Here is a 71,476-nt window from a genome sequence, read left to right on the forward strand (position 1 = left end):
AACACTGGAATGCGTTACCAAGGGAGGTGGTGGAATCTCCTTCCTTAGAGGTTTTTAAGGTCAGGCTTGACAAAGCCCTGGCTGTGATGATTTAGTTGGTGTTGGTCCTTCTTTGAGTAGGGGTTTGGACTAGATGACCTCCTGAGGTCTCTTCCATCCCTAATATTCTATGATTCTATGAAATAGCTTATAACGGGTTAGTACACAATGACTGTTTTGACAAACAGTTTATAACAATTGATAAGAATTAAGGCCAACAGGACAATGTGTTGCTTGTAATCATGGCCTATAAACTTCTAACAGTCTCTACTGATGTGCTTATAACCTGCTACAATACATGCCATTAATTTCTGTATCATGCTTCTAACATCTAATAATAATTTATTAACCCATATGTGGAATCTTGCTACCAAGTATGAAGGAAAGTTTTTTCCATGTAGTGAAATACTGATTTGAAACAGCTCTGTTTTAAAAAAATTGTCATTATCTTATGAGGAATAGATTTCTCCTTAAGATGTCCATAGAGTTTTCCCAAGAATTTTGGATATTATATCTCTTTCTCCTGCCTTTTGAATGTGTAGGCTATTTGGAGTGTAAGCTCTTCGGGGCAGAGCCTGTCTCTTCATGTGTGTATATATGGCACCTAGCACAGTGGGGCCCTGCTCTCAGTAGATCACCAGGCATTACTGGAATAAACATAACTTGATGAATGTATTTTTCTTTAGTGACAAGTACCTGATAAATGTTGATTTGATACTTGTAAGGTTTAATATTCTTATCTTGACATTTGTCATTACAGTAACTTGGGACATTCTTAAATGCAATGAACCTCTTGCACACCATTTTTGCATTTGATAATGTGTTAATAGAAATGTGTGTGTATCCGTTGTCTCTGTAGAACAATCTTTCTGTGCTTCCTTAAGTGTTAGCAAGATCAGAACCTATCATGCATATAAGTATGCATCTGAGTGCTTCAATTTATTTCAGTGGCACTACATGTGAGTAGGGTTACACACCTGCCTAAGTGCATAACCCATTCTGATAGTGTGGCTATCTGTCCACTTCCAGCGTCTGGAGCACAGCATAGTAGTCAGGTCTGCTACTGTCTCTGATGTAATGCCGCTGCTTCTTTTGCTCCAGCAGTAAGAGAGTCATGCCTTTAGCTCCAGCAGTCCCAGATCCAGTCCCCACAGATAGTCTCAGCAGGGTGTCACTGCAAGTGTTTGCAGGATCAGGGCCTTGGATGTCCAAGCCATTCATGTTTGCTTGATTAATTCACACGCCAGGGGCACAGAGGGAAGCTCCTTGCATAGCCACTCTGCCTGGCTCTTGAATGCCCACATCATTCCATGCAAATATGCACACGCTCTGCCCCACCCATCCTCCAGGAACCAGCTTTCTTGTTTAGTAACAATTCTCATTTCCTTCCATTAGTGCAAAGTGCTTTTTTGAGAATGTGTCATCACCACTTCAGAGCTGTCAGTCATGTGGAAGAGATGAGGCGTATGACTGGTGTGTGGGTGACGGATGAATAGAACTTCAGACCATCTATGGGAAAAACTGGAGACAACCTGACACAGTCAAAACACTTATAAATATCCAATATCCATGACTCTTCAGGGATCTTCACCTTTCCTTGAGACGATAACAAGCCTCATTAGATCCTCTCCAGTAACCTAGATATTGTCCTTTGGGGGAGACAGAGGTGAGACTGCCATTGTACTGGGAGACAACTCATTGCTTTTGCATCACATCACTTCATTTCTCTCAGGTAAGTGGAGAAGGAAAGCATTCACTGGGATTTGATATGACTGTGGGCTACTTGAGAAGGATGATTTAGGAACTGAATGCATCTGCTCTGAGTGATGATGATGATGATGATGATGATTTATTTGTATTACCGTAGCACCTAGGTCTAACATCAATGGAAGGTTAGAGGGAGTGGAGAGTTTCTCTGGGGTTCCCAATCTGGGACTGATTCAGCCTCTGTTGCCAAGCCTTGGGCAGCTTGTTGGTTTGTGATTGTTGGTGTAAAATCTTTCTCCCTTCTGGATTTCATCTCCTCTAGTGACCCTGCAGTAGCCTGTTGTGTATGAGATCAGCTGACACAGAACCTGTTTGCAGCTTGAGGGGAAAGGTCAATCAAAGCAGTTAAATACCTTCTGGGAAAGAGATTGATACCATTTCCAAAGCATCCCGAGGGATGTCACTTGGTACAAGAAACAGGGAGGTTCTGGTGGTCATTGTCTTCCATCATGTGCGACTGCCAGTGTGGAATGAGCTTGTGGGCTCAGTCCAATTCCTAGCAGGTAGTGCTCACATCACACCTGGCCTTGAAGAGCAGCTTCTTTGGAAGGCTAAGCTATGTACTGTGGTAGTGCCTAGAGACTCCAGCAGAGATCTGGACCCGATTGTGCTAGGTGCTGTACAAACACATAATGCCTGCCCCAAAGAACTTATAATCGAAATAGACAAGGCAACAGGTGGTAGGGGAAACAGAGGCACATAAAGGGACATGAATTCCTGAAGAGGGTATAGCAGATCAGTGTCAGAGGCAAGAATCACACTGGACCTCCCAATTCTCAGTCTAGCACCCTCTCCAAGTCCATCAGTGTCAGTGAATTTACATTAGCAAAGGGTTGAGAGCAGAGCATCCCAAGCAATAGTGCACACATCTTGTAATGTTGTTACTCTAGGGTTATATTGTTACTCTAGGATCTTCCTGGCACCTGATTAGCTTGTCACTAGTCAGTTGCACTGGTTGGCTGCACTGACTTCAGATATCAAGCTTCCTTAGAACGTGAAATAGCTGGGCTAAGAGAATTCTCAGTGAGTGGCAGCTTGATGGGTTCCATGTCTGCTTCCTTCTGGTTCAGCTCTGGCAGGATGAATTGTTCTACCCACTTCAGCTCTTGTAAAATTGATGTGTTCTTCCCTTCATGCTGAGGTTTTTCAGTACATCAGAGGTCTACAAGGGGTTGTTGTGTAATTATTTAGACTTTCACTTCTGAAATTTCACTTCAACAGTTCCAGTCGGTCTATTTTTTTGAAGCAAAATCTTTTTAAAATGATTGCCTAACTGTGATTGCACAATAAATGCCATAGAATCCAGATGCATCAAATAAATGAGTTAAATAGTAACTACACTGTTCAGGTACGATACTATAAAAACACTGGAAATCTATTTAACCCAAATGGGCATATGCTCATGTGAGTTAACTGAATGGCTCTGCAAGACTGAATTTCATTTGCTGCTGCTGTTGTCTGCAAAATACTAGCCATAGATAAAAATCACTGCATGTTCTAAGTATGTTGCCACTTTATTTGCACCAGTAAATGCCCAGAAGTTAACTTTATCTGACTACAATACCCCACAAAATGGAGTGTTGCATTGACCCTTTATAATTTGTAGTTCCTTGTTATACAAAGTAAAGTGAATCTAGATTGATATTAGCCAATTTCAAAAGAACACTGTGCTACTCTTACTAAATGGTGCCAAACTGTTTACTAATCAAGCCATTCACAAAGGAGATGCTAAATGGTTGGTAAAAGGTTATTTGGAAACTGATCTACCCTCACAACTATTGCCGATAGACAGGAACTCTCATTTTCTACTGATGTAGGGCCAAGTTTTGATCTTGGTTTTATCAGTTTAAACATGGACGGTGCATGAAATGCCAGCTGGGGTTGGCTAGCCCCCAACCCCGCCCCTTCTACCTGAGGCCCTGCCCTTTCCGCGCCTTCCCCACACCAGAGCCCAACCCACCATAGCTGCCGGCCCCCCATCCCTCCAGGCTAGCGCCTCCAGCCCCAGAGTGCAGGGAGGCCGGACGGTGCAGCCCCACACTGAACCAGGGCCTCTGCACAGGGATGGAGCCATGCAGAGTGGGAAGCAGGAGAAGAGGGGCCTGAGAGCAGAGCATGGGCAGGGCCATACCAGGCTGTTTGGGGAGGCACAGCTTCCACCAGCCTATGATTCCCCCACCCATGAGTTTAAACAGGAGTAACTCTATTGAAATAAATAATTATTTCAAATGTATTCTGGTGTAACTGAATGGAATTTGGCCTGAGGACTTTAGGAAGATGTGGCTAGGAGAGGAATTTGTGTAAAATGTTGTATCTGAAACATAAACACTAAATATCCTGTTTCAGAGTAGCAGCCGTGTTAGTCTGTATTCGCAAAAAGAAAAGGAGTACTTGTGGCACCTTAGAGACTAACAAATTTATTTGAGCATAAGCTTTCGTGAGCTACAGCTCACTTCATCGGATGCATCAAATAAATTTGTTAGTCTCTAAGGTGCCACAAGTACTCCTTTTCTTTTTACTAAATATCCTGTGCACAGGATAGAAAGAGATTTAAACTGGAAACCCCACCACTTTGCCAAAATCTCCAGATTAGACTGTATATGCTGGTGTGAAAAATTGTCCCTTAGACTAAATCTGGTCAGTGAGCTTCAAAACTCACAGTAAAGTCATTGAATCATGTTCTAATCTGCCACACCAATGTAAATCCATGGTAACTCAGTTGACTTCAGTAGCATTACTGGATTCATACTAGTGTAAATGAGATTAAAATAGTCCGAATGTTACCAAATGATGTTCACTGCTACTTTGTAAATAAATTCCAAGTAAAATTTTGCAGAGACAAGGCAAAGTGTTATTAAGTGGAGCTGGTTAAAGTATTCAGAGCAAACAGGTTAGATTTTCCCCTTCTCTTTTAATATTGACCATTAACAGATCATGACTTTTTCCTTATTTGAAACTGTTTTTGTACAAACACCTATGGGTTGCTATAACCAGTTTCATAACAAGTTTCTTTGAGTAGTCAATCAGAATTCACTGTTTGAGCTGTGTGGGTTGTTCGCAAAGTTGCATAGTTTAGTTTCTGGTCTTTGCCAGGAGACCCTAATCATTATAAGCAAGGGCAGGAGAGTGGGGCAAGTGTAAAGAGATTGATAAATTGGTAGAAACTGCTCTGGAGAAGATCTGTTGGTGGACCAACACAGGGATGATAAATCCCTCTAGGATTTATTATATCGTAGACTTTAAGACCAGAAGGGACCATCATGATCATCTAGTCTGACCTCCTGCAAATTGCAGGCCACAGAACCTCACCCACCCACTCCTGTAATGGACCCCTAACCTCTAGCTGAGTTACTGAAGTCCTCACATAATGGTTTAAAGACTTCAAGTTACAGAGAATTCACCATTTACACTAGTTTAAACCTGCAAGTGACCTGTACCCCATGCTGCAGAGGAAGGCAAAAAAAACCCAGAGTAGTGACTACGGCACCCCAACCAAGATTAGAGCCCCAGCATGCAAGGCACTTTACAAACACATGGTACAAGACAGTCCCTGTCCTGGAGATCTTAATATAAACAGAGTTCCTTTTCTGGCCCTGTCTTATCTGTTGTTCTCAAACTGAAAGACATTTGGGGAGACAAACAAAATTTTGACCACAAGGCTGTGGAGATAACATTTTAAGTTCCTGTTTAAGGCATTTCTCACTCCAGCAAAGCTTGTTGATTTATTAGAGATACTTACCTTTCTCTGCCTGGGATGTGAGTTTCAAGAGGGGATTATTTAAATATGTTCTTGCTTTGTCATAAACTATGTGGGGTTTTTGTCAAGAAACAGTCTCTCTGATCTGGGACATTACTAAAGTTGCAATCCCATTGCAATATATTGACTATAGAAGATCTGTGCAATAGCCACTGATAGATACAAAGATTTGTTCAGCGGTCTTTATGGATGGCAAAATGTACCATTTAATTCGTTTGGAAATCCAAGAATCTACCCAGGAGCCAACTTTGGTGCAGATCAATATCTTTCAGTCTCAGCCCCCACTTGAAAGAAAGCCTTCAGCTATTCCCTGTGCTGATCAGTAGAATCTGGCCTTGCTGGGCTCCTTTCTTAGCTTGCTGTAACAGCAGAAGCTGCTTAAATCCAGAGACTAGAACAGGGACTGAGATCCTGGTGATCTAGGTATTATTCCCAACTTTGAATGGCCTTTGGCAATCACTGCACCTTTCTGTGCCTCTATTTCCTCCTCTGTGAAATGGGATGATGATGGTGCTCACCTCCTTTGAGAAGTGTGCTGAACACTCTGGCTGCAAAGTGTGAGGGAAAAGTTAGGTGTTGATTAGTAGCAATCTGGTAGTGTTGACTTATTGCTGTTCTTGGGCAGATATTTGCTTTTTTTCATATCCTTTAAAAAGCTGTCTAAATGAGACATCTCAATATTGCACCAGAAGGTCACCCCTCTCATCGTAGGGCTGGGTTTTTTAGATTAGTTATGGATTACGTCGCTTTATCCATGGTATCTTTGTGTCATGAGAGATGAAGAGGTTTTGCTTTATTGAGCAAATATTTTATCTACTATATTTGGTATGTCAGGTCATAGCTGATAGATTGACTGTGCCCTTTCCTGAAATCTAACAGCTTAAATCTCTTGCCGTTTAATTTTTCTCATGATGTGCAGAAAAAGGGCTATTCCTATCCTTGTCAGAGACTTTTTTCAGATGGAAGCTATACACTAGGCTCCAGATTTTTCAAGTGCTCAGGGCACAGGGGGCCATGGCCCCATGACTTTTTAAAGAATGAGGGATATGCCCTCCCACTTTGTACTGGCCAGGAGGGAGGGAGGGGAGAGGAGGAAGCAGGGGGTGGGGTCTTGGGGGAAGAGGCGGTGCAGGGATGGGGCTTTGAGGGAAGAGGTGGCAGGGGGCAGGGCCTTGGAGGAAGAGGCAGTGTGAGGGCAGGGCCTTGGGGGAAGGGACAGCGCAAGGGTGGGGCCTCATTTCAGGCACCAGTGACCCCCCCCCACACTTTTAGGGAGCTTCCATTGCCCCTGTCAGAACTCACCATTGGATTGGATTTTGAGAGCTCACCAAAATAAAGAGGCCAGGTTTTCGAAAGCATTCAACGTCTCCCTTGTTCTCTTTTGTGCAAGCCAGCAGTAGGCCTGAGGATGGAGAGTGGGAACAAAGCGGAAATATGTTGGGTATATACAGCTCTTTATTGTCCATCCTTTACCATAGTTATGGCAATGCTCTTACCTGGGTACATGCAGCTAGAGCGAAAACATCCAGCCCTAGTGAAAAGGCTGACATGACCTTAACAGCAAGCAAAGAGGCAAGTGCCCATGGCTTAAGTACCTGAGTAAGTCTCAGAAATGGAATTTAGATGTCATACAAACCCAGAAGGGGAGTCCTAGCCTCAGCGAAGCTCTGCAGAAGTCAGTGGTGAATCATAGAATCATAGAATATCAGGGTTGGAAGGGACCTCAGGAGGTCATCTAGTCCAATCCCCTGCTCAAAGCAGGACCAATCCCCAACTAAATCATCCCAGCCAGGGCTTTGTCAAGCCTGACCTTAAAAACCTCTAAGGATGGAGATTCCACCATCTCCTGAGATAACCCATTCCAGTGCTTCACCACCCTCCTAGTGAAAAAGTTTTTCCTAACATCCAACCTAAATCTTCTCCACTGCAATTTGAGACCATTACTCCTTGTTCTGTCATCTGGTATCACTGAGAACAGTCTGGATCCATCCTCTTTGGAACCCCCTTTCAGGTAGTTGAAAGCAGCTATCAAATCCCCCCCCTCATTCTTCTCTTCTGCCGACTAAACAATCCCAGTTCCCTCAGCCTCTCCTCATAAGTCATGTGCTCCAGCCCCCTAATAATTTTTGTTGCCCTCCACTGGACTCTTTCCAATTTTTCCACATCCTTCTTGTAGTGTGGGGCCCAAAACTGGACACAGTACTCCAGATGAGGCCTCACCAATGTCGAATAGAGGGGAATGATCTGCTGGCAATGCCCCTACTTATACAGCCCAAAATGCCGTTAGCATACGGTGCTACTTTTCCTTCTACCAGCTGAGGATCTGACCCAGAGCGTGTGAAATCCAATCATTCTTTTTTCCCCTCCCCTCTGTGCAGGGTTCACTGGCTTGCCGACAATGTGTGTAGGGAAGTGCACTCGGATTCTGGGCCCATGCCTCATTGCCTTGGGTGTGCTTTCCATTGCTGCCAACGTGCTCCTCCTCTTCCCCAGCTGGACGTGGAGCTATCTGAAGGAGGGCCACATAACCAAACAGGCTATGCAAGTGCCAGGCATCTGGGGAGGAGGCATAATTGTAAGTGGTGTGACTTCTTTGCCCTCCTTTCCCTTTTCCCCAGCATGTGTGCACTGTCTTGGACAGAACATTCACCAAGGGAGTCACAGGACCAAGGCCTGGACACAGTGTGTCCAGTGGGTAGGGCATGATACCACTGGCCTGCTGGGTGACTTTGGGCAAGCTCATTCCCCACTCTGTGCCTCAGTTTACCCATCTGAGAAATGGGGATGTCGGTAAGCTGGGGAAGTGCTCCATGCTACAACCTCTGGCTGACATTCTATGGGCTGTGTTAGACAGCAGGGCAGACTGGATGATCAGGGTGACCCCTTACAGCCTTATGAAAGGTTTCTGGATGTCATTACGTCCCCTTTTTCCTCAGGGCTTTGTATGCTGGTGGCTGACACTAACATACTTCTCATACCTACATACTGTCTAGGCCCTGACCTGAAGTCAGCTGAAAGACTCACATCAGCTTTAACAGGCTTTGGATCAAGTCCTAAGGGTAACAGAAAAGAAAATCCAGATAGAAAATCACATATTTACAAACCTTTTGAAAGAGTTAACAGATTAAACTAATTAGTCCTTTCCTCCATAACGTCCTTAGTTGGTATAATGACCATTAGCAAGAATCACTTCTATGTCGCATGGGTGGCACATGAACCACCAGCTGGGGGAGGCTAGCTCTCAGCCCTGTCCCTTCTCCCCCAGATACCACCCCTTCCGCCCCCTCTGCTGGAGTCCAGAGCCCCACCACCACAGCCACCCGCCCGACCACAGCCCCCCTAGCTCTGGAGCACCTGGAGGGAGGGCAAGCAGTGCCACCGCAGGCCCCCCCCCAGCCCTGGAGCGCCGGGAGGGCGGGTGGTGCGGCCCCAGCCTCTGGAGCCACGTTGCAGAGCAGAAGCAAGGAACCTGGGGGCAGTGCATGGGTGAGGCCATGCCAGGCTGTATGGGGAAGCACAGCCTCCCCCAGGCTATGGTATCCTCCGACCATGCCATGTCGTCATTTTGCCCATCTGCTTGATGCTAGTAACTTCTGTATTTGCTAATCCAAACTTCTCCATGCTGCTTTCCAGTGAGGCCATTTTGGAGCCTAGCCAGGTTCACGCTGACACATCAGGCCACTGAGTGAAATGATCGTTATCTTCCAAGAAAGCTGCTCCAGAATGGCAACGCTTTGCTCTGAACCTCGGCAGTGCAATCAGGCGCCCTGGCAAGGACTGGGATGGAGCAGGGTAGCCAACAATAGTCTAATAGCTTATTTGATGAATTCTGGGATGCTTTTAAATTAACTTTTCTTATGTTTGCCTAGCTCGGCTCCCAGATGGCTACCGGTATGTTGTGCTAATCTCAGTATAACTAGCGAAATCTCCTGCACAATTGTTTGCAATGACTCCTTGGCTGGTTTTAAACAGTAATAATACTATTCTGCTGCTAGAGGAAAATCACTTTATGTGGCCTCATTGATGTCTTTGGCAAAATTCCCATAGAATTCAGTGAGTCCAGTATTCTACCTCATATCACCGGCTGCTTTAAAGGCATGTGTTATGTTCATAACTGAGGCACATAGACATTAAGTGATTTTGTCTTTGTCGAAGCCCTGGTAATAGAATTCAGATGTCTGTAATCCCTGTTCTATTTCACTGGGAATTTATCTTCCATTTTGCATACACCAATTTGTTATGGTTTATTTTTATTACTGTAGCTCCTACTAGCCCTAGTTACAGCCCAGGACTTAGGCGCAGGACTCTGTACAAACACACAATAAAGAGATGGTGGTGGATAACAGATTCTAAATGCTGGTCCTTCTGACATTTCTAACTTTCCATATGCAGCAAAATGTTTTCTCTAAAAGCAAAGCACACGCGTATAACCAGCCACCTAGATGTTGCAGATAGATATTAGATAGACATGGTACAGCCTATTGCCAGGGTTCTAACTTTAGCCTTAATCCCACAAGGAGCACAGCACTAGCCAGAACCTCCATGAATGACTTCGGTGGTGCTCTGCATAGGCATGAGGATCCATCCACAGGTCTTGTTGCAGGATTTGGGGTCTTTAAGACTGGGATGAAGGGTAGTTCATAAATATACCATGCTGAATAAGGGAAAGAACTAACTGCCAGCTCTTAGTGCCAGCAGACTGGATTGTCCCATTCATCCTGAATCATTTCCTGTTCTCTCAGGTTCTTCTGGCTGCAACTCAGATCACGGCTGTTGGGTGGCACTGTGGCCATTCCTCCGACTGCAGAACTTGCCGGAATGTAAGACAGAGATTCCTTTGACTTGTGAAAAATGTTCTTATTTTAGCTGCAGAACCAGACTCCAGACCCACAGTTCTGGAGTTAACAGGCCTCACCTCTCTGTCACTGGGCCACCAGATTTAAAGGAGCTGTGTTAGCGTAGCCCCAGAAGGGAACAAGATGTTTTGCAGACAAGTAGAAAGAAAAATTCCTTGGCTTATGTTCCAAACAGGCCACTGTTTAGATGGGGAGTGAGACAGCCCAATGAGCAGCAATTATGTTGCAAAGAGAGGAAGGTGATCCAGTGATTAGAGCACTAGCCTGGAACTCGGGAGACCTCGGTTCAGCTGCTTGCTCCACCCTGGACTCCCTGTAGTGTTGCCAGGTGTCCAGTTTTTGACCAGAACACCTGGTTGAAAAGGGACCCTGATGTTAAAAGTCCCGTCAGTGGTGCAGCAGGGCTAAGGCGGGCTCTCTGCTTGCCATGGCCCACACGGCTGCCGGAAGCAGAGTCATGTCCCACCTCCGGCTCTTACGCATTGGGGCACCCAGGGAGATCCGCATGTTGCACCCTCCCCAACTGCCACCTCTGCAACTCCCACTGGCTGGGAAACACAGCCAATGGGATCTGTGGGGGTGGTGCCTTGAGGTAAATGTCGCCCAGAGCCTGCACCCCTGACCCCCTCCCATGCCCCAACCCCTTACCCCAGCCCTGATTCCCCATCCCGCCCTCTGAACCCCTCGATCCCAGCCCACAGCACCCTCCTACACCCCAAACCCCTCATCCCAGGCCCCACACCATCAGCCAGAGCCCTCCCCCCGCACACTCCAGCCCCCTGCCCCAGCCCCAGCCCAGAGCCCCCTCCCACTCCCTGAACCCCTCATTTCTGGCCCCATCCTGGAACCCACACCTCCAGCTCAGAGCCTGTACCCCTTCCCACACATCAACCCCCTGCCTCAGCCTGGAGCCCCCTCCCATACTGTGAACCCCTCGGCTCCACCCCACATCCCAGAGCCCTCTCCTGCACCCCAAACCACTCATCCCTGGCTCAACCCCAGAGCCTGCACCCTGACCAGAGTCCTCACCCCCTCCTGCACTCCAACCCCCTGAGCCAGCCCAGTGAAAATGAGTGAGTGAGAGTGGGGAGAGTGAGCGACAGAGGGAATGGGGATGGAGTGAGCAAGGGGCAAGGCCTCAGAGAAGGGGTGGGGCAGAGCCAGGGCATTGGAGGAGGGGTGGGGCAGGGCAAAAGTGTTTGATTTTGTGCAAGTAGAAAGTTGGCAAGCCTAACTCTCTGTTAGGCCCATCAAGGGCAATTTGGGGCCCCATACACCATGTTTGCTGGGGCCTCACCCCCTCCCATTTCCCATTAGGTACAGGCATTTTTGGGAGTCCCCTTTGCCCCACTCTTGTCAGCCCTGCTCCTTGTATGAGCTTGGGTAAGTCGCTGAATCCCTCTGGGCCTCGATTCCTCCTCTGTGAACTGGGGATCACCCCTGCCTCACAGGGGCGTTGAGGCTAAAAACATTACAGCTTGTTGGGGGGCTCAGCTACTCCAGTAATGAGGGCCATAGTGGTACCACAGCTGGATGGTCCCATGGTTTTTTTGGCCCTCCCCTCGTGCACCGGGGTGTGAATTGCACAGCACCAGACACTTACAGTCAGCGTATTTGTGTGGGGTAGGGACCACATGCCCCCAACCCAGCAATTCACGTTCTGCCTCTGTATTTTACTGACAGCCCCGAGCATAGGAGGGTTTTGATGAAAGTGATGATGCGCTGCTCGGTAAGCTAAGCCCCCATTTTGCAAATCCCCTTTTATCTGCATCTCTGCACCCACCCGCAGGTTTAGGGTGCTGGGTTTCTAATGGTAAAAAGGACACAGCCCTTTCTCCAATGCAGATCTGAATGATATTTTCACAAGAGCATGTGCGATAACAGGACTGTAGTTATCACTCACTGCTCTGTCCCCACCGGCTGTTCTGTTAGGCAGGACAAAAAAATAAAATAAAATAAAAAATCCCATGCTGGAGCTTGCGGTTTGCCTCTAGCCTGCAGAAGCAAGGAACCTGCCTTTCTTGGCATTGCAATCGTGATGGGAGTTTCTGATCCTTAGGCCTTTTAAAGGGAATTGCCTGACAATGGCAGGGAAATAGCCAGTGTGCCTGCCCTAATGGAGCTGGAAGGGTAATGCCCCCTAGCCCTTTCATAGGGTATTTCATGCAAATCCAGCTTTCCGGAAGAGTATAAAGGAGGTGCCCAGGGCAGCATATGCTCCCATCACAGTAATCTTGTACACCAAGGCCAGGCTTTCAAAAGTAGCCACTGAATTTGGGTGCCACCTGGGCCTGATGTTCAGCAGTGCCGAGGGCCTGCAGCTCTCATGGCCTCCAGCTGGAGTCACGCGTGCTCAGCATCTCTGCAAATCAGGTCCACTTTTGCAAATGGCCTCAATGCCTCGCGGCTGAGTGTGGATGAGCAAGTTGAAGTGGAGGAGGAGAACCACAACAGCAGCCTTGCCTCCTGCCAGCGCTGTGTGTTGGATCATGCCATGGGACTGATTTGATTATTTTCTGAGTGACTTCCTGTACACATATGCCTAATAATGTGTTGGGAGGGGTTAAATGCACAGGGTCTTCTGCCTTGTGTATTCTATTCCAGCATGCAGCAAGCTGACAATCTGATCTGTCCATGTTTTGCAGTCACGGCATGTAGCTGTAACTGGTGGTGCAAGTTGCAGGGCAGTGGGGGATCAGGACTCATGTTGCAGTTGTAGAGAAAAGTGAGCTGTAACTCACGAAAGCTTATGCTCAAATAAATTTGTTAGTCTCTAAGGTGCCACAAGTATTCCTTTTCTTTTTGGCTAGGAGCCGAGACAATTCTCATCTGCAGTGACTCCTTTGGTTATAGTCATACAGTAGCTGCAAGGGTTTCCCAGCTTCTTCCAGCAGTTGTAATTGCAGCATCTGAGGCCATTAGAGTTCATTTCACCCCCTTGGCAGTTTCTTGTTGCTCCAGTCTCTGCTAAGGGTAGGCCCAGCCATGCGGGACTCCTGACATTTGAGGCGAGAAGCATGATCACCTGGAATTACAAGTTTGTTTCTGTGTCTTTTACCCACAGATGTTTCTTTCCATTGTATTGTCGGGGCTGGCGTTGCTGGGATCTACTGCTTGCTTTATCCTTTCGGGTGTGGGCTTGACAAACGGACCCCTCTGTCTATACAACCAGACTGAAGTCCCGCAGTGGGATTACCCTTTCATAAACATGGAAAACCAGGCCTTCCACACCAGGTAGAAGGAGCTTGTGTGATGTCCAGACAGCACTAGGGCTAAAATACCCACAAAGTTTCATCTCTTCCCTTAATCCAACAATCTGAGGAAGAATGTTAATGATTCAACATTCAACAGATTTGGTAACATTGAGAATGAAGTTCTCCTCCTGATGGTTAAACCAGCATTACATCAAGCTGGCTTGTCAGGAAACAGGGAGTGGAACAGTCCAGGCTGAATGGCCACTAAAGATGACCTGAAAATGGGGCACTAGGGAGGGCTTATTCCCTCTTACGGCTTTATAATACATAGACACAGGTCTGAAACGTGATTTTAAGGGTGGGGGTTTTTACCTGCTTGTTTTTTCCATTAGATCAGGTCCAGTCTAGCTGGGATGGCTCTGCAGTGCCTGGAGAAACTGTGAAATTATTACATTAAGAGCCATGAGCTCAAGCAGAGCGGATGTCAGTGTAGGACATCTTTAGCATTCCATACTTTTGCTATTTAACTTTAATGGCTATTGAATATTTTGGAGGAAGGAAGTATTTGTTGATGTTTTATAATTCAGACCAGATTGCTCACAATACACACATCTGAGACCCCTACGAGGTCCTTCAGAAAAGTCAAGGAAAATCTGATCAGATTCATGTTATTTTTAAAATTACAAAAGTAGTAGACTGCCTTTATCCATCACAATGAAGCAAAAAGGGAACACATGCCCCCCTCCACACACACACTTTTTATACAATCAACTGCATGTCTCCCCTTCAGATGTCTTTGTCCTATCACTGTCTCATCAGAGTCTCTCTTTAAGGGCTCAGAATTATTTGTATGACCAATCTCTCTGGAATTCAGTCTGCATTGAGCCCCCGAATGTTGTAGCCTGGAATATTTATTTCTTCTCTGTTCTGCTGGTCATCAGTGTGGTCGAAATGGTCCTGGCTTCTCTTCAGATCATCAATGGCTTCTTTGGATGCCTCTGTGGCTTATGTGAAGGCAAATAGGTAATTTCAATTCCTAATAACTCTGTCACTGCTTTTCCTCATCTTCCCTGTGCGAATGGTGCCACCAAGAATTTCAGGCAAAAACTCCTGCAGGCTTTCCTGCATGATCTAAGTGCATCATCTTATTGCAGAGACTTTGCTTAGGTGTGATGCACAATAAAGGCTTGATTCTGCACAGAGTGGGAGTGGAATATATATCAGTGCAAGGTAAAATGTGGTGGACAGGGCAGGAAGTGGAGGACAGAGTGAGAGCACAGCTGGCTGACCACAAGTTACCCCTTCTACTGGATTGGAGTAAAGGGTTAGGAGTCTATCTAGACCAGCTGTGTGAGAGGCAGTCATGGGTTGAAGTGTAGTGTTCAAAGCTGATTATGGGTAGCATATGGGTAGCATATGGGTGACTAGATGTCCCAATTTTATAGGGACAGTCCTGATTTTTGGGTCTTTTTCTTATATAGGCTCCTATTACTCCCCACCCCCATCCTGATTTTTCACACTTGCTGTCTGGTCACCCTAGGGTAGCGTCTTGACTGAGATACACCTTGTAGTGTACCATATGCTAAATCAACGGATATTCTCACTGCAGGCCCACAGTGGTGGTACAGTGTAATGGGCTCGGGAAGCTCAGATGTAAGAATGTGATGGATGGATTCAGCCAGTAGAATGAGTCAGGCCTTGTCTTGATGAGGATTTTAGGTAGGCTTGGAAGGATTCAATTTTTTAATCAGTAAATGTCGATTTCACCATACACACCGACATGCTGCATGCATGCACACCCCCTCCACACACAAACAGCAATGAAAAAAAGACATTCCTATCACTCATAACTGAAATTTACAGACAGGCAAAATAAGAAAAATGTTGCTTGAAAACATTAGTTTGATTTAAGAATATTTACTTTGTATATTTTGATGTGATAGACAATTTGTTTTAACAGTTTTGAATGTCACTGTTTACTGTCATTCAATAATTATGATGTGATAATTTCCCACAATTATGAACATTTAAATAAATAAAAATTGGTGAAAAAATTTAAACTGCCCATAATTTTGCGTAACTCTGAAAGTTAAAATATGAAAGAAAAAATGCTTTAAAATAAACATTGATCTCATCCATCAAAATTATTTAAAAAAAAATTCTGCCACATTTAATTTCAGCATGTGCTGAACTGATCAAGCTAAAACTGGCAGGGGAACCCTACATTATTATTTGACTTCCTAGAAGTGTTAACTGTGGCTAATTTGAAGAAAAAACAAACAAACAAACAAACACCTACTTAACACCAATTGAGGGACGCTAGCTCTGTAAAACCACCATGTTTCCCAGTCACACCCAGGCCTTACCAGGCAAGAGAGGGAAAGCTGAACAAAAATCTGGATGTTGTAAAGCCTTGTCTAAACTGAAGATTTTCAAGCAATCAATCTTCTAATGTTGCCCTGTGGCTGCTCCACTGATGCTAGCGCTGGTGGGAGGGCTACTATGTACTGGCTGCTGCCATTTCCACTGCTGTGCCATCAGGGGCTGCTCTGAGCACATCTGGAAAGCTTTAAGAAACAGATAATTTAGAGATGGACTATCCTTGCTTTCCTCCCACTACAGGTGAGGCTCAAGTGCTATAATCTAAGCTGATTTGCTCTTTGATTTTGTTGCAGGTTCAGTGCACATCAGATTCCCGTGTTGCCTGGATTTTGCTGTGCAAAGTAGAGGTGGCATTTACAAAGGTGTGATCATCCCAGAGCTTTGAGCCTCTACATCAACTACACCTGTGCAAATATTAAACCGATCATGGTCTCCTGGGTAGCCATATTACTCATCACTACAAGGACATTTAATACACACTAGAATCACTGCCACCATTTTATACCTGGGTGGCAGCTAGAGCTGGATATCAGACTTATTCTTTTGTGTGATGGAGCTTTGATTAGTTTCTGTATGAACACATTGTACTGAATTGATGTGGCCATTATATGAATACCCTTTGATTTCTACAGGCCCAAACCCAGGAGGAAGCGGAAATAATCCATGCTAACTGTTTACCTTCATCTGGGAAGGGTGTGATGTCCCTTAGCGCCAGATTCAGGAAATACACAGACCCTTTGTCAAGGGAAGAACACTGTGCACGTCTGGAAAGAAGCCAAGACCTAGGGCACTAGACACGACAAATTCTGCACATGCAAGGGATTGCTTTGAAGAACAAATGAATCCTGCGTCATCTGATCTGGATTTTCCCACCCTGTGGTTTCATCTGTGCTGAGGCAATGCCTGTAACTAGTGGCTTGAAACTGGCCTGTCTGAGGGCTGATGATTAACAGAGACTATGGATGAACTATGCTTGAGCTGACATTTTTCTTAATGACAAAGTGATGGATGGGGGCATCACTTGGGACCAATAACCTTTGACCTTTATTCCTCAAAGAAAAATAGCCATGAGCCCCATTTTTTCCTGTTTGCACAACCCATATGACTATGTAGCAATATTTATAGTGACATTAGTCCAAAACGTGGTTTATTTTTTCACTGTTTAATTTATTAATCTAATAAATCTGAATTTAGACAAACTGAGTTGGAGCCTTCTGGATGCTGCCATTGGGTTTGATCATTATTTGGCATCTCTGAAGAGTGAGAAACCAATTCCTGGACTCTGGGTCAGGACCAGTGATCTCTCTAATTTTTTCCATCCATGTGTGGAATAAATTGTTAGTGCACTAAGGTAGTGTGCGGATGTATGCCACCAGTAGAAACAAAACACCTAGATATAATATATATTTTTAAAAGATATTATAGGGATAATTACTCCAGACAGGACAGATTAGGCATTTTAGAACTCACTTCTCAAAGAATTAAAATTAAGTAAGAGAGAAATTATGAAGTGTATAGACCAGTTAAACAAAAATACTCTTTGAAAGACTAAAATTACCGAGAATATATGTGCATTGCAGGAAGTACCAAGTAGTAACAACAATAATACAAGTATGTGTTGTGAGCTGGGAGAGTGAGTGTGTGAGAGAAAGAGAGAGATTATGAGAGCTGGCTTCTGGGGAAGTCAGAGACTGTGCATTGTCTCTTTAAGGCACTGACTCAGTCACTCACCTGGAAGGCTCCTTCAAACCTCAGACCACAGCAGCTCTCTCCCGCTCAGAGTCCTGAGCCAGGCTGTCCCCTTTCCCCTGCTCTGTGGAGATGGGGTACAGGGGTGAGGGAAGGGGGACACCCTGGCATCAACACCCCCCCCTTCTTCCCCTTCTGCACAGCCAGCAGGAGGGTCCCAGGAGCAATATGACTGCAAAGTAGCGGTGGGGGAGGGGCACCTAAACACATGCTGCCAGATGTGCACCGCTCTGCTAATCAAGTGCGCGGCCCTTGAATTACTCCTGGGCAGCTGCCCAACCACACAGCTTAGAGGGAACACAGGTCAGGACTGAGGGATGCTTTCTCCAAAGGCAGTGCGAATTAAGTCATCCCTTCCCCATTCCCGTATCTTGTCGGCTTACAAAGACTAGAATTCACAGGTTTCAGAGTAGCCGCCCTGTTAGTCTGTATTCGCAAAAAGAAAAGGAGTACTTATGGCACCTTAGAGACTAACAAATTTATTTGAGCATAAGCTTTCATGAACTACAGCTCACTTCATCAGATGCATTCGGTGGAAAATACAGTGGGGAGATTTACACACACACACACACACACACACACACACACTGAAACAATGGGTTTTATCATACACACTGTAAGGAGAGGTTTCAGAGTAGCAGCCGTGTTAGTCTGTATTCGCAAAAAGAAAAGGAGTACTTGTGGCACAAGTACTCCTTTTCTTTTTACTGTAAGGAGAGTGATCGCTTAAGATGAGCTATTACCAGCAGGACGGGGGGGGGGGGGGGGGGAAGGAGGCATTATGGTGATAATCAAGGTGGGCCATTTCCAGCAGTTAACAAGAACGTCTGAGGAACACTGAGGGGGGGGGGGGAGAAATAACATGGGGAAATAGTTTTATTTTGTGTAATGACCCATCCACTCCCAGTCTCTATTCAAGCCTAATTAATTCCAATTCAACAGTCTGTCATTGGAGTCTGTTTTGAAGTTTTTTTTTTGTTGAAGGATAGCTACTCTCAGGTCTGTAATCGTGTGAACGAAGAGATTGAAGTGTTCTCTGACTGGTTTTTGAATGTTATAATCCTTGACGTCTGATTACGTAAAAGAATGAATGGATACAAGAGACTGTCCAGTTTGACCAATGTACATGGCAGAGGGGCATTGCTGGCACATGATGGCATATATCACATTGGTAGATGCGCAGGTGACCGAGCCTCTGATAGTGTGGCTGATGTGATTAGGCCCCATGACGGTGTGCCCTGAATAGATGTGGACAGAATTGGCAATGGGCTTTGTTGCAAGGATAGGTTCCTGGGTTAGTGGTTCTGTTGTGTGGTGTGTGGTTGCTGGTGAGTATTTGCTTCAGATTGGGGGGCTGTCTGTAAGCAAGGACTGGTCTGTCTCCCAAGATCTGTGAGAGTGATGGGTCGTCCTTCAGGAGAGGTTGTAGATCCTTGATGATGCGTTGGAGAGGTTTTAGTTGGGGGCTGAAGGTGATGGCTAGTGGTGTTCTGTTATTTTCTTTGTTGGGCCTGTCCTGTAGTAGGTGACTTCTGGGTACTCTTCTGGCTCTGTCAATCTGTTTCTTCACTTCAGCAGGTGGGTATTGTAGTTGTAGGAATGCATGATAGAGATCTTGTAGGTGTTTGTCTCTGTCTGAGGGGTTGGAGCAAATGCAGTTATATCGTAGAGCTTGGCTGTAAACAATGGATCGCGTGGTGTGATCTGGATGAAAGCTAGAGGCATGTAGGTAGGAAGAGCAGTCAGTAGGTTTCCGATGTAGGGTAGTGCTTATGTGACCATCGCTTATTAGCACTGTAGTGGCCAGAAGTGGATCTCTTGTGTGGACTGGTCCAGGCTGAGGTTGATGGTGGGATGGATGAACTGATACAGCCACACTGTTTACATGTGTATCAATGCTGGATATGTTTTATTGGACACTTTGTCAAAAGACTACACAATTTTTAATCATGAGGTAACGCCTATCAAATAGAGGACTTTAAAATCAGGCCCTGTACTTCAAAATTAAGGCAGTCTGGGGCCATTCATTTCTCTCATCATTGAGGCTAAAATTTTGTCATGGTTATTTTTAGTAAAAGTCAGAGACAGCTCATGGCAATAAACAAAAATTCATGGAAACCCATGACCTGTCCCTGACTTTTACTAAAAATACCCTGGGGAAAGGAGCACTGCCAGGACTTGTACCTGCTCCAGCCCCTCTGCTGCTCCTGTGACAGGGTCTGACAGCTGCTGCTCCAGCCCCAGGGGAGCTGACCCAACCCCAGCTGCTGCTCTGGCAGCCCCAGGGCTGACAGCAACTACAGCCCTGCCCCAGAAGAAGTCAGAGGTTCTGGAAAGTCGCAGAATCTATGACCTCTGTGACAGAGTCATTGCCTTACTCACTGTGAATTCAGAAGTCTCCTAGACTCCACCGGAGGGAGCTAAAACTACAACACCTGCCAAGCTTTGCTATGGCTGCTTTTCTCCATCCATAGAAGCCAAAAGAAAACCAATTCTATTGCAACTTTCTTCTCCCAATCTTTTTGTAGAGGAGCTTGCAGTACCACACACGACAGTTTTAGGGGAACAGGGGAGTAGGGAGTTAAGGGTTAGAGGGGTTGTCTGGACAGGAGTGGTGTCTTCACCTCTAGCCAGAATGTGATGGAGAGTCCAGGGGCAGGCTGTCAACATATGTAGAGTTTTCTAACTCACACTCCTGTTTGCTAGTGTAAGGGGACTGTTGTCCCCTTACTGCCATTCAGTGGGGGTGTTTTGTTTGGCTTGCTCCAGCACTAAAAGTAAGGGGTAGGGTCAATGGGAAATCAGGATCCTGAGACTGAGACCCCAGGAACAATGGGGAGAGACCAATGCTCCAGGTCAGCCTGATTGACAGGGCAGGTGGGCTATTCAGGGAGTCAGGAGGGTCCTGTCCTCCATGTGAGCTGGAATTGCCTGGGTCAGACAGAGTGGGGCCAAGGTAAGGGGAAAGCAGGGGCCTAAGCTAAGCTAGGGAGAAGAGCTGTGCCAGCCAGAAAAGCAGCTCAGGAATCAGGTCTGAGCTGGGAGCAGAGTCACAGAAGCAGCCCACAGAGCAGACCTGTGCTGGGGGGAGAGCTGCAGCAACCAGAGCCAGGGGCCAGAGAATCAGCCCAAGGAGCTGGAGGCAGAGCAGCAGTGGCTGTGCCGAGGCAAAGTGGTAGAGCTGGAGCAGTCCGGAGCTGGGTGTGGTGAGCAGCTGGGAGAGTGAGGGGGGACCCTGGGCAGCAAGCCCAGTGCAGGTAGACACCCCAGCCAAGACACCTGGCAAGCCAGACTTGGAGGGGGATCATAACCCCGACGGGTCAGGGGCAACACTGGGAAGAAGGGTCCTGCCACCTAAAGCCTAAGAGCTCGTGGCCACTGCCAGAGCAAGTGTCTGGCCCACCACATCCCTGCAGCACAGGGTCTGAGAAGGAGGCCTGGGACTTGTGAAGAACAGACTTAAGTGCCTTCCCTTACATTCCAGAGACACTGGTTGTGATGCCCTTGAGCCACAGAGCGGGGTGACATGTTTTCCTTTAACCGTTTCCCATTTTTTTAAAAAATTGATTGCTGTTTAATAAATTGCATTTGCTTTGATCAGTGCATCAGGGAAGCATCCACTGCAGAGAGAGCACCCAGGAGTGGGGACACTCTACCCTCTGCCCTAAGTGACCAAAACAAGACTGGGGGTCAAGCCCCCCAGGAATCCTGGTCCCAGTCTTGTTGGGGTTACAAGGCCTCTATACATTGTTGGGGGGAGGGATAGCTCAGTGGTTTGAGCATTGGCTTGCTAAATCCAGGATTGTGAGTTCAATCCTTGAAGGGGCCACTTAGGGATCTGGGCAAAAATTGGGGATTGGTCCTGCTTTGAGCAGGGGGTTGGACTAGATGACCTCCTGAGGTCCCTTCCAACCCTGATATTTTATGATTCTAGGACTCTGCCACATAGGAGAGTGGAAGGGGAGCCCCCAAGATCAGGCAGGCCTCTGGGTAAAGGGAGTGGGAGCAAGGACTCAGATCCTTTCACTAGTCCACTTCACCAGGATAGTGTACAAGCCAAGAAAGTTCCTCACAATAACAGGACTATTTCCCTGCTGTGGCAAGATGGCCAATGTTAGTCTGGTGGGTCCTGCACTTTTCTTGGTGGGGAGCCAAGATGCCACCCCTTGCCCCAGTTCTTGGGGCATCAATGGCCCCACTAGTGGCCCAGGAAGGTGGTAAAGGAGAGAAGCAGGGGAGGGGTTTGGGTTTGCTCCTCACTCTGAACCCCAGCCCCTCTCAAGCCCTGTGAATTCTTACCCTCTTCCCCCTTGGGTGGGGTACCTACAGTCCTTAGATGCTGGGGAAGGGAGTCCCCCTTACTTCCAGTCTCTGATTTTCCAAGTCTCATAGCACACCTCCAAGCTGCCAGCCGGCCTGCCTGCCTGCAGCAGGGAGTTTTATTAGGTTCCTAACAGGGCCTTAATTGACTGTAGGTGCTCCAATTAACCTGCAGCCATTTTCCCTAGTCTACAGGGAACCATGCCTTAATTAGCCTTGAGCTTATATATTTCCCCTCTAGCACTCTCCCATGGCTTCCTGGTCCTTTGGTATCACACTGCTTACAAGTTTTAGGGGAGTAGGGGGGTTAGAAGGATTGCTCTGACCCAGGAGTGGTGTCTTCACCTCTTCACCCGCAGGACCATCCTGCCTAGCCCCTGAGCTCCTGGCCTTGGAGGCTGTCCCCTGGCCCCTCCTGCATTGGTCCCCTCTCTCCCACAGCCACGCTGCCATGCAGGCAGCGCTCTGGGCAGTGGGGCTGCACGCTCACGCAGGGCAGCGCGGCAGCTTGTCTGGTTCCGGCCAGGTGGTGTGGCTGCCAGACTTGCTGCTCTGAGCAGCATGGTAAGGGGTCCAGGGCCGGGGCCTGGGGGTTGGATAAGGGGCAGGGGGTCCCGGGGACAGTCAGGAGACAGAGAGCAGGGGGCTGTTGGATAGGGCAGAGGTTCTGGGGGAGGTGTCAGAGGATGGGGAGCAGAGGGGGTTGGATAGGCATGGGAGTCCTGGGGGGCCTGTCAGGGGGTGGGGATGTGGATGGGGGTTGGGGCAGTCAGGGGACAGAGCGGGGGGGGTAGATGGGGGGTCCCAGGGGGCGATTAGGGGAGGGGTTCCCCAGAGATGGCAGTCAGGGGACAAGGAGCAGCGAAGGTTGGATGGGTCAGGGATTCTGAGGGGAGCAGTCAGGGGGTATAAAGTGGGAGGGGGCGGATGGGGGTGGGGGTCAGGCTGTTTAGGGAGGCACAGCCTTCCCTACCCGGCCCTCCATACAGTTTTGGAACCCCAATGTGACCCTCTGGCCAAAAAGTTTGCCCATCCCTGCATTAAGGTGATCTTAAAGTGGTGGTCCGCAGTCATTGCCACTGGATGGTGGATCGTTTGCTGGCACTGAATAATGCGGGAGATTTTGAGGAGGAGGCCCTGTCTCCAGATGGCGTTGCATGCCAAGGACAAATCAACAAGCATGATCCCTGTCTTCAACTTACATTGGAATTCTGCCTCAATGTAACTGGTAAGTGAAGCTACTTGGTCACAGCAGTTCCTCTTAGGGCAACATCCTGCCTGCCCTGCTGGGAGGATGTCTTTGATAATGTCAGACAGACAGCAGAGCAGTGCCTGTTCCATGAGCTTGCTGGTAGTTGAGAGGAGAGAGATGGGGTGGTAGCTGTCTGCATCCTCTTGGAGTTTCCTAGGCTTCAGTAGGGCAACCACTGTTGCCTATCACCAGCATGTTGGCACTTCTCCAGTTCTATGCACGGCAGTAAAAAGCACTGCCAGCCATTCCTGTCCCCGTCTCCCCAGGTTCTTGAGAAACTCCAGAGGAATGCCATCAACTCCTGCAGCTTTCCAGCTTTTGGGTTCCGACAAGAATGATTAAAGGATTAGAAAACATGTCTTATAGAGATTGAGCTCCCCAAGTCTATCTATTTAACTGAACAAAGAGAAGGTTAAGGGGCGACTTCATTACAATCTAAGTATCTACACAGGGAACAAATATTTAATAATGGGCTCTTCAAGGAAACAGAGAAAGGTCTAATATGATCCAGTGGAAGCTGAAGCTCAACAAATTCAAACTGGGAATAAGGTATACATTTTTAACAGGGAGGATAATTAACCACTGGAACAACTTACCAAAGGTTGTGGTGGATTCTCCATCACTGGCACTTTTAAAATCAAGATTGGATGTTTCTTCTAAACAATATCCTCTAGGAATTATTTGGGGGATGTTCTATAGCCTGTGTTATATGAGAAGTATGTAGATGAACACAATGTTTGCTTCTGGCCTTGGAATCTCTGAATCTTCTCCTTTAAAGCCCATCTGCAGTACTTATCGCTTTAGTGCACCATGCCAAATCTGACCTTGATGAGAGCTGCTCCATTGCTGGTATCTGATTAGAAGGGAACTAACACATGAGAAAAGCGAAACTGCATCAAAATGCCAGGGCTAACTCCTGTCAATCGTGCTCCTACCTGAAAAGCTGACCCTCCCTTCGCTATATCCCCCCCTCTTCCCCAGTCTGTTACAGCTTTTTGTTTTGCCATTTGTTTCACAGACTGGAAGCTCCTGGAGGCTGGAGCTTTGTCACTCTATTGGGCTGTAAAATGCCATGCACACAGTGATATCATATGCCAGAGAGCAAGTATTGGCCTTATTCACAAGTTGAGGAAAATGAAGCACTTAGAAGTTAAGGCAACATTTGCAAAGCTGAGTAAACAAAGTAAATCAGCCTAGCTTCATCATTAGGGGCCTAAATAAGTAGCCTGATTAGCATGATTTGAGGTGGCAAACTCGGGGTATGGCCACCCTGGGATGCCTGCAGCATGAGTAGCACTAGCTGAGCGAGCTTTAATCTGGCTGTCCTGAACAGCAGGAGCAGGGTGGCAGCAGTGGCACAGGTGGCAGGCTGGCTTGTACAGACCTGACCAGAGCCCTGGGGAGTCACTCCAGCAGCTAGCCAATGCTGCCACCTGTGCAAGTATCACAGCTTCACGGCTAGCCATACCTACACTGTCTTGAGCCAAGCTAGCTCACTACAGTGCTGCAGTCAGACCTCGGACTGTAGGCTTGCCAGACCTCAGCCAAAGTGCTCAAACCTGAGGGACAAGCCCATGGCCACACATTGCCTGTGGCAGAGCTGCGACTGATGCTGAGGCAGTCTTAGTTCCTTCTCCTCTAATCCTTCCTTGGGCCTATGCCTGCCCTTATGGCCAAAGTTCACTTCATTTGACAACAAGCTGGGGAATTTTACATAGCAGAACTATCCCGCTGATGAGGGCATGACCGAGACTAGCCCCAAGCATGACAGATAAAAAGGGTGTTTTCACAGTTACTATACAAATGAGCCATGGCGAGTTGCAGCTGAAGTTTTCGGCAAGCTTTCTGATGCAGTGGTACAGATGCCACAACTGGGCATGTCTATTCTAGCTGGTAATGAATGAGCAGCATGGATCATTTTCTGTAACATCTAGTTTTCTTGCCATTGGGTCGCTGGGTCTCATGCCGCATGGCACCTTGTGGTGTCATTTACACCTGTGCAGCAGGGGTGTAATATTGCTAACCCGGTGACTGGTAGGAGCATTGTGTAGTGGTGCATACTACTGCACAGAGCTCAAGGCACTGCTGAATCAGGCTCATTGTATCTTAGAGCAATCATACATCAGGATGTTTCTCATTTAAAAGTGAGTTCCCTTTAAGTAAAAGTGCACAATATTTTGTGATTACTTGTAAAAATGTACAGTATTCCTGCACAGCTGCACTGTAATATATGGGTAACAGATCTTTCTAGGGTATTAAACCATACACTGGGCTTGAGCCTGACTGCAAGCGTTTGATTACACAAGCAAACCTTATTATGCATGTTCTAGTCCCGTTGACTTCTGTAGGATATGTGAATATGGGTCTGCAGCTTGGGCCTTTGATGTTTTCACTGATGAAGGTGTGGGTCAGCTCCTCAGCTGGTGTAAGGCTGCATATCTGCACTCATGGCAGGGGAGCTGTGCTTGCTTACAGTAGCTGAGGATCTGGCCCACTATCATTCTGAATACAAATAATTAGGCATCCTTCATGCCACCCTGTAGCGAGTTCCATCCCACACTTCTAGCTTCTGAGTGCTGTGGAGTTGGAGCTTTAGGAGATGACACAGCTCCTCCCCCTCTTTTTCTTATCCAAGTGGCGCTTCGGGTCTGGTGATTTGGCTTTCAGGGGGATGTTCTGAATCACGTCATACAGTGTGAACAAGCTGAAGGAGATCTGCTCGTAGGGGGACCTCGTCCCATTTTCATACAGGCAAGCAAAGGCTATGGCTGGGATCCCAGTGGCTGAGAACTCAGAGTAGGGCAGTTCAATGTAGGCCAGATCAGAGTAGGCGCTGGGGCCTTCATAAATGACCCAGGGCTCTGTCCAGCTATCTGCATCACTGGGGAATGTACTGAGATAGACACCCATGTTGACCCGAGACCTGGAGCTTGTTGGGTGGGAATAGAGCACCCACGTTGGGGTTTGGAAGAGGAAAATGGATTTGGAAGCAGCTCCTGGTTCAGGCTGCCCCGTACCTCCACATGACGCAGTTGAGGACATGGAGTCATGGATCTTGTGATGGCTGCAGGAAGGACAGGGATCTTTTGACCCTTCTGGCTGTTGGTGATCCTGCAGCTGGCTGCCCAAAGACATGGCTGCAGGATTTTCAACAACCATGTCACTGAGAGGGAGATAACAGTGTCTAGTGGTTTTTCTAGACAGCAGTCGGCAGTCTTGGCCATTGATAGACCAAGGCGTGCTCCACTGTGAATGGGGGCTGCTCGGGGCATAGAAGAGAGGGGCTGGGAAGCCAATGATACTGCCATGACAGCCATGGGGGGGCTCTACAAGCTGCTGAACAAGCTGCCCCAAGTGGAAGACTGCTCCATCATCTGTGCTCAGCGCCTGCACTCTGAAGCCCAAGGGGCTCCTGGCATTGCAGTAGAGGACATTGCTACCATCCTCCTCATCCACTGATGCCATCTGACATTCCACGGTGGGAAGATTGGGGATGAACTCGCCGAAGCGCCATCTCTGGCCGTGGTCATCGCTATAGAAGGTGAAGGAGTGAGGAGTTGTCTTGCAGAGCTTCCCAAAGCACTCCTTGCAGTCAATGTGGTAAGTGTAGGCTGGAACCAGCAGTCGTCCCGACTTGAGCTGAATTCCATGACCAGGGCCTAGAGCAAAAGTGGCCCAATCTGTGCAGAAAAGAAAAGACCCAATGTCAGGAACCTTCCCTTCTACTCTCTCCATCTTCTCCCCCTAACTGTCTTTCCCTTAGAAGCGCACTTAGTGCCAGAGCCAGGGGCTGAGCCTTTGAGTCTGATGTCCCCAGCACAGCATGTGGAAGAACCAACATCCCTTATGCGCCCCTTCATTATGCCTCTATCCTGAGCTCCAGAGACCACTTTTCTGGGGAAAAGGGTAGTTCTGTCTTCAGCCTCATTCACTCCTTAGCCTCTCTGCCAAGGATGCCATCAATGGTGGTACTTGTGAGAAGCCCAGCTGTCCACTAACACCTGAGCTGAAAGCCAGGAACATCATTGAGCCCTGTGTTGTCACGTCAGCCCACCGAGCATGAGGTACAGAGCCTAAGGCGAGCAAGGCTTCCCCAGCAGCAACTGAGGGTAGGCGCAAGCCCAGCTGATCAGCCTCTTTCTTCTAAGTATCTTGGCCATGGCCACAACCGATCAAAAGAGAGAACCTTGCAAATACTGACTCCCTCCCATGCTCCGCCTCCTCACCTTCTCTCCTGACCCTGGTGGTTCTGCTCCTTTCCTGCTGTCCCTATTGCTTGACCTGGCCATTTACCAACGCTGGGCAAGCAAAACTCCAGGCTGCAGGAAGTGTGCTTCTTCCTCACTGACTCCCACACACAGCTTCCTAGGAAGCCAGGAGAGAGCACTTTGTCCCAGCCACCTCTGAACCCCTTTGTTCTCCCCTGCCTACCTCTTGGGATCTTTACCTGTGATCGACCTGCCAATGACCTGCTGTGTCAGGTCTGTAACCTTGCTCCAGCTCAGCCCCTGGTCGGAACTGGACACGTAGCACAGGCGGGCAACGTTCTGGCCTGTGATGATCTGATAGGCCTCGGGAGTCTTTCCCAGCACAGCAGTGAAGAAGAGGAAGACTATGCCTGTGAATTCATCATAGACAGGACAGGGGTTCATGGACCGATGGTGCTTCAAGGTCGCAGTCTCGAGTGCTCTCATGTCTTCCCACTAGCAGGAGAGGGCAAGACGGGGTTACAGGCTCTCACTGACTCTCACCCAGCTTTTCTCCTGAACTGTGGTCTTTGTCTGTTCCCTCACAAACCAGATCACCTCAGCCATTGTCCCATGTTGACTCCATAGCTCTGCCCAGTCACAATCCTCTTTTCAGTTGCTCTCCCTGCTGGAGCTGGAGGGATTGCTGCCTTTATGAAAACGGGAGTTCTGCACACCTCACAGAAACTTGGACAGGAACGTTGGGCCTGCTCCTTGGGTCACATCATGCCTGAGGCAGAACCCATGGGTGGGAACAAGATGAAGTCATGTCATCTTTATCCTTTCTTCCCCATTTTAGAGCCCCACAGAGAAAAGCCTCAGGGCTGCTGTAAGCTAGATCATGTTACACAGGGTTGTCTGTCCCAGCCATACACCCCATTGGTCCCCTGTCATGCCCCACACCAGTGGGATGAGAAAGGGTGATGCAGAGCCAGCCATGGGGACCCCCGCAGATCTGGCCCTAACTATTTTGTTGTTCCAGGCAGCTGCCCAAATTAGTTGATTTAACAGAATCTGCCTTCCCCCTCACCTCCACGTAGTTCCTGTAGAAGGTCCCTCGTCTCAGCACCAGCAGGTTGGCATGGGCATCATCAATGCTCAGCCTCTCCTCAACAAAGGCCAACAGCTTTGCCATGCAGGGGATGTAGAGCAGAGCTGGGACACGGTAAGTCACTCCACTCGGCTCCCTCTCGAACAGCACAGTGCGAGCTGGGAAATGGCGTGATCCCATCACTGCTGCAGCCAGGGACAGAAAACACAAACCCCCAACAGATGAGGCATAACAAAGGGAAAATACTGATGCAGTTACCTGTGTCTGTATTCTCTCCCCCCCCCACACACACACACACACACTCCCATGGTCCGCTTCAGCAGTGCCCTCTCAGGTCTCCAGTCATTGCCAGTCTCTGGGTAGAGACCCATGTCCCACTCCCTCCTGACCAGAGGTTTTAAGGCTGCCTTAGACTGGAATAGTCCAAGTAAGCCACCTGCCTAACTACTGGCACCTGTGCATTGCTGTTTCTCCAAAGGCTGGGAACAATGTATTGTCAGCAGTCACACAGCTCTTTCTAAGCAAGCACATTTATTCTTCAGGTAAAATCATTACAGAGAAAACATGAAAAAAATAAACAGATTTAAAATACACTAAACATACTAAAGTCATCCCTTAGTCTTATAAGCCCCTAGCAGGCCAAAGTCTTGTCCCACCCTTCTGCGCTATCCAGGGTAGCTGCTTGTCAAGGCCACAGGGCACTTGACCTTGCTGATGTCAATGACCTTGCTGATGTCAGCCAGGAACTCCAGGGAAGAACCTTGGCCATCCTTGTGTTCTATTCATTTGGCCCAGCCTGGAACAGTCAAGGCCCCAATACGGAACCCAGGGAATATGAGGTTCCAGTAGCATATGCATGGGTCAAAACATTGTCTATAGTCCCCACTGAACAGTTTACATCTCTCTTTTTTTAAAGATCATTTGTATTAAATTTTCAAATGAACTAAAAGAGCTGCCACAACCCCCTGGACCAATCCCTGTTAAATTCAAAATCAGTGTGTGGTTTGTGATGCAGTGCAGAGATTGCTGGGAGTGTAGCACACCACATGTGTGGACACCTTGATGCTATTGAGCATAAGACAGGGCTAGAACCACAAAGGCACTGAGGTGTTGCAATGCTCAGTGTGGCTACTCTTCGTTCCTAGCTCCCCTGCTGCACAGTGGACTCCTCAGGCCCCAGGTAGGCCACCAGGCTCCCAATATAATGCATGGGGTGAGCTTGGTGCCTAACACAGGGATTATCAGAAACCAGCATGCTGAGCAAGGAGTGAAATGCAGAGGAAAAGGGCAGGGCTCAAGGCCCAGATCCACAAAGGTTCTCAGATGTCTAACTCTCATTGATCTGGGCCTCTAGGCAGCTGACTGAAACCTAGATTCAAATCCCAGCTCTGACTGACTTGGAGCACAGTTTCTAATACAGGTCTCCCACCTCCCCGATGCATGCCCTAACGATCAGGTTATGGTGTATTCAGGAGGGGTCTCTTTCTTGGAGAAGCTATTCCAGTTTATATGAGTAGATATTCACTGGAGCAGGGACTTGATTTTCCCACATCCCATCTGAGTGCTCCAGTCACTGGACTACAATGGAATAGCTTCAGCAGGAGAAATTCCTGTCACTGTTTAGGGCAACTGTATCTGTATTCTGGCTCCATGGTTTACCAAGGACACCCACTAGGTACCTCAGCCTTCACCTCTCTTGCATAGAGACGTGCACCTCTCCCATCCTGACCGAGTTTTTTCCAGGTTGCACAATTCCCTGCCTATACTATCCTGATATCCTGGATATCCTGAGCAAGCCAGATTGCCTAAACAGCCCAGTGTTTGCACGTTGCTTTCTCTCTGAAGGCTGTGAACAGCTGTAATTGCCAGTAGCTATAAGCAAGCACCTTTATTCTTATGGTGAAAGCATAACAGAGAACATTAAAAAGAACAAAAAAAAAAACTTACATGCAGGCTAAAAACCTTACCACCAGTCCCCCACAACTCCAACTTTGGTGGGTGTCAGTCCTTCAAAATCCACAACTGGGTTTTCCCTGTCGTTACAAGTTCATGACTGTCTCTGGTTCAGAATCAGAGCAACCATGAATAGTTTAGTCTTTCCTTTATACAGCTTGGGCCTTTGATCCTGGCCTTAGGTAATAGGTGATCAGCAGACAAAGGCCCACTCTGTAGCTTCAAAAGCCTGGCTTTTTGCATAACCAGAGGGAATCTGCCTTCATTTCCCCCTAGATATTCCCCAGGAAAACTACATAACATACTTTGTTCCAAGAGGCCATAGTTGTCTGGCACATAGTTCAGTATAGTCCTTTGAGCCCCCAGGTCTCACGTCTGTGATGTCTCCCACCTCAAGAGGTTACATACAATCCTGACCCACAATAATACATAAACGCTTCATTTAATACAATGGACCCCAAAAATACTTAATTCAAGAAGGTCTCCAAAGGATGTGGCAGGAGGTTGCCATGTCTGTCACAATTCCCACCTCCCACGCACTTGGGAAACTTGTGATCAAGTCCCTGCTCCAAGTCAGGCAGAGCAGGAAAGTGAATCTAGGTCTTTAACCTCCCAGGTGAGATCCCTGGCCACTGGGTGTCACTCATGAATATGCCCACTCCTGTCCTGTGTTGCTCAATGAAATGTTAGCTGTGAGGTAGAGGCAGGTCTCAGGTGGTTTTGCATATGCCCATGAACAAAACTTAGCTGGCAGCTGAGCTGGGGTTTTTCAGAATGTCAGTGGCAGCTAACTGTTGGACTTAGGCACCTTAGTTATATTGTGGATCTGATTAAATATGATTCGATTTAGATTAAAATGTCAGGGAAAACTTCCTAACTGTAAGAACGGTAGGACAATGGAGTAGATGCCTAGGGAGGTTGTGGAACGTCCTTCACTTGAGTTTTTCAAAAGGAGGCTGGATAGCCACCTGTCTTGGATGGTTTAGAAACAAGAAATCCTGCCTCTTGGCAGGGAGTTAAACTAGATGACCCTTGCGGTCCCTTCTAACCCTATGGTTCTATGATCTAGTTCACAGTACGTAACCAACCCCAGCAGGCAACAGCAGACACATATTGATAATCTGGAGAACCTGCAAATAATTTAATGGGCTAAACAGCACAAATACAAACTTGTGAACATGGAGTTTGCCTGGGATCTGCCTGAGAGGAGGTACGCTAAGGGCTGCATTAAGGAGGCTGTGTTGGTGAGTATCTGAGTGTCTGTTGTGGGGACAGTCTGACTGTACTTGATTGGTTGTTTGAAAAGTGTGAATTGGGAGTGCTTTGTTCCAGGTGAGCCTTGAGTGGGCCTGACTGTTATAAAAAGCCAGCCATCTGCGAACCAGCTGAGCAGCGAACAGCAGAGAGGCTAACAGAGGGAGTTCGCCCAGGGAGAGCCCACTGAGGCTTACATCTTGCTGGCTTCTCTGAGTAGTTACTACAACTCCTGAAAAAAAGAAAAGAAGTACTTGTGGCACCTTAGAGACTAACAAATTTATTAGAGCATAAGCTTTCGTGAGCTACAGCTCACTTCATCGGATGCATTTGGTGGAAAAAACAGGAGAGATTTATATACACACACACACACACACAGAGAACATGAAACAATGGGTTTATCATACACACTGTAAGGAGAGTGATCACTTAAGATAAGCCATCACCAACAGCAGGGGGGGGGAAGGAGGAAAACCTTTCATGGTGACAAGCAGGTAGGCTAATTCCAGCAGTTAACAAGAATATCAGAGGAACAGTGGGGGGTGGGGTGGGGGGGAGAAATAGTTTTACTTTGTGTAATGACTCATCCATTCCCAGTCTCTATTCAAGCCTAAGTTAATTGTATCCAGTTTGCAAATTAATTCCAATTCAGCAGTCTCTCGTTGGAGTCTGTTTTTGAAGCTTTTTTGTTGAAGTATAGCCACTCTAAGATCTGTGATCGAGTGACCAGAGAGATTGAAGTGTTCTCCAACTGGTTTTTGAATGTTATAATTCTTGACGTCTGATTTGTGTCCATTCATTCTTTTACGTAGAGACTGTCCAGTTTGGCCAATGTACATGGCAGAGGGGCATTGCTGGCACATGATGGCATATATCACATTGGTAGATGCGCAGGTGAACGAGCCTCTGATAGTGTGGCTGATGTGATTAGGCCCTATGATGGTATCCCCTGAATAGATATGTGGACAGAGTTGGCAACGGGCTTTGTTGCAAGGATAGGTTCCTGGGTTAGTGGTTCTGTTGTGTGGTGTGTGGTTGCTGGTGAGTATTTGCTTCAGATTGGGGGGCTGTCTGTAAGCAAGGACTGGTCTGTCTCCCAAGATCTGAGAGAGCGATGGCTCGTCCTTCAGGATAGGTTGTAGATCCTTGATGATGCGTTGGAGGGGTTTTAGTTGGGGGCTGAAGGTGATGGCTAGTGGCGTTCTGTTATTTTCTTTGTTGGGCCTGTCCTGTAGTAGGTGACTTCTGGGTACTCTTCTGGCTCTGTCAATCTGTTTCTTCACTTCAGCAGGTGGGTACTGTAGTTGTAGGAATGCATGATAGAGATCTTGACTACAACTCCTGAGGAAGCTCGTAGAAGGAAGGTAATATGGATGGGGAGTGTTCATTTGTTGTGACCTGCTCTGGATGTGCCATGTTTGTCTTTCTTTGACAGGAAAAAAGCAACTTTGTCTGTACAAAGTGCAAGCTGGTCTCCATATTGGAAGAGAAGGTTCAAGGTCTGGAGCAACAGGTATTGACCCTGCGTTGCATAAGAGAAACTGAAGATTTCCTGGACAGACATCAGGATATGCTTCTACAGACACAACGTTCTGAAGATTCAGAGCAGGCTGCACTAGGAGGATGGTGAAGAAATTTGGCAGCATGTGACCTCCAGAAGAAGGAAGGGGAGCGTCCATGTACCAGCAACGCAGATACAGGTATGTAACTGTTTTCATGTTCTTTCCACAGGTACTAATGCGGAGAGTGGACTAGATGACCCATCTGAGGGAAGGGAACAGAAGCAGACTCAGCCGATTGGAAGGCATGAGATGTACTGTCCTAGGGTTGGGGGTTCCCACGACCACTGCTCCCAAGAGAAGGAGGTGGGTGGTGGTGGTTGGGGACTCTCCCCTCAGGGGGACTGAGTCATCTATCTGCCGCCCCGACCGGGAAAACCAAGAAGTCTGCTGCTTGCCAGGAGCTAGGATTCACAATGTGATGGAAAGACTGCCGAGACTCTTCAAGCCCTCGGATGGCTACCCCTTCCTGCTTCTCCATGAGGGCACCAATGATATTGCCAAGAATGACCTTGAGCAGATCACTGCAGACTACATGGCTCTGAGAAGAAGGATAAAGGAGTTTGAGGTGCAAGTGGTTTTTTTGTCCATCCTCCCCATGGAAGGAAAAGGCCTGGGTGGAGACTGTCAAATCGTGGAAGTCAACTATGCAGGTGGTGTTGGAGAGAAGGCTTTGGATTCTTTGACCATTGGATGGAGTTCCAAGAAGGAGGAGTGCTAGGCAGAGACTAGCTCCACCTAACGAAGAGAGGGAAGAGCATCTTTGCAAGCAGGCTGGGTAACCTAGTGAGGAGGGCTTTAAACTAGGTTCACTGCGGGAAGGAGACCAAAGCCCTGAGGGAAGTGGGATACCGGGAGGAAGCATGAGCAGGAGTGCGCGAGAGGGCAGGGCTCCTGTCTCATACTGAGAAAGAGGGACAATCAGCAAGTTATTTCAAGTGCCTTTACACAAATGCCAGAAGCCTGGGAAACAAGCAGGGAGAACTGGAAGTCCTTGCACAGTCAAGGAATTATGATGTGATTGGAGCAACAGAGACTTGGTGGGATAACTCACATGACTGGAGTACTGTCATGGATGGATATAAACTGTTCAGAAAGGACAGGTAGGGCAGAAAAGGTGGGGAAGTTGCGCTGTATGTAAGGGAGCAGTATGACTGCTCAGAGCTCAAGTATGAAACTGCAGAAAAACCTGAGCATCTCTGGATTAAGTTTAGAAGTGTGAGTAACAAGGCTGATGTTGTGGTAGGAGTCTGCTATAGACCACTGGACCAGGGGGATGAGGTGGACAAGGCTTTCTTCCGGCAACTCACGGAAGTTACGAGATCGCAGGCCCTGCTTCTCATGGGAGACTTCAAATCACCCTGATATCTGCTGGAAGAGCAATACAGCAGTGCACAGACAATCCAGGAACTTTTTTGGAAAGTGTAGGGGACAATTTCCTGGTGCAAGTGCTGGAGGAATCAACTAGGGGCAGAGCTCTTCTTGACCTGCTGCTAACAAACTGGGAAGAATTAGTAGGGGAAGCAAAAGTGGATGGGAACCTGGGAGGCAGTGACCATGAGATGGTCGAGTTCAGGATCCTCACACAGGGAAGAAAGGAGAGTAGCAGAATACGGACCCTGGACTTCAGAAAAGCAGGCTGACTCCCTCAGGGAACTGATGGGCAGGATCGCCTGGGAGAACAACATGAGGGGGAAAGAACTCCAGGAGAGTTGGCTGTATTTTAAAGAATCCTTATTGAGGTTACAGGGACAAACCATCCCTATGTGTAGAAAGAATAGTAAATATGGCAGGCGACCAGCTTGACTTAACAGTGAAATCCTTGCTGATCTTAAACACAAAAAAGAAGCTTGCAGGACGTGGAAGACTGGACAAATGACCAGGGAGGAGTATAAAAATATTGCTTGGGCATGCAGGAGTGAAATCAGGAAGGCCAAATCACACCTGGAGTTGCAGCTAGCAAGAGATGTTAAGAGTAACAAGAAGGGTTTCTTCAGGTATGTTAGCAACAAGAAGAAAGTCAAGGGAAGTGTGGGCCCCTTACTGAATGAGGGAGGCAACCTAGTGACAGAGGATGTGGAAAAAGCTAATGTACTCAATGCTTTTTTTGCCTCTGTCTTAACAAGGTCAGCTCCTAGACTACTGCACTGGGTAGCACAGCATGGGGAGGAGGTGACCAGCCCTCTGTGGAGAAAGAAGTGGTTCAGGACTATTTAGAAAAGCTGAACGAGCACAAGTCCATGGGCCTGGATGAGCTGCATCTGAGTGCTAAAGGAGTTGGCGGATGTGATTGCAGAGCCATTGGCCATTATCTTTGAAAACTCATGGTGATCGGGGGAAGTCCTGGAAGACTGGAAAAAGGCTAATGTAGTGCCCATCTTTAAAAAAGGGAAGAAGGAGGATCCTGGGAACTACAGGCCGGTCAGCCTCACCTCAGTCCCTGGAAAAATCATGGAGCAGGTCCTCAAAGAATCAATCCTGAAGCACTTAGAGGAGAGGAAAGTGATCAGGAACAGTCAGCATGGATTCACCAAGGGAAGGTCATGCCTGACTAATCTAATCGCCTTTTATGATGAGATTACTGGTTCTGTGGATGAAGGGAAAGCAGTGGATGTATTGTTTCTTGACTTTAGCAAAGCTTTTGACACGGTCTCCCACAGCATTCTTGTCAGCAAGTTAAGGAAGTATGGGCTGGATGAATGAACTATAAGGTGGGTAGAAAGCTGGCTAGATTGTCGGGCTCAACGGGTAGTGATCAATGGCTCCATGTCTAGTTGGCAGCCGGTGTCAAGTGGAGTGCCCCAGGGGTCGGTCCTGGGGCCCGTTTTGTTCAATATCTTCATAAATGATCTGGAGGATGGTGTGGATTGCACTCTCAGCAAATTTGCGGATGATACTAAACTGGGAGGAGTGGTAGATACGCTGGAGGGGAGGGATAGGATACAGAAGGACCTAGACAAATTGGAAGATTGGGCCAAAAGAAATCTAATGAGGTTCAATAAGGATAAGTGCAGGATCCTGCACTTAGGATGGAAGAATCCAATGCACCGCTACAGACTAGGGACCGAATGGCTCGGCAGCAGTTCTGCGGAAAAGGACCTAGGGGTGACAGTGGACGAGAAGCTGGATATGAGTCAGCAGTGTGCCCTTGTTGCCAAGAAGGCCAATGGCATTTTGGGATGTATAAGTAGGGGCATAGCGAGCAGATCGAGGGACGTGATCGTTCCCCTCTATTCGACACTGGTGAGGCCTCATCTGGAGTACTGTGTCCAGTTTTGGGCCCCACACTACAAGAAGGATGTGGATAAATTGGAAAGAGTACAGCGAAGGGCAACAAAAATGATTAGGGGTCTAGAGCACATGACTTACGAGGAGAGGCTGAGGGAGCTGGGATTGTTTAGTCTGCAGAAGAGAAGAATGAGGGGGGATTTGATAGCTGCTTTCAACTACCTGAAAGGGGGTTTCAAAGAGGATGGCTCTAGACTGTTCTCAATGGTAGCAGATGACAGAACGAGGAGTAATGGTCTCAAGTTGCAATGGGGGAGGTTTAGATTGGATATTAGGAAAAACTTTTTCACTAAGAGGGTGGTGAAACACTGGAATGCGTTACCTAGGGAGGTGGTAGAATCTCCTTCCTTAGAGGTTTTTAAGGTCAGGCTTGACAAAGCCCTGGCTAGGATGATTTAACTGGGACTTGGTCCTGCTTTGAGCAGGGGGTTGGACTAGATGACCTTCTGGGGTCCCTTCCAACCCTGATATTCTATGATTCTAAGGGTAGGGATACAGAGGGCCCTGGACAAATTAGAGGATTGGGCCAAAAGAAATCTGATGAGGTTCAACAAGGACAAGTACAGAGTCCTGCACTTAGGATGGAAGAATCCCATACACCGCTACAGACTAGGGATTGAATGGCTAGGCAGCAGTTATGCAGAAAAGGACCTAGGGGTTACAGTGGACGAGAAGCTGGATATGAGTCAAACGTGTGCCCTTGTTGCCAAGAAGGCCAATGGCATTTTGGGATGTATAAGTAGGGGCATTGCCAGCAGATAGAGACGTGATCGTTCCCCTCTATTCAACATTGATGAGGCCTCATCTGGAGTGCTGTGTCCAGTTTTGGGCTCCACACTACAAGAAGGATGTGGAAAAATTGGAAAGAGTCCAGCGGAGGGAAACAAAAATGATTAGGGGACTGGAACTCATGACTTATGAGGAGAGGCTGAGGGAACTGGGATTGTTTGGTCTGTGGAAGAGAAGAATGAGGGGGGATTTGATAGCTGCTTTCATCTACCTGAAAGGAGGTTCCAAAGAGGATGGATCTAAACTGTTCTCAGTGGTAGCAGATGACAGAACAAGGAGTAATGGTCTCAAGTTGCAGTGGGAGAGGTTTAGGTTGGGTATTAGGAAAAACTTTCACTAGGAGGGTGGTGAAACACTGGAATGTGTTACCTAGGGAGGTGGTGGAATCTCCTTCCTTAAAAGTTTAAGGTCGGGCTTGACAAAGCCCTGGCTGGGATGATCTAGTTGGGGATTGGCCCTGCTTTGAGCAGGGGGTTGGACTAGATGACCTCCTGAGGTCCCTTCCAACCCTGATATGCTATGATTCTGTGTGGATGTGTGTATTCTTCACAAGGTAATAAATCCTTCAGAACTACCCTCTGTAGTTTAAAATACATTAAATATCAGTTCTGAGAGAGATTGACATGCTGAACTGGGTTGACTCCAAGGATTAGCTGCATATCTTTGACACATGTAAACAAAGCTATCCTTCAGGTGACTCATCTTTTGATTCATGTTTAAAGGTGGTGCACTCTCTAACACATTGGGATCAGAAAAAGAGGTACTTTCCCAGAGCATGTTCTTTGACCACCCAAAAAAAACACGTTGGTAGTCCATTGCTGGTGATGATGACGATGATGCAATTCTCATCTATGGCCATGCATATGGATTCATCAAGGGCAAGTCATGCCTGACCAACCTGATTGCCTTCTATGAGGAGAACTGGCTCTGTGGATATGGGGAAAGTGATAGTTGTGATATACCTTGACTTTAGCAAAGCTTTTGATACAGTCTCCCACAGTATTCTTGCCAACAAGTTAAAGTAAGAATTGGATAAATGGACTATAAAGGTGGATAGAAAGCTAGCTAGATTGTCGGGCTCAACAGGTAGTGATCAATGCCTCAATGGTCAGTTGGCAGCCGGTATCAAGAGGAGTGCCCCAGGGGTTGGTCCTAGGACCAGTTTTGTTCAAAATCTTCATTGATGGGATGGATTGCACCCTCAGCAAGTTTGTGGATGGCTCTAAGATGGGGGAAGAGGTAGATACACTGGAGGATAGGGATGGGGTGACCAGATAAATTGGAGTGACCTAGACAAATTGGAGGATTGTACCAAAAGAAATCTGATGAAGTTCAACAAGTACAAGTGCAGAGTCCTGCACTTAGAACAAACAAATCCCGTGCACTACTACAGGCTAGGGACCAACTGACTAAGAGGCAGTTCTGCAGAAAAGGACCTGGGGACTACAGTGGATGAGAAGCTTGATATGAGTCAACAGTGTGCCCTTGTTGCGAAGAAGGCTAATGGCATATTGAGCTGCATGAATAAGAGCATTGCCAGCAGATTGAGGGAAGTGATTATTCCCCTCTATTCGGCACTGGTGAGGCCACATCTGGAGTATTGCATTCAGTTTTGGGCCCCCCACTACAGAGAGGATGTGGACAAATTGGAGAGAGTCCAGCAGAGGGATCAAAATTAATTAGGGGTCTGGGGCACATGACATATGAGGAGAGACTGAGGGAACAGTGGTTATTTAGAAGAGTAGAAGAGAAGAGTGAGGTGGGATTTGGTAGCAGCCTTCAACTACATCAAGGGGGGTTCCAAAGAGGATGGAGCTCGGCTGTTCTCAGTGGTGGCAGATGGCAGAACAAAGAGCAATGGTCTCAAGTTGCAGTAGGGGTGATCTAGGTTGAATATTACAAAAAAACTATTTCACTAGGAGGGTGGTGAAGGACTGGAATGAGTTACCTAGGGAGGTGATGGCATCTCCATCCTTCGAGGTTTTTAAGGCCTGGCTTGACAAAGCCTTGGCTGGGATGATTTAATTGGGGTTGGTCCTGCTTTGAGCAGTGGGGTGGACTAGACTACCTCCTGAGGTCTCTTGCAACAGTAATCTGATTCTATGATATGACTGTGAAGTCCGAACTCTGATGTACAGAGTCGGCCACACTGAGGGCATGGGAAGTCCACATCTATTATGTTTGATGGTGTAGCTCTGTGGTGCCTTTCACCTGCAGCCTGGAGATGATTTTGTAGATCCTGCTCAAGCCTGTTACTTGCTGATCTTGTCAGAGGCTGCCAGTGAGCCCTGTTCAGAGTCATTTACTCGAGTTCTTGAAGATTGATGGCAGCCCACTGGAGACTGCTCTTCAGGTTCTTTGAAGTGCTTATACAGGCAACCCTTCTTTCTTTTGCCCTGCCTCAGCTCCCCATATAGTATGGCCTGTTTTGGGAGATGATGGTCTTGCATTCTGATGACGTGTCCGGTCCACCTAAGTTGTGCTGTCAGTAGCATTTTCTCGATGCTGGTTGTGTTTGCTCTGTCAAGGACCTTAATATTGGTCACTCTGTCCTGCCAGTGAATGCTCATTATTCAGCAGATGGAGCGCATGTGAAATTGATCAAGCTGTTTAATGTGCCATCTATAAAGAGTTCATGTCTTAGATCCATACAAGGGAGATGTTAGAACTACTGCACTGTAGAGCTTCAATTTGGAGGAGAGACTAATGTTGTGTTGGTTAAGGATTTTTGTTTGGAGTTGGCCAAGGGCCTGGCTGTCTTTACTAATTCTGGAGGCAATTCCCTTATCAAGGGAACCATCACTCGAGATGGTGCTTGAACTGATCCACATTTTTCAGCTGTGTGCCTTGGATGAAGATGGCTGGTACTGGGGTATTGGAATGAGGTGCTGGTTGGAACAAGATCAGTCTTCCCAAGACTGATGGTAAGGCCAAAGAGCTGGGATGCTTCAGAAAATCTGCCAACAATGACCTGACTGTCATGTCTATGGGCCATCAAGGCACGGTCATCTGCAAAAAGTGCCTCCACGAGAAGCCTCTCCAGTGTCTTGGTTTTAGCATTGAGTCTTCGAAGATCAAAGAGGGAGCCATCAAGTTGGTAGCAAATGTATATCCCCTGATTCAAGTCCCTTGTGGTGTGGCTGAGGACACAGGCAAAAAACAAGTTGAACAGCACTGGAGTAAGTATGCCGTGTTGCTTCACTCCATTCAAGATTTCAATGCATCAGAAGAGTCACCATTGGTGAGCACTTGCACTGTCATGTGGTCATGGAACAGATGGATGATTTGTATGAACCTTCTTGGGCATCCCAGTTTATGTAGAATAGCCCATACATCAGGGGTGGCCAACCTGAGCCTGAGAAGGAGCCATAATTTACCAATGTACATATGTCAGTATCCCAACATCAGCTCCCCCACCCCGCTCCCCGTGCCTCCCACCCACTGGCAGCCCTGCCAATCAGTGCCTCTCGCTCCCTCCTTGCACCTCCTGATCAGCTGTTTTATGGCATGCAGGAGGCTGGGGGGGGGGAGGGAAGGAGCGAGGGCAATGCAGGCTCAGGGGGGTGGGAGGGAAGGGCCTGTTGCAGAGCCAGGGGTTGAGCAGTGAGTAACCCCTGGCACATTGGAAAGTTGGCGCCTGTAGCTCCAGCCCCAGAGTTGGTGCCTATACAAGGAGCCACATATTAACTTCTGAAGAGCTGCATGTGGCTCCGGAGCCACAGGTTGGCCACCCATGCCATAGATCCTTTCTATTGACCATTTCAAAAGCTTTGGTCAGGTCGATGAAAACTGCATACAGGTCTATGTTCTGCTCTAAACATTTTTCCTGGACCTGCTTTATGACAGTAGTACTATGACCTGGTCTGAAACCACATTGCACTTATGGCAGATTCTCCTCAGATATGGTTGCAATGAATATGTTCAGTAGAATGTGAGCTAGTATTTTCCCTGCTGTACAGAGGAGAGAAATGTCTCTAATTTCTGCAGTTAGCTTTGTTGCCTTTGTTTTTGAACAGTGATATAATAATAGCATCTTTGAAGTCTTGTGGCATTTCTTCTTCCTCCCAAATGCTTCTCAAGATGTCATGAAATGCCTCGATAATCTCTGGGCCTGCTACTTTGTACAATTCTGCAGGAATACCATCCTTTCTGAATACTTTGCCATAGTTCAATTGTTCGATGGCTTTCATGACTTCAATTGATGGAGGGAGGTCAAAATCCTCTTTGATGGTTTCTTGGGTAATTGATCAAGGACATGTGTATTCACTGTGGATGGCCTATTGAGTAAAAGTGTTAGGCCCATGTATGGTTACCTCCTTGTCTTCATCAAGGATCTACAACCTATCCTGAAGGATGACCCATCACTCTCACAGATCTTGGGAGACAGGCCAGTCCTTGCTTACAGACAGCCGCCCAACCTGAAGCAAATACTCACCAGCAACCACACAACAAAAACACTAACCCAGGAACCTGTCCTTGCAACAAATCCCGTTGCCAACCGTGTCCACATATCTATTCAGGGGACACCATCATAGGGCCTAATCACATCAGCCACACTATCAGAGGCTCGTTCACCTGCGCATCTACCAATGTGATATATGCCATCATGTGCCAGCAATGCCCCTCTGCCATGTACATTGGCCAAACTGGACAGTCTCTAAGTAAAAGAATGAATGGACACAAATCAGACAAGAATTATAACATTCAAAAACCAGTTGGAGAACACTTCAATCTCTTTGGTCACTCGATTACAGACCTAAAAGTGGCAATTCTTCAACAAAAAAGCTTCAAAAACAGACTCCAACGAGAGACTGCTGAATTGGGATTAATTTGGAAACTGGATACAATTAATTTAGGCTTGAATAAAGACTGGGAGTGGATGTGTCATTACACAAAGTAAAACTATTTCCCCATGCTTATTCCCGCACCCCACCCCCACTGCTTCTCACTTGTTCTTGTGAACTGCTGGAAATGGCTCACCTTGATTATCACTACAAAAGGCTCCCCCCCCCCTCCCCCCGGCTCTTCTGCTGCTAATAGCTCACCTTACCTGACCGCTCTTGTTACAGTTGTAGCAAAATACCTTGTTCGCCTCAGTAGGCTCAGTCCTTTTTAGCCTTGGAGACTCAGGTTTGGGGCAAGTCGAATCCTTATAGGTGGCACAGAGTCCTGCTACTCCTCTCCTCAGTTAGTCCCTTGTGCTTATTTTCCTTTCCTCCTGGGGAGCGAGTGCAGCCTCCCTACTGGGAAGGTTTGGTGTCTTGCTGCAAACAACCTACTGGCAGCTTCCCTACTCCTCTCACTCCCTCATTCTCCCCCTCCTACCACCCAGGGGAGGGTTTAAAAAGGTCCCAAGTAGTTGGAGTCAGCTGAACCTGATTGGTTCCCTAGCAACCCCTTTTCCAGCTGAACCTTATTGCCCCATGGTTATAGGGAGGGGCCTTTTAAACCCTTGGGACTAATTACTACCCCCCCCCCCCCTTGTAGCTGTTTGTCCTGGGTTTACCACACAGTGTGTATGGTAATACCCATTGTTTCATGTTCTCTGTGTATATAAATCTCCCCACTGTATTTTCCACTGCATGCCTCCGATGAAGTGAGCTGTAGCTCACGAAAGCTTATGCTCAAATAAATTTGTTAGTCTCTAAGGTGCCACAAGTCCTCCTTTTCTTTTTGCGGATACAGACTAACACGGCTGCTGCTCTGAAACCTTCTTGTCTTTGAGGGTTAAGCCTTCTGCTGATTTCAGGGGAGCTGTGCCAGATTTAGATGGTCCGTAGACTGCTTTGAGAGAGTCAAAGAACATCTTTGTGTTTGTATCTGTGTAATGCTGAACTTCTGCAGCTTTGCTCTCCCACCACTCATCCTGCATTCTCCTCCATTCAGACGGGGCCTTTCTCTGTAGTACTTAAACCTATCTTTCTTTGAGATGGAAATGAGATCATTCTGCCATTCAACAAACGCTTTTTGCTTGTCACTTAGGAGTATGAAAATGTCCTCATTGTTGTCATTGAACCTTTTCTTTGGCCCCAGCACTGATTTATCTGTGTCAATAATCACATCTTTGAATAAGTTCCATTTTTCTTTTGGGTTGCCGGTGATTGGTGGGCATGAAATAATCTTGTCATCAAGTAACTGCTGAAACTGCACCTGATAGTCCATGTGCTTGAGCTTTACTCTGTGAAGGCTATTCTGTTGAGCTTGGGGCACTTGTGCTGTGAAGGGACTATATACAGGTTGAGCACTGCTCTTACCTATCTGTGGTATGTCCAGCATTCTGTGCCACGCACAGCTCTGGTAATTCTGACATTGCAGATGTCTCATTGGTGGGTGACAACATAGATGATCAGATGCCATTTTTTGGACTGCGAGCGCATCCATGTCATTTTATATTTATCATTTTGCCTAAAGGTGGTGGTAGTGATGAGCAGTCTGTGTTCTGCACATTTACCTAAGAGGAGGAGTCTGTTGCTGTTCATCTTTCCCATTCCATGTCATCCTATCACACCTCACCAGCCACTGCTGTCTCTACCAACCTTAGCATTGAAGTCTCCCAGCAGGATGAGCTTGTTGTATGCAGCGGTTGATCTGAGGATGGAGTCCAGGTCAGAGTAGAATTGCTCCTTGCTTTCCGCTGTGCTGGTCAGTGTAGGCGCATAGGCATTGATGATAGTAACATGCGTAAAGGATTCAGGGGGAATCAAAATTTCATGAGCTTTTCATTCAGGCCAACAGGGAAATCAGGAAGTTGTTTCAGGAAAGATGTTCTTACTGCAAATCCAGCTCCATAGATCCTGTCTTCATCCTCTACTTTTCCTTTCCAGAAGAAAGTGTAATAGTCTCCTAGCTCACTGATGGAACCTCCTCCAGCCAATCTAGTCTCACTCAGTGCTGCAATATCAATATTGTAGTAGGCGAGGTCGCTGGAGACGAGCTGTTCTTCTCTCAGGCCTTTAGGCATCACCTTCGTCCATAAGGGTGTGGACATTCCATGCTCCTAGAATGAGCCGTTTCTTCTTTATTGTTTTTTGACTGCTGTAGGACGACTGCTGGACAGCCATGCTAGTCTGGACAGATGTTATGGGGCAGGCAATGTATAGGGCACCTTTTCTAGCCCCTTCCCTTAAAAAGGGAGAACAGTGCTATCCTAAAAAGGATTGCTCAGTTGCCTAGGATGCTGCTGAACTTCTCCACTGCCCCAGGGATGGAGCTGAACAGCCACTAGTCCCAAGATCGCCTACATGCAGGATTGTGGCTATGACTGTCAGTGGTCATCTCCACCTGTTGCTTCGCCACACCCCCATCGCCTCAGGACTTGGATTGATGATGATGAGTTTTGATAAGATGCTGTTAATGGGATGAGATTTGCAAGAAAACCTGTGTGGGAAACTTTTAAATGAGAAAGCCGTTGCAGAGGGGCAGTCCCACTCTCTCAGCTGTAGAAACTAGATTCCAGTGGCACGAAGGGTTGTTACAGCTAGGGACTTCCATCGCTGCAGCGGATGGCCAGAACATTGTCAGTGCCTTGTCATGCTCTCTGTACCTCCCTCAGCACAGTGCTGAACTGCCTACATGTTCATTGAATCAAAAATTGATTTCCTCCACCCAGTCCACCGGAGAACATACTGTTTCAATAGGACCTGGAGGAAAAAAACACACTCCCAAAGCAAAAACTAATAGGCTTCCAATGGCTCATCACAATGATTTCCGATGATCTTTGAAAGTGGCTCACTGAAAAGTCAGGCTTGTCAGAAAACTGCAGCGCATGTGATCTAAAGTTGCCCAATCACCATATCTAGTTCCAAACTAGAGAGAAAGGCACAAGATAGCATTCCCAGGGTGGGGTGTGGAATCTGACTCTTATTGCATTTCTTTTAGTCTGGTATTGGAGGGAATGTCTAGAATCAACTTAGAAAAGCTGCCAGTAAGAGCTCCATTTAGGTCTTTGGAAGAAAGGGCAGGAAAAGTCACTATGATAAATCTGGCTTTTGACGTCCTCTTCGCTCTAGGATCCAAATGTTATTTGTAACTCAGTATGATCTAAGGCCTATTTAAGACAATGATCTTTGCCTCTGGCTTTTAGAAAGACTTCATCCTCAACCCAAACCTACAAATGGTGTTTTGCTCCTGGAGTAAAGAAGGCATCCAAAGCAATAAAGGTCGGTGATTTTGTGTCCCATTTTTCTCTCTAATTTTAATATGAAATGTGGATGTACAAAGTATGCTCCCAAACAGATCAGCAAGACAGACATGCTGCAATTCAAAAGCACGTGGTAAATTTCTGTCTGGGATTTCTTTGGGTCTGATAAACATGAACTACATCAGCTAGTTATTTAAGTTCCATTTTTGGCTCTAGCCCTTATTGCTCCCTGACAGAGATCCCATCCCTCTCTTACACCAAGCTACATTTTGTTCACAAAGATGTTTCATTTGGGGTACTTACTCCTAGGGTAATTCTGTGCCACAGTGCAAGTGCAGAATTAATATCACCTGCAGATTTTACTCTTTCCTTGCAGAAAAATTGATTCACTTGCCCTTCTGGGGCAGGGTCAGTATCTGTGTGTGGAGTATGCATCTGGTTCGGGCAGCGGGAGCAGCCAGGGGAGACATAAATCACTGCCTTGGGAGGTGGGGCTGCGCTCTCTCTGTCCCTCACTCACAGTCATGGTGTACCTAGAGACAGGGAGGGTCAGGACTGGGGCCACCCCAACCAGGGGCTCCTACCGTGTGCCAGGCTCCAGCTGCTTGTCCCAGATGGGCTGGTGGGGGGAGACAGGACTTCCTCTTCCCCTGCACGGGCTGCTCCCAGGGTGGGGGCTGGGTTAGAACCACTGCTGAGAACCTCCCCTGGCTGTACAAAGCTCCACACACACACCCCACTTCCTGCCCCCATCGCTCTCTAGCCGTGGGGGGAGAGGTCACCGTACAGGGAGCTGCCTCCCTGTCCACCCAACCCTTGTGCATCCAGATCCTCCTCCGCACCCAGACTCCCCCACCAAGCTCCACCCTCTTGCATCCAGACCCCCACTTTTGCACCCAGACCACCTCTCCTGCTGAGCCCCCTGCACTCAACCCCCCCCCACTGAGCCCCAACTCCCTTGCACCTGGACCACCCCATTGAGCTCCCTGCACCTGGACCCCCACTCCACTGATTCCCAACCAGCTGCACCCAGACCCCCACCCCTCCAAGCCCCCCTCCCCAGCACCTGGACTCCCCACTCAGACACCCAGACCCCCCTGATGAGTCTCATCCCTCCACACAGACCCTGTCCCCCCACTGAGCCCCAACCACCTTCACCTGAACCCCCACAGAGTCCCATTCTCCCCGCACTCAGAATACCTCAATGAATCCCTGTGCATCCACATCTGCCACCCACCAAGACCCCCCACCAAGCCACTCACTTCCAGAGTGTCCCACACAGAACTCTCTCACCCCAGACCTGTACCTCCCCCACACTAAGCCCCCCCTCACATTTGGCTCCTGCCAGGCTGAGCCTGCCTGTCCCACACCTGGATTGGGGCAGGGGGAGCAGGGCTGGGTGTGCATAGAAGACTCTGTCCCTCTTGCTCACTTGGAGCCATCTGCTAATATGCCTAGTAAGGAATCTATTTATCAAAAACCGTTTCCTGACTCTTTGTCTGTATTGTTACAGACACACTTACTGACAGGTATTTTGAAATAAATTACCAAAATTATTGAAAATGGTGTGATTATTTTGTGTTAATTTGGCAAATAAAATATTTTAAAATATTGTGCATAGAATGTTTAATTTTTGGTGCAGTCTTCCCACAGGAGGGAGGCACTTCAGAGATGAAGGGAAATCCTGACAGGGATTCTTGATTAAGTGTTCTATACTCTACTCCTTATTTCAGAGTAGCAGCCGTGTTAGTCTGTATTCGCAAAAAGAAAAGGAGTACTTGTGGCACCTTAGAGACTAACAAATTTATTAGAGCATAAGCTTTCGTGAGCTACAGCTCACTTCATCGGATGCATTCGATGCATCCGATGAAGTGAGCTGTAGCTCACGAAAGCTTATGCTCTAAAAAATTAGTTAGTCTCTAAGGTGCCACAAGTACTCCTTTTCTTTCTCCTTTAACTGTATCTGTTTCTGCTTTGACTACTGGCTACCTCATTGCATTAATTATACATTTCAGTTGACCAGGAAAAAAAATACTAGATAATGCCTACACGTGAACTGATTCAGAATGCTCTGACCTGGGGCTCCTGTAGAAAGGGAACTGGTGATAGCAGGCAGGAAATGTCCTGTTGTGACCTATGGAATGGAAGGCTAAAGGTGGAAATTAGTGGTTTGCTAGTAGAATCTGCTACTGAGGAAATATGTCTTTGACCAGCAGTTTCCATGGAACAGGGAGCTGCAACAGCCAGGGAAACACATTTCATCTAGTGCTTAGAACTAATCTATCAGGCGCTCACTAAAGGAGTAGTGGAACCGGGAAAAATGAAGTGACTCACCTAATCCCCCTCTCAGTTTGGCGTGTTCTCGTTCCTCCTCAAAGCTAGAACTGACAGATCAGAGCACAGTTCCAGCCTTGTTCTCCTGAGTGCTGGTTGTGAACTGGTTTAAATGTTATCATCATCAGAGCAAGTCTTCTGATCTCCTGGTTTTTCTAGGAGGCATTTCATCCATTGTGTTCTCTCTTTAGACCCATCACTCCAACCTCCTTCTCCCCTGCCTGGCCCCCTGCGGCTCACTCACATGGCTTGCTGACAGCAGAGATCTTCAGTGATCAGGAAAAAACCCCTGAGACAGCAACGCTTGGCTCAAACAGCAAAATGAGACCAACAAAGGCGTCATTGTCAGAGAGCAGTGAAATAGTGATCAGCAGTGACCCATGTTCAGGTCCCCACAGTCATCCATTTGCAGCTTATTTATTAGGGAGGGCCTGGGAATGGAGGAGATTCTCAGGGACATGCATAGTGCCTAATGAATAATGCCTCCCTATCACAAAGCTCTGGGGTTCCCTGTGAGATATCCACAGGCAAAGACTATCACTCAACATGTTATAAAAATGTGGGGGCAAGACACCTCGTGCCTTACATGGCTGGAGACACAGGGTCCGATTCTACATTCACACTGGCTTTACAACTGTGTCCCTCCACTGACCTCAGATTTCCTGATTTACACTGGTATGAAATGAGAATCAGACCCACAGATTTTATTTTCCTTAGGAAACAGTTTGGTGTAAAGCAAGATAAATTGTCTACTAGTTCCCATTTGTTCCCATTATAAGCCCACCACACAATTTGGATCAAGCATCTGTTTGAGGGGCCAAGGCCTGGAATAGGAGAAAGGGATCAGAGGGAAAGCTCAAGGATCTCTCAATAGAAAAATGAACATGATGGGATGTTTCTGGACAGGGATAAAGGCTCGTTCACAAAGCTGTGTGTGAAAGCTTGCACAGAGCCTGCCTCCATTACGCCTGGCTCCATGTGGTGCTCTTAGCCTCTGACTTGTAAGCACTGAAATCTACCCAACCTTTCATTTAAAAGCATGCAATTCTGAATATCTTTGTGGCTGGAGAAAAGCTAAATAGCAGTTCAGGATTAGCTGGGATTCAGGATATCAGTGTGGGATACCAATCCACCATACCATTGCAAGAACTGTCATGGTGCTGAGTTATATAGTTATTATGTAAAAAGTTGCTAATGTACCACATTTATATGGATTGTGCCCCACACGCACAGGTTGCCAAGAAGGCTGCATGGATAACACACTTGCACCATGGCCCCATCTTTCTGCTTATGAAACCTGTTTCTAAAGCAGTTACCCAAATGCAGTGTGATATGTCAAAGCCAGAAATTTGAAGTGAAAGGTGCTACAGTGGTAGCAGAGCAGGAGTTCCCAGACTGATCTGTGCTCCATGGCATTGTCTAATTCATGGAGGTGCAGCATCTATCAGCATTCAAGTAGTGCTGCTACCTATTACCCCATCTAAGACTCCTTCAGGTTCTCTAAAGACTTCTCTGAAAAACAAGCCTCTCTCAGCAGTCTACATAGCTGTTTGATGCCAGAGGTGTCTTTGGTTAAGTGGGGATGATTAGAGCAGTAGGGGCTACAGCCAGTTAGGAAAGGAGATTTAGTACCAACAAGTGGAAAGTGCCACACCGAGAGAGGAAGTGAACAGCAGGTGCAGCGTGCGGGACATACCAGTAGCCAGGCTCAGGAAGCCAATTGCAGTGCATAATAACAGTTTTATGGAATTTACCAAGAGCAATGCTACATGTTAACATAAGAACTGCCATGGTGGGTCAGACCAAAGGTTCATCTAGCCCACTCTCCTGTCTTCCCACAATGACTAGGGTCAGATGATTCAGAGGGAATGAACATATCAGGGAAAGTATCAAGTGATCCATCCCTTGTCATCCAGCCCCAACATCTGGCAGTCAGAGGGTTCAGGAATATCCAGAGCATGGGATTGCATCAATAGCCACTGATGAACCTTGTGACGGGTTTCCCCCAGGGTGCAACCTGGAACTAGGGTACCACTGAGCCTTCTGACCCACCAGCCTGGGTTCCCTCTCACACTGTGCTGCTGTGACAAGTTAAAAAGCCCTCCAAGCTTGCACTTTCACCAGCATTCACACAAAGACATATGCAGCTGCAGTTACATGCAGGCTCTCCAACCACCAGCCTCCCAATTTAGGACCCCAGAGCAGTACTATCCTGCCTTGGTCAAATCTGGCCTGTATATGGGTTTAACGCCCAGTCCGCCACTCCCTTAATGTGAAGAGGACCATGCACATTTGTGGTAACTAAGCTGAGATTTTTCCCTAGAAACCTTAGTCAAACACACACTGATTTGGATTAAAGCATAAAATATGTTTATTAACTACAAAAGATAGATATTAAGTGATTATCAATGATATCAAACAGATGAAAGCAGATTACTTAGTAAATAAACAAAGCCACAAACTGAGTTTAACATACTAGATAGGTAGGATATGAATTAGCAAATTCTCACCCTGAGTGATAAGCAGGCTGGCTGATTCTTAAGGCACAAGCTGCCTTTGCTTTGCAGCTTGGGTTTCCATACACAGGCTAGAAATTCATTTAGCCTGAGACCATCACTTCCCCCAGTCCAGTCTTTGTTCTTCAGGTGTTTCCAGGTGTGTTGTTGTAGGGAGAGTGAGGTACCATCATGATGTCATTTCCCCCTTTTATATCTTCTTCCCACTTACTGGAAAGCTCTTTTGCTGTGACCTGGGTCAAACAGTTCCCACTGTGTAGTACTTTGACTCCCTCAGGGAACCATCATGATGTCATTTCCCCCTTTTATATCTTCTTCCCACTTACTGGAAAGCTCTTTTGCTGTGACCTGGGTCAAACAGTTCCCACTGTGTAGTACTTTGACTCCCTCAGGGAACAGATGGCCAGGATCCCCTGGGGGACTAACATGAAAGGGAAGGGAGTCCAGGAGAGCTGGCTGTATTTCAAGGAATCCCTGTTGAGGTTACAGGGACAAACCATCCCGATGAGTCGAAAGAATAGTAAATATGGCAGACGACCAGCTTGGCTTAATGGTGAAATCTTAGCGGATCTTAAACATAAAAGAGAAGCTTACAAGAAGTGGAAGGTTGGACATATGACCAGGGAAGAGTATAAAAATATTGCTCGGGCATGTAGGAAAGATATCAGGAGGGCCAAATCGCACCTGGAGCTGCAGCTAGCAAGAGATGTCAAGAGTAACAAGAAGGGTTTCTTCAGGTATGTTGGCAACAAGAAGAAAGCCAAGGAAAGTGTGGGCCCCTTACTGAATGAGGGAGGCAAGCTAGTGACAGAGGATGTGGAAAAAGCTAAATGTACTCAATGCTTTTTTTGCCTCTGTTTTCACTAACAAGGTCAGCTCCCAGACTGCTGTGCTGGGCATCACAAAATGGGGAAGAGATGGCCAGCCCTCTGTAGAGATAGAGGTGGTTAGGGACTATTTAGAAAAGCTGGACGTGCACAAGTCCATGGGGCCGGACGAATTGCATCCGAGAGTGCTGAGGGAATTGGCGGCTGTGATTGCAGAGCCCTTGGCCATTATCTTTGAAAACTCGTGGCGAACGGGGGAAGTCCCGGATGACTGGAAAAAGGCTAATGTAGTGCCCATCTTTAAAAAAGGGAAGAAGGAGGATCCTGGGAACTACAGGCCGGTCAGCCTCACCTCAGTCCCTGGAAAAATCATGGAGCAGGTCCTCAAAGAATCAATCCTGAAGCACTTAGAGGAGAGGAAAGTGATCAGGAACAGTCAGCATGGATTCACCAAGGGAAGGTCATGCCTGACTAATCTAATCGCCTTTTATGATGAGATTACTGGTTCTGCGGATGAAGGGAAAGCAGTGGATGTATTGTTTCTTGACTTTAGCAAAGCTTTTGACACGGTCTCCCACAGCATTCTTGTCAGCAAGTTAAGGAAGTATGGGCTGGATGAATGCACTATAAGGCGGGTAGAAAGCTGGCTAGATTGTCGGGCTCAACGGGTAGTGATCAATGGCTCCATGTCTAGTTGGCAGCCGGTGTCAAGTGGAGTGCCCCAGGGGTCGGTCCTGGGGCCCGTTTTGTTCAATATCTTCATAAATGATCTGGAGGATGGTGTGGATTGCACTCTCAGCAAATTTGCGGATGATACTAAACTGGGAGGAGTGGTAGATACGCTGGAGGGGAGGGATAGGATACAGAAGGACCTAGACAAATTGGAAGATTGGGCCAAAAGAAATCTAATGAGGTTCAATAAGGATAAGTGCAGGGTCCTGCACTTAGGATGGAAGAATCCAATGCACCGCTACAGACTAGGGACCGAATGGCTCGGCAGCAGTTCTGCGGAAAAGGACCTAGGGGTGACAGTGGACGAGAAGCTGGATATGAGTCAGCAGTGTGCCCTTGTTGCCAAGAAGGCCAATGGCATTTTGGGATGTATAAGTAGGGGCATAGCGAGCAGATCGAGGGACGTGATCGTTCCCCTCTATTCGACACTGGTGAGGCCTCATCTGGAGTACTGTGTCCAGTTTTGGGCCCCACACTACAAGAAGGATGTGGATAAATTGGAAAGAGTACAGCGAAGGGCAACAAAAATGATTAGGGGTCTAGAGCACATGACTTACGAGGAGAGGCTGAGGGAGCTGGGATTGTTTAGTCTGCAGAAGAGAAGAATGAGGGGGGATTTGATAGCTGCTTTCAACTACCTGAAAGGGGGTTTCAAAGAGGATGGCTCTAGACTGTTCTCAATGGTAGCAGATGACAGAACGAGGAGTAATGGTCTCAAGTTGCAATGGGGGAGGTTTAGATTGGATATTAGGAAAAACTTTTTCACTAAGAGGGTGGTGAAACACTGGAATGCGTTACCTAGGGAGGTGGTAGAATCTCCTTCCTTAGAGGTTTTTAAGGTCAGGCTTGACAAAGCCCTGGCTAGGATGATTTAACTGGGACTTGGTCCTGCTTTGAGCAGGGGGTTGGACTAGATGACCTTCTGGGGTCCCTTCCAACCCTGATATTCTATGATTCTATGATTCTACTATCTTTGAGAAGTTTCTATTGTACACAGCTCCTGGGGTAATCCTTGTGTTTGTGTGCATTTCCTCAATAAGCCATTAACATTGTTTGGCCTTTTTACTGTTGTACCTGAAAGGCTTCTTGTGGGTTTTTCCAACCTCACAACATGTTTCAGTAACACATGCATAGCCAAAGTTCATCACTTCACATATGATGGCAGCACATAAAACCCAATAAGCTATTAATGTCTATCTGATCAAGACTTTTAGAATGATACCTCACAAGGGATACTTTGTGCAACACATAGCCTAATTATATGACAGTGGTGAATATAATTCACAGACCTATCCCCCATGAACTTCTCATTCTTTTTGAGCCCAGTTATATGTTTGACTTTCACAATATCTCTGAGAGTTTCACAGGTTGACTGTGCATTGTGTGAAGAAGTACTTCCTTTTGTTTGTCTTAAACCTGCTGCCTATTAATTTCATTGGGTGACCCAAGGTTCTTGTGTTACATGAAGGAATAAATAACACTTCCTTATTCACTTTTTCCACACGAGTCATGATTTTATAGACCTTGATCATATTCCCCTTTAGTTGTCTCTTTTCCAAGTTGAACAGTTCCAGTCTTTTTGGTCTCTCCTCATATGGAAATTGTTCCAGACCCCTAATAATTTTTGTTGCCCTTCTCTGTACTTCTTCCAATTCTAATACACGTTTTTTGAGATGAAGCAACCAGAACTGCATGCAGTATTCACAATGTGGACATACCATGGCTTTATATAGTAGTATTATGATATTTTCTCTCTTATCTTTCTCTTTTCCTAATAGCTCCTAACATTGTTAGCTTTGACTGTCATTGCACAAAAGGTTTTCAGAGAACTATCCACAATGACGCCAAAATCTCTTTCTTGAGTGGTAACAGCTCATTTAGACCCCATCATTTGTATGTAGCATTAAGATTATGGTTTCCAATGTGCATTGAATTTCATCTGCCATTTTGTTGCCCAGTCACCCAATTCCTACATGCCAAAAAATGGCACTTTTTGTGTTATCTACATATACTTATGCGTACAGACATTTCTTATATGGCTTTCTCTTAACAGGCAGGACCTGTAAAATCCCAGGAGCAGTAGCAGGTGACTACAGAGGAGAGGTGACTCAGGGTCACAACACAGAAAAGAGGTTCCAATTTCTTTCCAGACTAAAGAGAACTGGAAGGGAGACGGAATCAAATGTGTTTGGTTCTCACAGTTTATAGTTGCTCTACAGTTTTAGTGTCATGCTGAGGCCCATAACATTGACAAATACATAGAACCCACCACAAGAGGTAAGACCCCACCCAAAAAAGGAAGCCATAATCAGCCAGAAAGTTTAGCAAAAAAGGCGTGTAAATAGAAAAATACTTGCATGTGCCGCACTCAGGCAATGACACTGCACAGATCTGAACTGAGGCATTCTAGGGGTCTGTAATGAGTAAAACATCGAAAGTCATCCTTCCTCCAAGTCTTCATATGCCTCATTACTGTGTTGTTTGTCTACTGTTTGATTGTCAGGAATGTAAAAAATAGCAAGAACTGCGAGGAGGTGGGGCAGGAGAAGCGATATCACCAGAGCAGAATGGCTGCTTGAAGTTGGCACAATCCTCAGCCTTCACTACTCCCCAGCCCCCCCCCCACAACTCTCCAGAAAGCCTCACCTTATTCTTTGATAGATCTCCTTCATATGGAGTACCCATCTGTCAACACGGATTTGTCAAGAACAAATCATATCAAACCAGCCTAATATCCTTCTTTGGCAGAGTAGTAAGCCTTGTGGATAGGGAGGAAGCAATTCATGTGATATATGTCAATTTTAGTAAGGCTTTTGATACTGTCTCACATGACATTCTTGTAAACAAACTAGAGAACTATAGCCTAGACAAACCTACTACTCGTTGGAAAAGTGCACTCAGAGTATTTATCAATGGTCACAATCAAGCTGGAAAGGCATAGCAAGTGGGGTCCCGCAGGTATCTTTCCTGGGTCTGATTCCTAAATTCCTTCTAAGCTGCCCAGCTGTGCCCAAGAGGCTATCAAGTGCCACGCACTTCAGGTGTCCCTCCCCTCACTGCTGCACTGCTCCTGCCCTCTGCCTTGAAGCCGATGGCCAGCTGCTCCTGGGAGCCTCCTGCTTGCTGTGCAGAGGGGGGGGGGGGAAGGAGGGGCTCTGATGTCAGGATGTCCCCTCCTCCCACCCCTGTACCCCATCTCCATAGAGCCGGGTGGGGGACACGACAGGGGTCAGGACAGAGGCAGCTGATTGGCAGCTGTTGCTGTGTCTGAACAAGCAGGGAACAAGCTTCAGACTGCTGAATCCCGATCTACTTAAAAGGGTAATCTCTCTGTGTCACACACACAGTGTGTGTCTCGATCTCATTCACACATGCACACATACTCTGTCTTTCACACTCACCTCCCATCACATACTTGTATTATTGTTGTTGTTGTTACTTAATACTTCTTTCAGAGTGTGTGATTTTAGTGTTTAAAAAAGCTTATGCTCTAATAAATTTGTTAGTCTCTAAGGTGCCACAAGTACTCCTTTTCTTTTTGTGAATAAAAGTGCTTTTTGTAAGCAGCAGGATACGGACCCTGGACTTCAGGAAAGCAGACTTTGACTCCCTCAGGGAACAGATGGCCAGGATCCCCTGGGGGACTAACATGAAAGGGAAGGGAGTCCAGGAGAGCTGGCTGTATTTCAAGGAATCCCTGTTGAGGTTACAGGGACAAACCATCCCGATGAGTCGAAAGAATAGTAAATATGGCAGGCGACCAGCTTGGCTTAATGGTGAAATCCTAGCGGATCTTAAACATAAAAAAGAAGCTTACAAGAAGTGGAAGCTTGGACATATGACCAGGGAAGAGTATAAAAATATTGCTCGGGCATGTAGGAAAGATATCAGGAGGGCCAAATCGCACCTGGAGCTGCAGCTAGCAAGAGATGTCAAGAGTAACAAGAAGGGTTTCTTCAGGTATGTTGGCAACAAGAAGAAAGCCAAGGAAAGTGTGGGCCCCTTACTGAATGAGGGAGGCAAGCTAGTGACAGAGGATGTGGAAAAAGCTAATGTACTCAATGCTTTTTTTGCCTCTGTTTTCACTAACAAGGTCAGCTCCCAGACTGCTGTGCTGGGCAACACAAAATGGGGAAGAGATGGCCAGCCCTCTGTAGAGATAGAGGTGGTTAGGGACTATTTAGAAAAGCTGGACGTGCACAAGTCCATGGGGCCGGACGAATTGCATCCGAGAGTGCTGAAGGAATTGGCGGCTGTGATTGCAGAGCCCTTGGCCATTATCTTTGAAAACTCGTGGCGAACGGGGGAAGTCCCGGATGACTGGAAAAAGGCTAATGTAGTGCCCATCTTTAAAAAAGGGAAGAAGGAGGATCCTGGGAACTACAGGCCGGTCAGCCTAACCTCAGTCCCTGGAAAAATCATGGAGCAGGTCCTCAAAGAATTAATCCTGAAGCACTTAGAGGAGAGGAAAGTGATCAGGAACAGTCAGCATGGATTCACCAAGGGAAGGTCATGCCTGACTAATCTAATCGCCTTTTATGATGAGATTACTGGTTCTGTGGATGAAGGGAAAGCAGTGGATGTATTGTTTCTTGACTTTAGCAAAGCTTTTGACACGGTCTCCCACAGCATTCTTGTCAGCAAGTTAAGGAAGTATGGGCTGGATGAATGCACTATAAGGTGGGTAGAAAGCTGGCTAGATTGTCGGGCTCAACGGGTAGTGATCAATGGCTCCATGTCTAGTTGGCAGCCGGTGTCAAGTGGAGTGCCCCAGGGGTCGGTCCTGGGGCCCGTTTTGTTCAATATCTTCATAAATGATCTGGAGGATGGTGTGGATTGCACTCTCAGCAAATTTGCGGATGATACTAAACTGGGAGGAGTGGTAGATACGCTGGAGGGGAGGGATAGGATACAGAAGGACCTAGACAAATTGGAGGATTGGGCCAAAAGAAATCTAATGAGGTTCAATAAGGATAAATGCAGGGTCCTGCACTTAGGATGGAAGAATCCAATGCACCGCTACAGACTAGGGACCGAATGGCTCGGCAGCAGTTCTGCGGAAAAGGACCTAGGGGTGACAGTGGACGAGAAGCTGGATATGAGTCAGCAGTGTGCCCTTGTTGCCAAGAAGGCCAATGGCATTTTGGGTTGTATAAGTAGGGGCATAGCGAGCAGATCGAGGGACGTGATCGTTCCCCTCTATTCGACACTGGTGAGGCCTCATCTGGAGTACTGTGTCCAGTTTTGGGCCCCACACTACAGGAAGGATGTGGATAAATTGGAAAGAGTACAACGAAGGGCAACGAAAATGATTAGGGGTCTAGAGCACATGACTTATGAGGAGAGGCTGAGGGAGCTGGGATTGTTTAGTCTGCAGAAGAGAAGAATGAGGGGGGATTTGATAGCTGCTTTCAACTACCTGAAAGGGGGTTTCAAAGAGGATGGCTCTAGACTGTTCTCAATGGTAGCAGATGACAGAACGAGGAGTAATGGTCTCAAGTTGCAATGGGGGAGGTTTAGATTGGATATTAGGAAAAACTTTTTCACTAAGAGGGTGGTGAAACACTGGAATGCGTTACCTAGGGAGGTGGTAGAATCTCCTTCCTTAGAGGTTTTTAAGGTCAGGCTTGACAAAGCCCTAGCTGGGATGATTTAACTGGGACTTGGTCCTGCTTTGAGCAGGGGGTTGGACTAGATGACCTTCTGGGGTCCCTTCCAACCCTGATATTCTATGATTCTATGATTCTATGAATACAGATTAACACGGCTGCTACTCTGAAACCTGATTTTAAACAAACCTCAGCAGTACCCGGGAGATCCTTAATGGACTTTATGATGAAGAAAGCTGAGGTGCAGAAGCTTGGTCTGTGACTAGCCCATCTGTAGTAAAGGAGTATGACATCTTTTATCTCCTCTTCGTCCACAAGAGATAGGCATACAAGAGAAAAAAGAGAAGGGATTAGCAGGGCATCCCTACCCATATGCAAAGAATGAAGCTGCGTAGGGCACCAGGAACTTTGTGGCACTGCTGCTCCAGCCCCTGCTCCGCTTCTTCCCCATGGCCCCCGCCCTGCTCCACCCCAGCCCGCCCCTTCCCACTCCTGCTCCACCCCCACTCCACCCCTTCCCCAAAGCCCCTGCCCTGCTCCCGCCCTACCTTTTCCCTATGCCCCAGCACCCCTTCTCCACCCCTGCCCTGCAGGCCTGCACTCACCAGTGGCAGGAAGTGCAGTGACCTGGCCACAGCCCACTCCGCACCGCTGGTGAGAGCTGAGGGGTGGTTCCCCCCTGCTTCCCAAGGCTGGGAGCCAGGGGAGCAGAGCAGAGCAGGCTGGGTCACTCCACTTCCCGCCACCCCATAAGTGTGGGGTCGGGCCTGCCCTGCATTCACCAGGCAGCAGGAAGTGGAGCGACCTGGCCCCAACCCGCTCTGCTCTGCCGGCTCGTGCTGGGGAGCGGTTTCCCCCCTGCCTCCCAAGCCTGCTCCTGCCCCCACACGGAGGCCTGGGTCCCCACACAGTCCTCCCCGCAAAGTGGTTAGGGACGGCCCTGGGGATTAGGACCCTCAAAAGAGTAAACCTTGTGGAAGGCTGTCCAGACTCTCTGGGGGACAGACATCAAACCAGCAAACCAAGATAAGGATTAGCAATTAGTCAAACCTAGAAGAAAGAGATTGCTGTGACAGGATCTCTGGGGTACCACCGGGAATTGTGGGACCACTGTGTCCCTTAACTCGCCAGCCTGGGCTGTCTCTCACAATGCTATGCCAGTGAGAAGCCACAAACTCCTCCAGGCTCTGTGATCACTCAGCCATCAGCATGTGGAGACCCACACCCAGCTAAATTATATGAATGCTGTCTAAGCCACTCATGAACCATACACAGAGAGGTACCAGCCAGTCACCCCAGACTCCAGCCTTGCACCCCAGAAATATACCATTTTACACTGCTCAAGACTCCTTTAGATGGTGCAAGCTCATTAATTAGTTCGCTATTCCAGCAAAGGATCGTGGATGTGCAAGAGCTATTGTTAACCTGAGCTGAGATTCCTCAAGCACTTCAACCAAAAACACAGTTTTAGGTAAAATATAAAACAGATTTATTAATTACATGTAAGCGTGGGAATAGTGCCGCTATTGTGGGGAACTTTCCTGGCTTCTGCACTACCCCGATGAAGTGGGCTAGTGAAAGGATCTGATCCTCGCTCCCACTTCCTTTACCCAGTGGCCTCCCTACCCTTGAGGACTCCCCTTCCACTCTCCTGTCTGGCAGAGTCCTCATAACCCTAACAAGGCTGGGCCCAGGGTTCCTGTGGGGCTCGACCCACAACCCTGCTGTGGTCACCTAGGACAGGGGCTAGGGTGTTCCCACTCCAGGATACTCTCTCTACACTGGGCACTTCTCTGACCCACTGACCATTACGTATAATTTAAAGCAAATGCAAGTTATTTAATCAACAACTAATTTTAAAAAGAATAAGGAAAAATGGGAAAGGTTAAAGGAAACACATCAAGTGGCAGGGAACATCACAAACAGTGTCTCTGGAATGTCAGGACAGTTCACAGACTGTTCCTTGTAAGTCCCAGGCCTTCTTCTCAGGCCCTGGCTGTGCTGCAGGGATGCTGTGGGTTCAACACTTGCTCTGGTGGTGGCCACACACTCTCAGGCTCTAAGTGGTAGGACCCTTCTTCCCAGCGTCGCCGCCACCCCGTCGGGGTTACGATCCAAGCCTGGCCTGCAGAGCTTCTTGGCTGAGGCGTCTCCCTGTGCTGGGCCCGCTGCGCAGGGTCCCCCTCGCTCTCCCCAGATGCTCACCGCACCCAGCTCCGGACTGCTCCAGCCCCAGCTCCACTACTCCGTCTCTGCACTGCTGCTGCTGCTGCTCTGCCTCCAGCTCCCTGGGCTGTTTCTTTGGCCCCTCTGCCTCTGATTGCTACAGCTCTGCTCCCAGCACAGGTCTGCTCTGCAGGCTGCTTCTGTGATTCTGCTCCCAGCACTGACCTGCTTCGTGGGCTGCTTTTCTGGCCCCTCTGGCTTTGGGGCTGCAGCTCTGCTCCCAGGACAGGGTCTGCTCTCTCTGGGCTGCTTTTCTGGTCCCTCTGGATCTGGCACAACTCTGCTCTCCAGCTTAGCTTGGACCCCTGCTTTCTCCTTAGCTCGGCCCCACTCTGTCTGACCCAGGCAAATCCAGCTCACACGGAGGATGGGACCTCCCTGGCCTACTGACTCCCTGATTAGCCTGCTCACCCGGTCATTCAGGCTGATCTGAAGCATTGGTCTCTCCCCATTGTTCCTGGGGGCTGTCAGTCTAAGGGTCCTGATTCCCCATCGACCCTTCCCCCTTTTTAGTACTGGGAGCTAGCAACTAAAACACCCCACTGAATGTTAGTCAGGGGGCAACAGTCCCCTTACATTCAGGAAGATACATTTTAAGTGATTATAACTAGCAGGCATAAAAGCTCAAAGTTGGTTACATAAGAAATTAAAATAAAATTGCAGTCTAGATTCTACAGACTAAGGCCTGGTCTACACTACGAGTTTATGTCAAATTTAGCAACATTAAATCGAATTAACCCTGTACCCATCCACACAATGAAGCCATTTTTTTCAACATAATGGGCTCTTAAAATCAATTTCTGTACTCCTCCCTGACGAGGGGGTTAGCACTGAAATCAACATTACCTTTTCAAATTAGGGTTAGTGTGGATGCAATTCGATGGTATTGGCCTCCGGGAGCTATCCCACAGTGCACCATTGTGACTGCTCTGGGCAGCACGCTGAACTTGGATGCACTGGCCAGGTGTACAGGAAAAGTCCCGGGAACTTTTGAATCTCATTTCCTGTTTGGACAGGGGAGCTCATCAGCACAGGTGACCATGCAGAGCTCATCAGCACAGGTAACCATGCAGTCCCAGAATCGAAAAAGAGCTCCATCATGGACCGAACGGGAGGTACTGGATCTGATCGCTGTATGGGGAGATGAATCCGTGCTATCAGAACTACGTTCCAAAAGACGAAATGCCAAAACATTTAAAAAAAATCTCCGAGACGATGAGGGACAGAGGCTACAGCAGGGACGCAACACAGTGCCGCATGAAACTTAAGGAGCTCAGACAAGCGTACCAGAAAACCAAAGAATCAAATGGATGCTCTGGGACAGAGCCCCAGACATGCCGCTTCTACACTGAGCTGCATGCAATTCTAGGGGGGGCCGCCACCACTACCCCACCCCTGTCCATGGTCTCTGATGATGGGGTACTCTCTGCCATGCCTGAGGATTTTGTGGACCGGGAAGATGAGGAGGAGGAGGAGGAGGACAAGCTTGAGGAGAGCACACAGCACACCATTTTCCCCAACAGCCATGATCTTTTTATCACCCTGACTGAAATACCCTACCAACACAACCAAGCCCAGAATACCCCAGAAGGGACCTCTGGTGAGTGTACCTTTTCAAAAATAATACATGTTTTAAAAGAAAGCGTTTTTAATGATTAATTTTCCCTGAGAACTTGGGATGCATTCGTGGCCAGTACAGCTACTGGAAAAGTCTGTTAACGTGTCTGGGGATGGAGCGGAAATCCTCCAGGGACATCTCTATGAAGCTCTCCTGGAGGTACTCTAAAAGCCTTTGCAGAAGGTTTCTGGGGAGAGCAGCCTTATTCCGTCCTCCATGGTAGGACACTTTACCACACCATGCTAGTAGCAAGTAATCTGGTATTATTGCATGACAAAGCCTGGCAGTGTATGGTCCTAGTGTTTGCTGGCATTCCAGCAACATTCATTCTTTATCTCTCTGTGTTATCCTCAGCAGAGTGATATTGTTCATGGTAACCTGGTTGAAATAAGGGAATTTAATTAAGGGGACATTCAGAGGTGGCCATTCCTATTGGGCTGTTTGCGGGTGGCTGAAAAGAAATCCTCCCCGCAGTTAGCCAAGAGGTGGGGGATGGGGAAGCGGGGGGCCATTGGCACTGAGCTTTTCACGTTTGGCTAGCAGTGATCTTCCCTGATACCAGCCATGTGGTCGGGGGAGGGGTAAAGCGATCATCCCAGAGAATTGGATGAGGGGGGGTTAGTTTGATTTCTGCTGCTGTACATTAACATGAAAACCGCAGCACTAAATGGCCAACTCAATGGGCTTTGCTTGATATGGGAAAGGAGGGCACTGCTGTTATGAAGGTTGCAGAATCTGAAAGACTATGGCTACCATGGCCGCCTGCAAGCTGAGTTCTGTTGCCCTGCACTGCATGTGCGATCTCTAACACCAAAGCCTCAGGCACTCAATATAAGATGCAAAATGCAACCTTGTACTGAAATCACATGTGCTATGTAATGTGAATAGTGTTGTTCACTGTGAAAGAGTATAGCCATTGTTCTGTAAAATGTATCCTTTTAAATACTTCTCTCCCTTTTTTCCTCTCACAGCTGCAAATGTTTCAAACCTCCCTCCTCCGTTCCAAAGGCTATCTCAGATAAGGCGGCGAAAAAAACGCACGCCTGATGAAATGATCTCTGAGCTCATGCAGTCGTCTGGCACTGACAGAGCTCAGCAGAATGTGCGGAGGGACACAATAGCACAGTACAGGAAAGTGGCCAATGAACGTGAGGACAGGAGGGACGATCAAGATGAGAGGTGGCGGCAGGAAGATCAGAGGAGGCATGATGCAATGCTGGGGCTACTGCAGGATCAAACGGCATGCTCCGGCATCTGGTGGAGGTTCAGGAACAGCAGCAGGATCACAGACTGCCGCTGCAGCCCCTGTTTAACTGCCCTCATCCTCCCCAAGTTCCATAGCCTCCTCACCCAGACACCCAAGAAAGCTGGAAGGGGGAGGCTCCAGGCACCCAACCACTCCATCCCAGTGGACAGCCCAAGCAACAGAAGGCTGTCATTCAACAAGTTTTGAAGTGGCCTTTTCCTTCCCTCCTATCCTCCTCCCACACCCCACCTGGGTTACCTTGTTAATTATCTCCCTGTTTTTATAATCAATTAATAAAGAATACATGTTTTTTAAATGATAGTGACTTTATTTCCTTTGCAAGCAAGCTGTGATCCAAGGGGGGAGGGCGGGTGGCTTACAGGGAATTAGAGTCAACCAAGGGGGCCCATTTTCATCAAGGAAAAACAAACAGAAGTGTCACACAGTACCCTGACCAGTCATGAAATTGGTTTTCAAAGCTTTTCTGATGCGCAGCGCTTCCTGCTGTGCTCTTTTAATCGCCCTTGTGCCTGGCTGCGTGTGTTCAAGTGGGCAGGTGACTTGCCTCAACCTCCCACCCCTCCATAAATGTCTATAGTTGAACAGCTCCTTACTACTGTCCAGGGTGCCTGTGTACGGCTTCATGAGCCAGGGCATTAAGGGGTAGGCTGGGTCCCCAAGGATAACTATAGGCATTTCAACATCCCTAACAGTTATTTTCTGGTCTGGGAAGTAAGTCCCTTCCTGCAGCCATTTAAACAGACCAGAGTTCCTGAAGACATGAGCGTCATGCACCTTTCCCGGCTATCCCACGTTCATGTTGGTGAAATGTCCCTTGTGATCCACCAGAGCTTGCAACACCATTGAAAAGTACTCCTTGCGGTTTATGTACTAGCTGTCCTGGTGGTCCGGTCCCAAGATAGGGATATGCCTTCCGTCTATAGCTCCACCACAGTTAGGGAATCCCGTTGCAGCAAAGCCATCTACTATGACCTGCAGATTTCCCAGAGTCACTACCTTTGATAGCAGCAGCTCAATGATTGCGTTGGCTACTTGCATCACAGCAACCACCACAGTAGATTTGCCCACTCCAAATTGATTCCCGACTGACCGGTAGCTGTCTGGCATTGCAAGCTTCCACAGGGCTATTGCCATTCGCTTCTCAACTGTCAGGGCTGCTCTCATCTTGGTATTCATGCACTTCAGGGCAAGGGAAAGCAAGTCATAAAGTTCCATGAAAGTGCCCTTACTCATGCAAAAGTTTCGGAGCCACTGGGAATCATCCCAAACCTGTAACACTATGTCCCACCAGTCTGTGCTTGTTTCCTGGGCCCAGAATTGACGTTCCATGGCATGAGCCTGCCCCAATAACACCATGATCTCCAAATTGCCAGGGACCGCGGTTTTAGAGAAATCTGTGTCCATGTCCTCATCACTCTCGTCACCACGCTGCAGTCGCCTCCTCACCTGGTTTTTCAAGTTCTGGTTCTGCATAAACTGCACGATAACGCATGAGGTGTTTACAATGGTCATAACTGCTGCGGTGAGCTGAACAGGCTCCATGCTTGCCGTGCTATGGCGTCTGCTTGGGCAATCCAGGGAAAAGGGCATGAAATGATTGTCTGATGTTGCTTTGACGGAGGGAGGGTTGACTGATGACATTTACCCATAACCACCTGCGACAAATATCTGGCCCCATCAGGCATTGGGAGCTCAGCCCAGAATTCCAATGGGCAGCGGGGACTGTGGAAACTGTGGGATAGCTACCCAAAGTGCACCGCTCGAAATGTCAATGCTTGTCACGGTATTGTGGATGCACACCGCCGAATTAATGTGCTTAGAGTGGATGCATGCACTCGACTTTATACAATCTGTTCCCAAAAATCGACTTCTGTAAAATCGGAGTAATTTTGAAGAGTAGACAAGGCCTAAGCAAGTTTTGAATCAAGCAGTTTCTCACCCTAATAGATATTAAATCTACAATCTACAGCTCTTAATACAGAGGCTGGATCCGCTTCCCAGCCTGGGACAAGTCTCCCCAGTTCAAAATCTTTGTCTTCTAGATGATCTTTCAGGTGTTGAGATGGGGGAGGAGAGAGGCCAAGTGATGATGATAGAAAGATCCTTGCTGTGACATGGGGTTTAGGCAGCTCCCACTGCGTACATGCCCTCTCTAAGGAGTCTCTGTGAGAATGGATTTTTCTTGATGGGTCATCAGTACATGTCTGACTGATCCTGATATAAATCTGGCTTAGTAAGTGTTTCTTTGTTGCCATTGAAGGGCTGGCTGTGGGCATCTCCCAACCTCACAACATGTTTCAGTAACACACACATAGCAAAACTTCATAACTTCACATACAATGATAGCACATAAAAATTAATATCCTGTTGAATTATAACAGATCAAGACCTTTTAAATGATACCTCACATGGCATATGTCATACAAAACACATAATAATCCTGTCACAGTGGTGAATATGGGAGTCCAGGGTGCTACTTTGAGGTAGAGTGTCACAATCACCAAAAAAACAGGAACAGAAAAGTCAAGAAAAAGATTAATAAGGAGATGGACGTCCAAGATGAATCTGAGGAAGAGGAAGGAAAGTAATGAGAGCACCAGAAACAAAGCAGTGTGTCTACTTTGCTTATGAAGCTTGGTGTCTTTCCCCCACCAACAGATATTGGTCCTTTTCAGAAAGGAAGCTTCACATGGAGTGGATTGGTGTCAACATCCCCTTAGAGATCACCATAAGGAGGAGGAGCAGGCAGGTTAGCTGGATTTTTCTCCCCAGTAGAGGCTTGGGGTGGGGGGGAGAGAAGGGATTGGGGCAATTAGACTAATGTTCTAATGTTTAGCTTGATCTTTATATTGAGTGTGTTACTTTTCGATGATTGAAAGGGGAGTGGACAGTGGTTGGAAACTGGTATCAAGGCAAAAGCGGGAGGGAAGATAAAATCATAAGGGGGAGGAAAATTCATTAGGAGTAATTAAAATAAAAAATCTTGAATTCAGAACATTGTTTGGATCTAAAGAATGAAAATGCTAGAAATGGCGCAGGCTGAGGAACATACTGGCTGCCACTTCCAGCAGCTCCCATTGGCCTGGAGCAGCGAACTGCGGCCACTGGGAGCTGCGATCGGCCGAACCTGCAGATGCAGCAGGTAAACAAACCAGCCTGGTCTCCAGGGGCTTTCCCTGCACAAGTGGCGGAACAAGTAAGGGAACCACTGCTCTACACCAATGGAAACGGGAACGGAGAATGGGACATAAGCCCTAAATGGGGCATGGAAACCTATCAAAAAATACATGGTGCTGAATGCTATTGAGGTATATACTACTATCATGGTATTGCCACCCTTACTTCTTCACTGCCTTCAGAGCTGGGCATCCGGAGAGTGGCAGCTACTGGCTCAGGGCCCAGCTCTGAAAGCAGCAGCACAGAAGTAAGGGTGGCAATACCTTACCACTCCATTCTTACTTCCATGCTGCTGCTGGCAATGGCTCAGCCTTCAGAGTTGGGCTCCCGGCCAGCAGCCGCCACTCTCCAGCTGCCCAGCTCTGAAGGCAGCGCCGCTGCCAGGAGCAGCAGTGCAGAAGTAAAGGTGGCAATACCGTGACCCTCCTACAATAATATTGCACCCCCCCCAAGAAAACAGCTTTTGGGTTAGGACCCTACAGTTACAACACAGTGAAATTTCAGATTTAAATATCTGAAATCATTAAATTTATGATTTTTTAAATCCTATGGCAGTGAAATTGACCAAAATTGACCATGGTCCATTAGTCTATTTAGCTTAACAAAGAGAAGGTTACTCAGTGACTTGATTAAAGTCTAACTATCTACACGGGGAACACATATTTAACAATAGGCTCTTCAATCTAGCAGACAAAGGTATAACATGATCCAGTGGAAATTGAAGCTAGACAAATTCAGACTGGAAATAAAGTGAGATTTAACGGTGAGACTAATTAACCAGTGGAACAATTTACCAAGGGTGATGGTGGATTCTTGTGAACCAAGATTAGATTTTTTTCTAAACAATCTGCTCTAGGAATTATTGTGGGGAAGTCCAATGGCCTCTGCTATACAGGAAGTCAAACAGATGGTAATGCTCCCTTCTGGTCTTAGAATATAATGGAGTCAATTGATCAGAAATAATTAGAATAGGAATCAAGGAGCACAAATTGCCTTATATGCAGGTGATGTCATGGTATTTTTTATTAATCCAGCTCACACACTACTAGAATTGCAAGAGGAAATCTTAAAATTTGGTGATGTGTCAGGATATAAAATAAACTATGACAAGTCAGAACTTCTGCATGTAGGTGTGGGAGAAATATCCAAAATATAAATACAAATGGGTAATTACTTCAATCAGGTACCTCGGAAAATGCATTTCTAAAAGATGGCAAGTCTTGTGTAATATTAACTATACTCTTCTGATTAAGAATATCAAAACAGATCTGAATAATTGGCAAAATGAGATTTCAACATTAGGCAAAATTGCAGCAATATTTTTAAAATTAATATCTCATCCCTAATTAGTTTCTGTTTCAAGAGACACTCTTGGTTTCAGATCCAGAAAGTCTTAGATCAATGGCAATCCATAATAAGCGAAATCATTTGGGGAAATAAGAACTCCAGGATTAACTAATCTGTTTTACCAAGGCCAGAGCAGAAGGGAGGATTGACTCTACCAAACATTAACCACTGTTATCAAGCTAGTCATAACAGAAACTTGATGTACCGGTTAATACCAAACCCTGATAAGCACTGCATAAAGATAGAACAAGCCAGCCTGTTGTGCAATCAAACTCTACATGACCCCTTGGGTAAATAAAATGTATTTAGTCTCTATATAATCACCCTTTTATGCAAGCAACAATAGAAACTTGAGATATTTTATTTAGAAAGCTAAACTCATACCCATCACGCATACCCATAGTAGATAATATAGAATTAAATTGCATTTAAAGCCTGGGAAATTTTGACATTTTGGAACTTATAGGTATATCGAATGTTGCCAACTGTTTAGAGCCAATACATCTAGATAACTTGATGAAATACAACTTCCAAGATGCACCAAAATTCCAGTATACATATACCTACAACTGAGATTTTTCAAAGAGGCAAACCTAAGCAGAAAATAGATAGATTTTAGAAAACTACTCACTATCTCCCATTAATCACAAAGGCTTACGCTCTACTATATACAGAGTAATCTCTAACTGTTACTTAGAGGAAATAACTATGTTCATGAAAAGGTGTAAAGTTGACGTAGGCACAGATACCAAAACTGAGGAATGGAAGAACATATGGTGCAATGGTTCCCTCACCTAAATAAATCCATTAATAAAAGAAAATTACATTACGATTATTTATCAATGGTACCTAACTTGCCTTAAAATTAAATTAAATTATGGTACAGGGACAGGCTAATGCAGAAGAGAATGTAATGAAATGGGAGGGTTTCTCCACATATGGTGGACATCCCCAAAAGTTAAGACATTTTGGACAGTCATTGAGATTGCATAAGGGAGATAACAGCATCAGCTGTCAAATAACTTCTTATTATTTTTATAGAATTATCCTGAAAACGCTACACCTTATAAAAGTCATAAAGATTTGCTCACTCACCTCCTAGTTGCTCCTAGAAATATGATAGCAAGCTGGTGGAAGAAGCGTGACCCCTCTAAATCTATTGATTTATCTCAGGAAGAGCGGGAAATTCTGGTACTAGAAAAACTCACTCATGTTAATCCATCAATTCAGAGTTTTACAGGGGAAAAGGAAAAAAGACAACTCTTTAGAAATCCAGTGGCCATTTTGGAGTTTGCTGGAAGAGGTTCATCACACACCATCAATCCTGATAGTTTGAGAGCTTTTTCGAATTCTAAGGAAGGGAAAAACTCCTTCAACATTAGTCAAAATTAAACTCAAATTTAAGATATTAAAAGAAGGAAAATAGAGGCTATGGGAAGAGACAAGCTTAATATTGCGTAGAGTTTTGATAGGACAGCTAACAAACAGATTATGCATCTAAATGTAAGAACAACAGAAGTCTGGACATAAGCATGAGCTAATGAAAGACTTGAACCAACACTATCAACTGACAAGGCAGAAGAGGAAGACAAAGAATAGAAAACCATCAATCAAAATATGTGAGCAATATCACAAATTTGAAGAAAGCAACTGGTAGCAAGTCTCATCAATACATCTTTAGGGACTTCCATAGGGTAATTTATAATCAAATAACATAAATAGAGAAACTTTGTGTTTATAACAGAAATCTTCCAACTTGTTTTATGAAAAGAGTGGATCTGTTTGTGACAGAGGGCCAGGGAGTTTTTCACCTTTCTTGCAACCCCTTCACGCCACAATGAGTTAAGTAGGAACATGCATAGTACCTAACTGAAACAACGAGGAATCCGGTGGCACCTTAAAGATTAACAGATTTATTTAAGATTATGCCCAAATAAATCTGTTAGTCTATATTTCATCATAATAGGATGAAATTTAATAGTGAGAAGTGTAAGGTTATGCATTTAGGGATTAATAATAAGAATTTTAGTTATAAGCTCGGGACGCATCAATTAGAAGTAACAGAAGAGGAAAAGGACCTTGGAGTATTGGTTGATCATAGAATGACTATGAGCTGCCAATGTGATATGGCTGTGAAAAAAGCTAATGCGGTTTTGGGATGCATCAGGAGAGGTATCCAGTAGGGATAAGAAGGTTTTAGTACCATTATACAAGGCACTAGTAAGACCTCACCTGGAATACTCTGTGCAGTTCTGGTCTCCCATGTTTAAAAAGGATGAATTCAAACTGGAGAAGGTACAGGGATGGGCTACTAGGATGATCCGAGGAATGGAAAACTTGTCTTATGAAAGGAGACTTAAGGAGCTTGGCTTGTTTAGCCTAACTAAAAGAAGGTTGAGGGTAGATATGATTGCTCTCTATAAATATATCAGAGGGATAAATACAGGAGAGGGAGAGGAATTATTTCAGCTCAGCACCAATGTGGACACAAGAACAAATGGGTATAAACTGGCCACCAGGAAGTTTAGACTTGAAATCAGACGAAGGTTTTTAACCATCAGAGGAGTGAAGTTTTGGAATAGCCTTCCAAGGGAAGCAGTGGGGGCAAAAGATCTATCTGGTTTTAAGATTCTACTTGATAAGTTTATGGAGGAGATGGTATGATGGGATAATGGGATTTTGGTAAGTAATTGATCTTTAAATATTCAGGGTAAATAGGCCTAATCCCCTAAGATGGGATATTAGATGGATGGGATCTGAGTTACCCAGGAAAGAATTTTCTGTAGTATCTGGCTGGTGAATCTTGCCCATATGCTCAGGGTTTAGCTGATTGCCATATTTGGGGTTGGGAAGGAATTTTCCTCCAGGGCAGATTGAAAGAGGCCCTGGAGGTTTTTCGCCTTCCTTTGTAGCATGGGGCAGGGTCACTTGAGGGAAGATTCTCTGCTCCTTGAAGTCTTTAAACCACGATTTGAGGACTTCAATAGCTCAGACATAGGTGAGGTTTTTAGTAGGAGTGGGTGGGTGAGATTCTGTGGCCTGCGTTGTGCAGGAGGTCGGACTAGATGATCAGAATGGTCCCTTCTGACCTTAGTATCTATGAGAGAGTTCTCCCATCGGCATAAAAAATTCATCTCCATAAGAAGCTATGTCAGTTGCTCTGAACTGTGATACTCTTCATAAATAAAACTTTAAAAAATGGCAAGAATCTAGAGTACACCTCACGGATTTAAAACATCAGAACCCGAATGCAGCACTTGTTCTGCTTCTGGCATTCGCCAAGATCTGCCTCTCTGAAAAGTATGTACAGAAAGAACAGAAGGAATCTCCCCTACCAGTTATGATTAAGGCTGCGATTTTTTCACAGAGGTCACAAAAGTCACAGAATCCATGACTTTCCGTGACCTCTATGACTTCCGTAGTGGCTTGAACAGCTGACTTCAGGGCCGCCTGAGCAGCAGTCCACGTGGCTGCCCCAGGGCCAGCCGCACCAGCTGCTGCTTGAGTGGCCCTGGGCAGCTGGCTCCAGGGACCGCCAGAACAGCAGTCCTGGGGGTGCCCTGGAGACCACCCAAGCAGCAGCAGTCCCAGGGCAGCTGGAGCAGTGGCCTATGGGGTGCCTGGAGGCCATCCAGAGAGTGGTCCCTGGGAGCAGAGGCTGGGGGGAAGTCAACCCCCAGAATTGGAGCAGCCCCCCACCCCGAGCAGGGCCCGCATGGCGCATTGGGGCCCTGGAAATGAGATTTAGTCAGGGATATTTTTGGTAAAAGGCATAGACAGGTCATGGGCTATACATTTTTATTTATAGCCTATGACCTGTCCCCATGACTTTAACCAAAAATACATGACTACATCTTAGCCTTAGTTATGATAAATGAAGCATATTGGATTGCACTGTAAACTGATGTCAATAGCTTTCCTGTCTAGTTTGGAACCAGTGGGTTGGTTGATAGTCCAAACCGTTTCTACATTTGGGAAGTAAAATACCAGGGGCCTGAGTCTCATCTAATTTAAGTTTTACACTAGTGTACTTCAATGGAGATACTCAAGATTCACATCAGTGTCTCTTGGAGAAGAATACTGACCCAAATCACTAAGAAGCAGCCAATTGAGTTGTATCAACCTCATACAGTGATAATATGGATTAACTCTCTGTGCTAGGTCCCTTCCTCCTCCCCCCGCCCAGGGTGCAACCTGGAACTGGGGTACCGCTGAGCCTTCTGTCT

General features: G+C 47.0%; 2 protein-coding genes across 3 annotated transcripts; one reads left to right on the top strand and one right to left on the bottom strand.

Annotated features, from left to right (window-relative positions):
* The first annotated feature begins 306 nt into the window (after positions 1-306).
* Positions 307-17,192, top strand: TM4SF19 (transmembrane 4 L six family member 19). 2 transcript variants are annotated; one of them, XM_038415967.2, is made up of 6 exons: positions 307-1,771; positions 7,942-8,138; positions 10,306-10,383; positions 13,484-13,653; positions 14,447-14,636; positions 16,289-17,192. In XM_038415967.2, exons 2-5 carry the CDS (start codon positions 7,962-7,964, stop codon positions 14,634-14,636), a joined length of 615 nt encoding a protein of 204 aa, XP_038271895.1. In that variant the 5' UTR covers positions 307-1,771; positions 7,942-7,961; the 3' UTR covers positions 16,289-17,192. The 2 variants fall into 2 exon arrangements, with proteins under 2 accessions (XP_038271895.1, XP_043348507.1); XM_043492572.1 differs by having other exon boundaries at positions 16,628-17,192.
* An 8,716-nt stretch (positions 17,193-25,908) lies between these two features.
* NEU4 (neuraminidase 4) lies at positions 25,909-28,794 on the bottom strand. Its single transcript, XM_038415104.1, has 3 exons — positions 28,594-28,794; positions 27,764-28,019; positions 25,909-26,996 (listed from the first exon to the last, which is right to left on the bottom strand). The coding sequence occupies exons 1-3, from the start codon at positions 28,792-28,794 to the stop codon at positions 25,909-25,911; spliced, it is 1,545 nt and encodes a 514-aa protein (XP_038271032.1).
* Between the last annotated feature and the right edge of the window lie 42,682 nt (positions 28,795-71,476).

This window comes from Dermochelys coriacea, chromosome 9 (genome assembly GCF_009764565.3).
Source record: "Dermochelys coriacea isolate rDerCor1 chromosome 9, rDerCor1.pri.v4, whole genome shotgun sequence".
Classification (NCBI taxonomy): Eukaryota; Metazoa; Chordata; order Testudines; family Dermochelyidae; genus Dermochelys; species Dermochelys coriacea.

Coding starts and splice junctions, on each gene's coding strand:
- TM4SF19 (XM_038415967.2), top strand. CDS start 7,962: ATGTGTGTAGGGAAGTGCACTCGGATTCTGGGCCCATGCCTCATTGCC. Junction 8,139..10,305: donor TCTGGGGAGGAGGCATAATT/GTAAGTGGTGTG, acceptor CTGTTCTCTCAG/GTTCTTCTGGCTGCAACTCA. Junction 13,654..14,446: donor AACCAGGCCTTCCACACCAG/GTAGAAGGAGCT, acceptor TCTCTCTTTAAG/GGCTCAGAATTATTTGTATG.
- NEU4 (XM_038415104.1), bottom strand. CDS start 28,794: ATGGGATCACGCCATTTCCCAGCTCGCACTGTGCTGTTCGAGAGGGAG. Junction 28,020..28,593: donor TCTACAGGAACTACGTGGAG/GTGAGGGGGAAG, acceptor CTCTCCTGCTAG/TGGGAAGACATGAGAGCACT. Junction 26,997..27,763: donor CATTGGCAGGTCGATCACAG/GTAAAGATCCCA, acceptor TTTTCTGCACAG/ATTGGGCCACTTTTGCTCTA.